The following is a 72,089-nucleotide window of genomic DNA, read 5'->3' as shown; positions in this document are numbered from 1 at the left end:
TCTAAGAACAATCTCCTCTCAAGTCCATATCAAGTGACTGCCCCTCGAACTTCCTATTGAAATGATCAATTGTCCCAAAAAATACTTCTCTAATCCAAGAGAAATCAACATCACCACCATCTCTAAGTATCCATGAGCACCTGCAACCAATCAATGCATTCCAAATCCAAATGCAGCATAGCAATATCATGAAGTATCTAGCTTATGATTAGTGTACTCAATACCAAGAAACTAAACCAAGATCAATGTCAAAGTTCCAACAATGGCCTCAGGAAAATAAACATGACAACATGATCTAACCATCTCAACCAAAAGAGATAACATGCTCCATATGAACACACCATAACATGTCACAACTCTAAATGCGTATCAAGAGTATACCATGACATAATAATGAAACTATCCTCACACCAAGGATAATATGTGAAATGAAAGAATAAACCACACCTTTGCCAAGAACCCTATAAGTCCTCAAGATGCAACCATCTCCACACACCATGAAGAAAACTATCTCCACATACCATGAAGAACCATCTCCACAAACCATGAAGATAACCAGTGCACCATGCAAATGTCAAAGATGCTTCTACAACAACAAGACCTAAGACAAACCTCCAACATCTACAAACACTCAATAAATATATCAATGCCAAGAACTCCCACTCAACTACTGTACCAAGTCACCTATGGAATCACAAAATCCATCTCCTATTTGAAGATCCAAACCAAACTAAGAACTAATCCTACACTGTCACCCCATTACTATGACAAGCTCCCACTAAACCATGTATCCAAGCTATCCATGACATAATGATAAAAAATTCTATCCTCTAATCAAGAGAATCAACCAAGGCATCCAACTATCAAAGAGCTCAAAGTGCACATCATGAGCTCCTCAAAAGAAACCAAATAACCATGATCCTCAACCAAGAAGATATACCACCATAACTAAATCAAAAAATCTAAGCTAATGAACATGAAGGATGTACCTGTATAACCAATCATGTCACACCAAAATCCATGGCACCATGATCACATCCATGAATCGAGCATCTATCTCTTAATATGTCTATCCTGTGAGCATAAAATAGTCAACCACAATCCTCCACCATGAATGTACCTAGTAACAATATCTCATCCCTTCTACATGAAGAAAAATTAGCAAATCATGTGACTTAGGGCATAGAAAACCCAAATCCAAGCCAACAATCTGAATATGCATCAATAATGAAAGATCAATGGGCAAAGACAACCCATAACCAAGCTATAAATGCAACCTGTAAGTATAGACTTCTTACAACACTGCACAACGTGTAGATCCAACAAGTTATCATACATATCCAAATCAAACATTGATAACCATATCATCATGAGACCAATCTGAAATATGAACTGAGTATACAATGACATCAAATCTTAAATCTCCAATGCCATAAACTCACAATGTTACCATAGTCAAAATATACCATAAACTATTCAGATAAATATATTAACAAATAAATCATGCCAAACCTACACCAAATTTGAACCAATGTGTAGAGCTCTCCAAGAGATTTCTGTTGACTACTCGAAGTCCAAAATCTGACTTCGTATGCCCAAGTTATGCCCTAATCCATGCTCAAAATAAACAACATCTGACTTTAGGGCTCTTGAAACCTAACAAAATTTCAAAATCATGGAACTAAACCTAGACCATGTTGTAGTGCTCTGAATTAAATTTTCAAAGCCTATAAGAACTCTGAAATATGATATTTTGAGAGAAAGTTATGGCCATTTTACTAAGACAGTCTTTTTACCATTTTCACTGCGATTTTTTATTTTTTTATTTTTTTTCTGTGACAAAATTTTTGACAGGATTTAATTTGATGGCCATCATGGGCTGAAACCAAAAAACTCTTTCATTTCATCTGAACATGGTCAAGCTAGGGCATATTATATCTCAAAATTTATGGAAATGTCGACCCGGATCCAATGGTGAGGTCTATTTTTACCCAGGAGGTCATTTCTGCATGCTACCCCCCCAAAACCCTCATTTTAAATGAAACATCCAAAAAAACCCTTTTGTCCAACAATTTCACATGCCCAAATCTTTTAACATCCATCATAACGACAAATCCAAAATCCTTAGATTTGCAATAAATCATTCACATATCTTGCCTTTTTCTTTTACCCTCTCATGCATTCCCATGGATTCAATCTAGGATTACAAACAATAAAACCATAGCTCTGATACCACTTATAAGGAAACTTGGAAATAAAGAATATAACTATTTCCACATAACCCATAATAGATCTTAAATAAATATGAAATTAAAATCCACATGCAAGAGAATAGACAACATACCCACAAAATTGTGACATAAGATATACTCTAGGAAACCCTCATTGAGGGAAAAACCCAGCCTCCAAAAACATCCATCACCATGTATTATTCAACAAAAAATACCATTGCAATACAACCATGGAAACATTCATGGCCATAGCCACAATCGAGCAAACTATGTGAACAAGAATGAATCCACACATCCCATGTCATGCTTTCAACCTTCACAAATGCTCCCTTGGCTAACTTGTCAAGCCTTGTCCCGCTCAACTCTTGCCTTTATCAATCTCACTCTATGACAACTACCCTTGTGGTTGCTTATATAGTAGCAAGTCCCACAAAACCACTAAGTGGTATTACATAAACCATGTGCTAAAACCATGAGCTACCTAACCCACTAATCCCACATTTATTATTGGGCATTTAATTCTTTTCCCCAATATTAAATAATTACATGAAATATTATCATAATGTTACAATACAACTCATCAAGAATATTTTATGCGAATCTTTACATGTTGCACGTCCATCTAGATGCAACATTACATAATAAAATAAAATAATAAAATATAAAAATATTATGCAATGTGTGTAACACCCATTATCTCAACACACGTAAAGGTCAAGGAAAAGAAATTAGACAAGGAAATACTATAAATTGGGATTACAATACTTGGATCAATTGTCAATTATATGGAAAGTATGGAAATATTGCAACAACTTGTGCAAGGGTACATCTCAAAGGAAGATTGGGAAATTGGAGGAATTTTGGTTTAGTATGTTTTAGCTATTAGAAGGCAAATCACTTAAGAAGAGACTAAATGAATTGAGCACCAATATTGAATAGTAAAGAGAATAATCGAAAAACAAAGGTGAATTTTGAAGAAGTGAGAATCTAGATGAATCAATCTTGGAAAAAGAAAATCGAAGGAGAAAGCAATGCAAATGTTGAAGTTGTGATCACCCAATCCAATGGATTAGGTGATTCCCCCACCTCAAACTAAATGAAGAGGTATATATGGAATTTTTAATATTGATCAAGTTGGTGTATTGGTTAAGTTGAAGGAGTGCGAAGTATATTTTTTGAATTTTTTAGTGAAGGTCAAGACAATTATTATACACCCACTATGTGTAGAGGATATTTTTGAGGCCCTAAAATTGAATTTTTGAGCTATATGGTGAATTTTTTCAATCATTTCAAATACCTTGAATTTGATATTTTACAAAAAGAAGAGTTAGACGAATTTCAAAGTGAAGCTAAGCAATTTTTATGAAGATCTTACAATGCACAATGATAATTGGGAGTGATCTGAAGGTTGTGTTATTACCAAGGGAAGTAGAACTGAAATTTGAAATGTTAAACAAAGAAATGACATCAAGTTCAACTATTGATAAGGGAAAAACATCAAAGGTAAGTGATGTGCAATTGATTCGTAACGAAGCTGATAAACCCTTAAATTTGAAGGCATGTCTTAAAATTGCAATGAAGGGTAATGAGCTTCGTGTCATGTCATCAATCTCACTAAGGGTTCTAATGATTAATGATGTTAGTTCATGTTATATATGAAAAATCATAAAAATAGGAGATTATGAGCTGAGGAATGCATATAAGAGATTGTGCATTGATGGGAAGCTAAAAAAAGAGGATAAGCACATTGCCAAGGCCAAAGTCACCTATGTCCTAGATTTTAGCAAGGTTTTCAAGGTTGAATGGATTAAGGTTTTTCAAAGATGGGTGCATCACATGAATTTTTGTCTAGAGGGTGGACCAGTGGAGATCACCAAAAAATAATTCATTGAGTGATAGGTTATCTTGTGATGGGGATGCAAGAGCATCTTGAGTGTAAGAGAAATATTACATCACCCAAAAATATTTCCTTTTTATTTCATGAATAAGAGTTATCTTAGTGTAGATTTTTTGTTTCAAGAGTCTTTCTACCTAACAAGTTAGTCATATGAGCTTAAAATGACCTAAATTTAGGGGTAGATGTTGATCTTGGATATATCAACCTACCAATTGAGGCTCAGTGTCATATCTTGAGTATTTGTAGATTTATTGTGGATTTTTGGTGTGTAATTTGGGTATAAAAATCCATGCTCACCATTGAAGGACTAAACATGCCCAAATGAGGCCCAAAAACTCAATGGACAAGCACTTGTGTGAATCCAAACTTGTAGATCAGGGGCTAAGAATTTTGAAAAGTGGTTATAATAGCAAATTGGAGCAATGGTTTCACAATTATGGCCTTCCAAAGTTGGACTGACCAAAACTTCTAAAATAAATGTCAAATGTGTATTTGTCTAACTCTATATGTATTGTTAGGGTCTATTAGCCCTAGGTATTATGTTTGAGTGTCTAGAACCTTCCCGGGCAGCATAAAATTGCCTATTTAAGAAATATATGTACATTTTCTAGGACAACTTTGGGTGATAGTTCATACCTTTATCTTGAAGATTACTATAATGAAGGCACCCATTTTAGTTAGTATATTGTAATTTTGAATTCTATAATTTCGCATTTGCGGTGAGAATAGGAAGCCCATTTTTTTTTCTTGCAAATTGCTATTATTTCTTCATTTATGTGTTTAAGGTATTAAGGGGAGTACCCTTGATCAAAAAGACAAAGTGAAGGCCATTCAATATTAGAGTAAAGATGTGATTGAAGCTAACACAATGGTAGTATGAAACAAACATGGCATGACGATTTCTATAATAATAGACACTAAGACAAATTAAGCTATGAGGGTTATTGCTCACAAATTCTATCAATCAAGCCATCTAGGAAATGTTCCATTTGGTGCAATTAAAGTTGCATAGAAAATTGTGAAGAAAGATCATTCCTATGTCCTAGTGAACTTGCAATTGCAAAAATTACAAGAAAATATTTAATGATGAGAAAATGGATGAGGAAGAAAACGATGAACATGGACATGTGGAACTAGATATTATTGAAGATATTTATGATGGAATAAATAACCTTGTTGATACATTTTACAATTTAGTGCAACTAAGTGAAAGGAAAGGCATAAATATTGGTCACTGGTGAAGAACTAGAAAAGAGCCTTGATAAAAGTGTGTTGAGTAAATAAAATGTCATAGCTCAGCCTGAGAAACTAAGTGAAGATCCTATATATATAGAGTTAGTATAGATGCCATCTCATGATAAGTTGATGGATCCTAATCCTATGATCATGCAAGTCAAAGACTATTCCAAGATTGATGCACATGAGTCCACCAAACAAGTACAATCTACACATGTTACTCCTACTATACCAATTGTCACAATCATTCAAGATCAAGGAGAAGGAAATATAATTGAGACTCATGCTGAGAATTAGGATGTGTCAACCATTGAAGAGAAAAATGTATAAGTACCTAATCAGAAAAAAAAATTCCAATGAGGGAAATGCAAATGATAATATTAAAGAGGAGAAGAATGAAAAGAGAGAATGATCAACTAGATTAGTCTACTATAGGTGAAAGACCAAGTTCCTTAGGACCTTAGATTGAGAGAGAAAAGGAGGTTGTACAACTGAGTTCTATAGGTGAAATCACTACTAATTTTGAGAAGGAAATGGAAAATGCACTTGAACAATAGGTGAATGCTACTGAGGAAAAAATATAAATTATGGAGCACACTCAGATTCAAGAGACACATAGACTAAGCATAAATGTACAAAATGAAGGTCTACAAATGGCAATGTTGAGCTCTAGCACCCCAAACTCAAAGGGGAAGATATGAAAGAAAAAGAAAATCAAGTCTCCAATGGGAATTCAAGGTAATCTAGTTACCTTAGATGAAGTGGTTGTGACCCTAATTGGGATATAAACAATTTGACCTATGAGATGAAGATATTGATTGAACTATATGTAAGGAAGATAAAAAAAAGAGGAAATCTGAATTAATATCAACAAAAGAAAGTATCGCATGAGATCAAGGATATATTTATTGAAAACATTGGTGTTGAGAACTTGAATTCAAACATGACCCAATCATTGAACAACTAGTTCAAACTATGGAGAAGTTTAATGTCCCTAATATAGACACAAGAGAAAAGCTTATTCAGAGGTGAGAGAGAAAATATGAGAATAAGGTGATGGAGAAAGTTGCAACAAAAATTGTAGTTAAATAGGTTGAACTTTCTAACCTTATAAATGATTTTGAGAAGATAATCCAAAATGTAAATACATTATTTGTAAAGCTATGTTACATCCCATCATTTACAAAAGAGATAAGAGACCAAATGGACAAGATTGGCGCTAGTTTATAGCAGAGTGGGGATACACTGACTTTAGATGCAAGTTAAAATTTAGTACATTTTTCAAAGTTTAGATTCTTGCAAGGAAAGTAATCTAAGTTGTTACAAGAAGAGAGAAAAATAAGGGTAGAGATCATCACAATTGAAGCTTTGCTAACACCTCATTAGGAGGTAATGCAAAGAAATTTGTAGAAATCCAAGGATTTGATTTAGAGTAATCATTATATATCCATTGCAAATAATATGGTAGACTTAGCTACTTGAATGGAGATTGAATGTCATATTCTTGAGACACTCAAGACTAATTGGGGTACTACAATGGACCTAATTTAGCAATGGTTTAAACCATTTTTGACTAAGTATGGTTTACTTTCTTCTCCCCAACTTACTATTAGAAGAAAGCCATGACAAAAACAAGGGGGAAATATAAAAAGATTAGAGATCACAAGAAAGAAAGATTTTGTATACTGAGGAGAACACTATATATGGTTACCGAGCTAAGGTATGGAGTATACACAAAGGGGGAGTTTTAGTTTTGAAGTTTTAAAGTTTTTTTATGTATGAATATTTGATAATGATGAGTACTTTTGCCACTAATGCAAAAGGGGGAGATTGTTGAACCTAAAGGAAATCATAGTATTTTTGGTTAGTTCAAAACACTTAGTCATTTACTATGAAATGTTGGTCAATCATCACTATGACTGAGTTATCATATAGGGTGAGCTATCAAGTAAATATGAAGATATGAAGTTTACTATGTGCCAAGGTAGTTATAGTTGTCGAATGTGCATAAGTGTTGCTGAGAAATTTTAGTAGTTGCTAAGTGATTTAGTAGGCAACAAGTGTCAAGAAATCCAAAAGGAAAAATTAATTATATCCAAGTCAAGTTCATGCTGAGGGACAACATGATAAAATAAGCAGAGTTAAGTTCTAGAAGCTATATGAGCCAAGTGTCACAATTTATTGTATTTGAGTTTAGAATGACACAAAATCATAGATTAAATGATTTTATGACTTGGAAGTGTGTTTATATGATCAAGGAGTCAATTATGGAGGTAATTGCACTTTTAATTATGGATCATTGGTCCCTATGTTGTGTGATCAAACAATTTTAAAAATGGAAAGGTTAAGAAACTAAAAGAATGAATCCTAATCATTGAACAAGATCTAGAAATTTCATTAGATAGATATTTAAGAAGGGTTTAATACCTAATATGGTGTTCTTAATGTTGTTAGAGAGAGGATTGCACAATTGAAGGTGAATTAGAGGTTGAAGGAATAAGGAGATCGAGTGGTGCAGAGAGGAGATACAATATATATGTCACATTGAGGTGATTGAATATTGGAAAGAGATGATTTGTCATCAGAAATCAAGTGCAAACTAAAGGATCATGGTATTGGATCATGGTATTGATTACATTCTAACCATTGTATTAGGTGAATCTCTTAATAGAGTGGTCCTAACAGGGCTATTGAAAATCTCCTAACAGAGTGCTCACTTTATTGTGATATAAAAAATACTTTAATCAAGGTAGAATTAATAGTCTCGTAAGCTCTTAACATGGCATACCCTTCATAAGGTAGATAAAAGAAATGATCAAATTTGGTAGCCCTAACAAACACACTTTATTAGTGCAATAGTGAAGATTTTGTGGGTGTCATCCCCACCATAGTTTTACATTCACCTTGGAGGGTTTTTGCATTACCATATGTGGTGTAATGTTTTGATCTATTCCTTATATGTGTCATTCATGTTATTAGATGTTATATCTTGATATATAATATTTTATGTTAAGGTTTAAGGTTAAGGTTGAGATGTGTGGTGAATCAATTGTGAATGTGATTCACATATGAAGTGGTAAACATTTTTTCGATCTTGATTCACCTAACCATCTCTCAATATCTGACTTTCACTATTAGATCTCCAACAAGTTATAGTAATCAAAAGAACAAGAAACTTGATCCTTATGAGATTATGAAAAAATTTGATAGTGACAATGTTTTTGAAGTTGAATTTATTGAAGACATGAATAATTAACCTATATTCAACATTGCAGACATCTTTTAGTACTTTGAGGTAGATGAAGAATTAAAAGATACCTTGAACTATCCTAAGAAGAATACATACATCAATGAGAAGACCTTAACAAATAGAATAAGCAAATGTACCTGAGGAAAATATTTCATGAAATACATAGTGTAGTGGAAAGACAAACTAGTTGAAGACACTTCATGGATTATACAAGTTGTGTTGGATCTTTATGATTCGGGTCAAAATATAAGGAATGCTTAATGTGGACATTATCTCTTTATTAACCCCAAATGTATGATGCAGGAGCATTTTGGGTCTTTGAGCAATCTTTCATCAACCAAAAATATTTCTTATTTTCTATACTATTCTAATGTTCATGGAGTAGATGTTTTTGCTTATGGTTTCATATTGTGCATAGTTGATATCATGTCAAGGACCTATCCTATATCCTTTTCCTAAGTGCATATATTCTAATGTTTGACATTATTCAAGTTCTATGTCATTCTTTGTGGTCTCTATTTCTTACAATTTTATCCAACAATGCATGTTGTTTGTTTTGGCATAATTTCCCACACTAACATGACATCTTGCATAGTTGGGAGCTGACTCCTAACTTGTGTGTGGACCTATTCCTAAGAATTCATGATCTTTTGTTATTTTTTTCTTGGGTTTTGGTTTACTTTTCCAAGACTAGACACATAATATAATCAAATGCATGACTAGATGACTTGTATAAATGAATTGTGGTTAGATGTAGGTAGGATGACACGGAGAGATCTTAGAGAAAAAAGAGGATAGAAGATGTAAGTTTGGACTCTGATTTTTTAATTTTCCTTGTATATGGCTACAACCTAGAAGGCCTCACAACTGAGCATGTTGTTCCTTTACATGTGAAGTGAAATAATTACATTATCGATCTTCTGCATATGGCTTTTGTGTTTTTTATTGATCTGTATGAGTAAAGAATCCATGTGTAACTCTTAGAAGGGGTGTTAGTAGGTTTAAGTTCAATTTATTCCATCTTGCTCCTAATACGATAGCCTTGCATTAAAGCATTAGGATTTGAAATTATATTACTATTTAGAAGAATATGTTTTTGTTCTAATAATCATACATTAAAACTTAATGTTTGATGATCATATTTATCTTTCTAATATTGAATCCAATTTGATGAGAGCTTCTATATCTATTTGTTATGTAATTAGTAAATTATCCAATTCACATAATAATGCTTTATTTTGAACTTATAATGTAAATTTAGTATTTTATGTTTTCTTATAATTGATTTAGTAAAGTTAATCAAGCACTAGTTCTAATATCTATTATATGTGATAGTACATACATTAGAATCATGATAATGAACATTATCAAATAGTGATTTGACATTTCTATTTTTATTATACTTACTAAGATTAAATAATTTTTTATTATTTTACGTTTTCTTAAAATTGATTTAGTAAAGCTAATCAAGCATTAATTCTAATATCTATTATATGTGATAGTACATACATTAGAATCATGATAATGAACATTACCAAATAGTGATTTGACATTTCTATTTTTTATTATACTTTCTAAAATTAAATAATTTTTTATTATAAGTTGAACTTATATTATTTAGGTAGTAATAGAAAATGAAAAGAAAATAAAAATTAATTTCTAAATAAGAAATATTTCTAATATGCATTTTCCTTGTAAATTATTATATTCTAAAATTAGACTAATCTAAACTAAATTTATAATAAATTGAAAAATAAAACCTAAATATATTTAGAACCTTTCTAATTTTTCCTAGATATATATGAAACACTTCTATTCTATTCTATTTTTCATTTAACATAGAGTTTATTTCATATTTTATGCTTAAAATTCCTTTTTAACTTTATAAGTTTATCAACATTTATATAGAATTTTTTTTTTTTTATTCATTTCCATTTTTTCATTTTTTATAATTTAAAATAATACTAGTTATCAATTAATTTTAGAAAAAAATCAAAACTAACCTCAAGATAGAATTAAAAATTTCTAAAAAATTTTAAATATGTGAATAAAAAATATATTCTATTTTTTATTAAAAAATTTAAATTTTAATGAAATTATATTTTTTAACTATACTTATTAAGATAAATATATTTTTAATCAACAATGTCAAGTGATAATTTGTTAATTTTAGAATTACTCTTATGAACACAACTTTGCAATCAATTATAGAAATATTGCCATTTATCTATTTATTTGGTAAAGTTTCCATTAAAATATTAGTATTTCTCTTGATTTCTTTAAATGTCTACCTCAATTAAGTTTTTATTGACATTGATTTGATTGTGGAGGATGTTTTTGTAGTGAAATATTTGTATTATGAAAAGGAAAGAAAATAATTTGGTTATATATTAGAACCAAGGATGACAAAGATGCATATAAGAACCAACAAGATAGCGAAGGGTGCAAGTGTGAGATTCAATTAATTGTCTAAGTAGAATGATGAATTTTGAAAGAAGGAACTAGAAGACTACATAGGAATTATATATCTGTAACCGATAGAGAAAGTTTCTAAAAATAAAGATTGACAAGACAATGAAGATGAATATGTATAAACAGAAGAAGTGGCTTTTGGAACTAAATTAGTGTTGCCAAGGTATGCAAAGATGAATCATTATGTTAATAAAATCATTGGAGACAAAAGTGTTGGTTTGTTAAAAGGAAGAAAGGAAAGAGAAAACACATGTGTAATTTCTAAGTTTGAACCTAGAACAATTAAAGAAGCATTAAAGGATGATGACTAAGTGAAAGCAATGGCAGAAGATCTAGAGAAGATTGAGAAGAGTAAGACTTGCACACTTGTTCCTAGATAGGTGGATAAGACTGTGATACATAGTAAGAAGGTGTTCAAAAATAATATGGAAAAATCTAGTGAAGAAGTGAGAAATAAGGCTAGAGTTGTTTCCAAAAGTTATGCACAAGACAGGTTTGGATGATGGTGAAACATTTGCACCTGTGACCATGCTTGAAGGAGTAAGAATTGTACTTGTGTATGCTAAATAAAAAATGTTCAAGGTATATCAAATGGATGTCAAGTTTACATTTTTCAATGGTGTCCTAGAAGAAAAAGGGTCTATTGAGAAGCCTGAAGGGTTTGCTACATTAGATAGAGAGGATATGGTGTGTAAGCTGAATAACACTTTACATGGACTTAGAGCATAGTATAAGAGACAACATTCCTATTTGATCAAGATTGGTTTCATTGATATCAGTGATGAAAAAAATGTGTATCTCAAAGTTAATAAGGAAATAATAAGATAATCATAGAGGTCTTTATTGATGACATCAATTTTAGAGGAAATGATGAGTTGAGTATTAGATTTGTAGATGAGATCAAGAAAGAGTTTGAGATTAAATGATCAGTGAGATCAAGTTATTCATTGGTTTGTATATATCACAACTTAGAGATGGGATGTAGATCAGCCAATCCAAGTCCATTAAAGAAGTGTTGAAGACATTTGGATTAGAAGATTCTAAACTGGTAGGTTCACCTATGGTGACCATTTGCAAGTTATCTAAGGAAAAGAAGTGAAAGGAAGCAGATGATGTAGACACCTAAAAATCCTTTAGAAAATAAAATATTTTTATTTTATGAAAAAGTCTTTAATGACATCATCATTAATTAATTAATTAATTATTTAATGTATTTATTTATTTTTATGCCATTAAATCCCTTTATCTTAATTAAAAATATTTAATTAAGGAATCCCTCCCAAAAATGTTTAAATCTTATTTAAACATTATGTCTTTATTTATTAAGTATTTAATTAATAAATTGACCAAAAATCCCAAAATAAACAAATAATTAATTTTTTGCCCAAAACTTGGCCAATTTCTTTAAGACCACTAACCTCTTCCAAAATCTTCTAATCCTTCTTTAATTTTGATTAAAGGCTAATCCCATCATTTCCTTACCCTAATCCCAACTCAAAATATTTAATTAAGATTAAATATTAATCCTCATGTTTATTAAAAATGTTTTAATAAATATCTCCTCAACCCAAACTCTTGAAATAAATAAACTTTATTTATTTCCTAAAAACTTATTTATCCTCATCCTAGGAAGTTCTAGACTCTTCTAGAAAGTCTTCATCCTCATCCTAAGCCTATCTCTAATCCCCCATTTAGCCTAATCCACCCCATCCACCCATACTAACCAAGCTTAGCTACTAACTCACCCACCCTCATAAATGCCATCCACTTGCCCATCTCTAACATCCCTAATCTAATCCTAAACCATCTCTAATCCTACCTTTAATCATTTGCACAATCCTAAACAAGCTTAAGACTTTCTTAAGCCAAGCCAAAGTCTTCTCTCAAAATATCCCAACCACCAAGCTATAAATGTTCTCACAAAGCCATAAATGACTCTTACAAGCCATTATGAGGGTCTTTATGAGCTTTGAGCCTCCTTTGTTGACCCCTCTTGCTCTAACCAATGATCCTGTGACATGTGTCACTCCCTGATTGGCTATAAGGAAGCACAATCTTGAGCCCTCCATGAGATTTTTCTCATCCTTGCATCTTAGCCCTCAAACCCTCAAGCCCTTAGCCTATAAATTGGATCCCCTCCCAAGCCATTTTAACACACTCCATCATTCTAAAGTCATAATGTTGTTTTGAGAGCAAGTTTCACATCGATCACCATATATCCACACCCAAAATCCAAATCCTTCGTTGAAGATATTTTGAGTATTTGAGCATACATACCAAAACTAAGCAAATAGAAACATCTCTAAAACAAGAAAACAATCTCATTGAGAGAGCCCCTTAACGGCTCATATTCTCATTTGAGTTGTTTCCTCTTTGTCTCACTTTATGTTATGTTTAATAAGTTTGTAAATGCTTTTTATTTCTTAATTTAGTATTTCTTGCATGCTTATTTCTCATATACATTTTGGCATGCCTAGTGGGACCCCACTATGGGTCATTCATTCATCCATTTCAATCTATTTTTTGTTCTTATAAACTAACGATCTAACGTTTGTTGTTGTTTGAGTGGGTTGCAAGGTGTTTTTCTTATTTTTGCAGGTTTAAGGATGCATTTGGGAAGAAAACATATCCTCAAATATTAAAAAAATACCAAAAAAACAAATTTTTTGAAAAAAAACTTGCGCCCATCAGTTCTGTTTACGCGTAGTGTTGTCTCCGCAGTTTAGTGTCTCCACTTGGTTAACTGTCGTCTTTGCCTAGTTAACTATCATCTTCGCCTGATTAACTGTCATCTCCACAGTTTAGCGTCTATGCCTGGTTAAGTGTTGTCTTAGTAGTTTAGCATCTCTGCCTAGTTAACTATCATCTTCGCCTAGTCAACTGTCGTCTTCACCTGATTAATTGTCATATCCGTAGTTTAGCATCTCTTCCTGGTTAACTGTCGTCTCCCTCCACCTAATTAGTTGTCATCTCTACAGTTTAGCCTCTCCACCTGATTATCTGTTGTCTCTATAGTTTAGCGTCTCCACAATTTAGCATCTCTGCCTGGTTAATTGTCATCTCCACCTGGTTATTTTTGCCTCTCGACACCACCATCATTTATATTTTAGCATCTTTGTGGCTTAGTAATCCCTACACCATCATCAAATTTTGACTTTTGGTGGTTATGTAGGATAAGGGTAATTCTGATCATTTTTATGCCTATGAAAATTAACAAAAAAAGTTAAATTTTTTTTCCATAGTTAAGCTTTGCTTTTTTAGATTTTTGAGTGACTAATCAAATTGATGTTTTATAGGATTGTAGGTTGGAGCATCTTACAAACCTAATCATATTTTTTGCAAATTTTTTCTTAGAATAAACTTTCATGTTTAAACACATTTCTCATTGAATGAATGTTGCTTAAATCAATCTTGAATGCCATCGATTAAAATCAAGTTTTTCTTGGAATGCATGCTTAAAACAACAAACACAATCTTGAATGCAAAGGATAAATTAATCATTACAATATCTCACACTTCATCTTTTGGGGCATAAAAAGAATCCACATTTTAAAAACGTTTTAAGTTATAAAAATAAATAAAGATACTTTGAGTGAGTTTGTTGTTGGACTCAACCTCTTTAATCACCCATCATTCTAACCATTGGTTGTAATATTAGCATCATATATGGGGATGGGTCTACCTAAGAGGGTGTTAAGTACTCCACAAAAATCAAACTCTACTCACTTGAGTTTTTATTAGTTTTTCTAAGACAAATTTTTTTTGAATGCACATTAGTCTTGCTAACACTTTATTTGGACATAAAAATTGAACAAATCTTGACGTGGAGGGCCTCTAAGCATGCGCTTGACAATCATATTTTACACATCTTTATTTTGGGCTTAAAAAAAAATCACACTCAATCTTGAATGCCTTAAAGAAAATAAATTGATACTTGATGTGGACGGCCTTCGGGCGCGTGGGTTTATTTTCTTGTTGACCCTAACTCTTCTTCTTACTTGCATTTTTTGATCGATTTTACTTTTGTTGATGCTTCAAAATTGGAATAAACATTGTATCTTAAACATGAGTGCTTGCAAATTCTAGATCAGCACACATAAGAATCAGTTGGTAAAAGAACAAACATTTTTTTTAGCCTAAGGTCATCCAAATCTTCTCTCCCCTTGTCATCTTTTGAGGCCATCTTGGGTGCATAAGACTAGGATCCAAAATCTTATTTTATAGTTTTAGGGGGCCTGCTTGGGGATTTCATCACTCCTTGGGATGACCTCAACTCTAGTGTTCTGGTGGAGTATAAAGATTGGGAGGTGAATCCAAAGACACCTCTCTTGGAATCAAGATTTTCTCACTCGGGCTAAGTCTCAAGGAACTTTATACCCTTGAGAAGTGAAAGAGGAGAAGTGGGTTATTGCTCCTCTCGGCTATGTGACATCTTTTTGGTTTCATCTATGGATTTGGGCCTCATGTACCTTGGGTATATCGAGGACTCCCTAGGTAAACCAACTGTTAGCCTTGTAGACAACCATCTAGGATGTTAATGTGTTTTAAGTGACCACTCAAAACATTTGTAAAACATACACACTCTACAGTGTAGTTACTATCTTTTGAAAATCACAAACTTCTATCTAGTTGTTCTTATCTATTGCTTGATCTTTTACTTGTTGAATGAATGTTTTCCAAACTTGGTCAATCCTAGCTTAGGGCACACTTAGCGTAGTCACTACCTGTTTTAGAAGTTGAACAAGTTGAAGCAAAACAACCAAGATCTCTCAAAGCCAGGCAGATTCAGGAACTTATGTCAGAACAACCCAAACCCAAATAGAAGTTTCACAAAGCCAAACTCAAGCCTCTCAGGTATACCAAGAAATTTCAGCCAAGAGAAAGGAAGTAACACCAAGCCCTCGAATTGCCAAACTCCATAAAGAAGAAGACAAAGCTACTGACAAAACCTGTCAAGATGCCTAGTTAGATCACACTATTAGATTTAGCAAGCATCCAGGAGTTAACCCTGCTTATGTCGTACCAACTAGGCATGATTTCTATGATTAGGCCCCCTTGTTTCTCCACATCTTCTTGCATAAGTTTCACTTTAGAGTCATATTTGTATGAAAGCCAACCATTCTAGGTTATCCCTTTAACCTTTTTAGCTCATCCATCTCATTTAGTTCTTTTCTTTAGAGCCAAACCATCTAGCTAGCAATCAAAAAATTCACATCCAAGCCTTCAAAATTGTTGTCACCTTGCCAAAATTTTGCCATTCCTACCATCTTTCAAATCCACCAGTCTCACTGAGGTTATCCCTCTGACAGAGCTTTGTCTAGGGTAATCTAGCCTTGTCACTTGTCATCCCTCATCACCTTGAGCTAAAGGTTGGGATCCACAAGTGGCCAATATCAGATTTTTCCTAAAGGATCATCAGTCTATCCTTAAGTTGACACAAACACTACGAAGCTTGCACATAGGAAAGTAGACCTTTCATACTTTGGCAACATATCTTTGAAGTTAAAATCCCCAACCCAATCCTCCTTAGGTTTATCATATAGATTTGCCTCAAACTAGGAAATCATTTGCATAGAAAAGCCTTCCCCCTTTGCATCCATCAACATTGTTGCATCTCATCTCTAGGAACATTTTCATGCCACCCGTCACTCGCTTAGCCAAGAAGAAGAAGGAAACAATGGATCCCTATCATTTGGATCAAACAACATTTCTCCCCTTGAGCACTCAACCATCCTTTAGCCCAGAGAAAGCTATACCATCACCTACTAACATTGAAGCTTTCATGAACCAACTAGGAAATGCAGTATTGATGAATGTCATTATAGACAAGAACAAAGAAAAAATCATGGCTAACTTTCAAAGGCACAATATAGGAGCCTTCGACTTTGGAAGACCTCCTCCATTATCAGATCCATCTCACCCATTTTTTGGGCAACTACCACTCCCAATAGGCTCTTCTGATTCAAATTATCCTCAATATGTGCCAAAAGAAGAACCTCAAGCCAATCCTTTTGATCCAATAGACCTAAACATACCATCCTCCACCCAAGTTGAAATCTCCATTCCACAAGCCAATCCAGCCACCACCACTCCATCCTTGGTTCATACTTCACCACTCCAAACTATCTTTGCCCAAAACACCTTACCATTAACTCCCTTCACTATTGCTACTGCTGCTGCTCTCCAACCCAGCCTTCTAAATCCACCCATCTCCCAAATCAATGCTAGCATCTTTGGCCAACCTCAACAATACACAATAGGGATGCCACCCATGGGGCCAAGTAATCAACCTTTCATCTCCCCTAGCTTATTCACCAAAAACCAAAGAAAAATTCCATCATTTCCATTAGGTCCTTGGAGCTCAGTGCCATCTTCCACAAATCCACAAGCTACTACCCTCACTCCATCAAGCTATCAAACCCCATTAGTTCCATTTACAAAATTTCAAATCCCACCACCTCCACCATCAACTCATTCATTACCTCCTATTACCAATTACTTTTCAATGCCACTTTTAGGAGGTAATCCACTACCCCTGCCAACCACCAATTATTTGCAGATACCATCCCAAATGGGACTGCAACCCACCTACATTGGTCAAACTCCTCAAATCCAAAGTCAAGTTCCAAAAGCTCGCCAATCCTTCCACCAAGCTTCACAACCATCTTACACTTTACCTCCACGAAGCAATCCATTTATCCAACAGCTAGCCTACATCCCTCAATCCCAAATCCTGTACCAATAGTAAAACTCACAGCACATGCAACAATATATGCCATCTCAGCCTCAACGAACTATCATCCATCATATAGCTACCCAAGCAATGTACAATCCCTATCAACAAATCCCTCACAACCATCCATATTTAGTAGCCCCATCTAGCACATACCTGCCTCAAGGCACTCCTACATTGGGGGCACCCTAGCCATCATCCATCAATTTTAAATGGGAAGAAATGAAGACAACTCTGAAAGCCATCCAAGAAGGGAATGATCCGAAGACATTCAAGTTTGAGACTGTGTGTCCTTATCCGTTTGATAGAGCTATTACTATGACTCCATTCCCCAAGCATTTTGAGATACCCAAGTTTGAAAAATTTAGAGGAAAAGGAGATCCAGTCACCCACATCAAAGAATTCTATATGCACTGCCAAGAAGTGGCATACAGTGACGTCTTCCTCTTGCACCTCTTTCCCAAAAGTTGGCCGGACCAGCTCTTGAATGGTTTTATAGAATCCCATATGGCACAATTAAAAACTTTACTGAATTGTCTAAGGAATTTATAGCCCAATATGCCCATCTTGTTGAAATAGAGCTATCAGTAGTTGATCTTGTCCACACTAAGCAAAAAGGTGGAGAAAGCCTTCCCAAATACCTGCAAAGATGGCAAACCCTTACCACCCGCATATCCTGCACCTTGCCAGAGCGCCATTTAGTGAAAATTTTTATTGATAATGCCCATCTGGCTCACCACATGACCATGAACTATTTGCAGACCTCTAAGGATATCAAAGAGAAAGGAATGATCCTTGAGAAAGGACTCATTAAAGATTGTGTGGTCAAGATTTACAAGGAGGCCAACCAAAATCAATCACATTCCAATGACAAGTCTACGTATTGGAACAAAAACAAGCATGTTGCAACAGATGGGGTTACCGATACAAGACATGTGAATATTGTTGGTCCTTCCCAAAATTAGTCCAACCCACCATATCAACCAAACAATCAACAAGCTATCAACTACCAATAGAAGAATCACCAAAGCTATCAAAGCCACAATCTAGGACCCAACTTTCAAGGGTCTAGCAATCAAGCTAATGCCATCAATGTAGCTAGAGGACCAAAGCCGAAGTTCCAACCTACACCTAGAAACTATACACCCCTTGGTTAGCCATTGGATGTCATTTTTGAGAAATTGACTAAGGAAAACCTCATCAAATTTCCTCCTACCCAGCAAATCAACCCAGGCCAATCTAAAGCTGCATGGTATAAAGACAATGAGTACTACAAATTTCATAGGGTAAAAGGTCACACCACCCTCAGATGCATGAAACTGAAAGATTATGTGTAGGACCTCATTGATCGAAAAGAAATCACCATTGGTGCCCAAACCTCTCCCGATGCAGGCTTACAGATCTATCAAAATTCTTTTCCTCCTCACAACAACCAAAATCCTTGAAAAGCACCTATCCAAACCAACAACAACAAAACCAACAAATGCCAGCCAAACCAGCAGCATGAGAAGAACAATGACCACACTTCATCCTACATAGACTATGGTAGCCTCATAGGTTGTATATCCGAGAAAGAGCCTTCTGTCAATGTTATCAATATCCAAGGCCCAAATAATGAGTGTGCAGTCACCATCAAAAGAGCACGATTGAACATCACAGCTCCATTAGTCCCGTTAGTACTATCAACCCCACTAGTATCATCAGCTCCGTTCAAAAGCCAATACAACATCTTGGAACATCTCGAGAACATGCTAGCTCAGATTTCCATCCTTGACTTGCTCCACACTAGTCCTTTGTATAAAGACATCCTTGATAGTGCTCTCATAGAATCTCATGTCCCTTCAGATATTAATGCGACTAATTTTTGTAATCTTGTTGGAAACCTTTTATCCTCATGTGCCCTATCATTCAAACCCATTGACATACCTGTGGTTAAGCCAAATCACACCCTTCTGCTCCACATAACCATTATGGTAGCCAATTTTTCTGTAAAAAGAGTAATGATAGATAATGGATCAGCCTTGAATATTTGTACCCTAAAATTTATCAAACAAGCTAGGTATACTAAGGTGGATATCATCAGTGAGGTTATCACCATCAAAGCTTATGACAACTTGGAGAGAACCACAAAGGGCACAGTTTTTCTACCCATCAAGGTTGGGCCAGTCATCCAAGAGATAGTTTTCCATGTTGTTGATCTAAACCTACCATTTAACATCCTCCTCGATTGCCCATGGATTCATGCCATGAAGGTCGTTCCATCTACATATCATCAGTGCCTCAAATTTTCACATTAGGGTACTGAAGTGACCATCCATGCTGATCTAGAACCCTTTGCTTATTGCAATGTGATTAAAGCCTCATATACAAACCATTGCCCTAGCATTGAAATTGGCCAATCCATCGCTAGTTCATCCAACACCTGTAATGATCCAGAAACCATCCTCGCCTCCACCCTATCTACTGTAAAGATCAACAACAAAGGTTGCGAATAATATAGCCTGTCTGATGCATTTTTAGTTGGTGCATTGCCACTTGATCCACACACCCATGGACAACCCACATATCATAAAGCCAAGGAGACTCCACCTCCTCGATACACACAACTTGGCCCAACAACCTTTGTATCCCCAAGAATCCCTCTTCATGAGGAGCTCACTCCAGATATCAACAATTGGTTACATAAGGATGCACCTCCAAGAGATCAAGCATGCCTTGATCACTTCAACTAGAAGTATCCCCAATCACATAAGCTCATCACTAAAAAATGGAAATATCAAGGTGGTGGTCTAGGACTAGAGGAAAGAGGCATGCAATGCCCCATCGAAGCACACAAATGGGAAAAGAAGTTAGGTGTAGGCTTTGGCATACCCGCAACTAGGGGCACCAATACGGATGGTCATGCTTTTTTGAACATCCACCGTGACCTTGTAGAAATCAAAGACATTCTAGAGGAAGTTGAAAAGAGAGCCTACGACAATATCCTAGACGAAATCTTCCTGGGAGACTCTATTCTCCAAGAACTATCCATCCATTTCATCAATCTACCACTCGCTCACCCTAAAATCATAGATTAGGACCAACCAAGCATCATACACATTGATAATTTCACATTAGAGGAAGCACTTCTAAGAGTCATGGGAGCCAAAACTCCTCACAAGTAAAAAAAATCCCCAACCTAGTTCCGATACACCCAAAACTAGAACTATGGAAAATCTGAGACTAGCTAAGGAAGCGAAGAGATCCCCTTAGCAAGAAAATTTAGAGCCACAAGCAGAACATGAGGATTTAACATTACCTCCTCAAGATAATCAACCAGAGGTGTCTTCTATTCTAATTGAGGATACTAGAGAAGTCAACATCATTTCTTCAGAGATCCCCAAACTTGTTCACATTGCTGCATCCTTATCACAAGACCAAGCTGACCTCGTCTTTGAGGTCTTAAGAGAGAACATTGGCCAATTTGAATGGTCATATTAGGACATGCCAAGACTTGATCCAAAGCTTGTAGTTCATCATCTTGTAGTTGATCCAAAGATCAAGCCCGTCAGAAAAAAGCTTAGAAAAATGCACCCCAAGGTGGCATTACTGGTCAAAGTTGAATTAGAAAGAATGTTAGCTACTAAGGTTATCCAACCTATTGACTACTCAGAGTGGATCTCCAATATGGTCCCCATCACTAAGCCTTCTTGTGACATCAGAATCTACACTAATTTCAAAGATCTTAACAAAACTTGTCCAAAAGATAATTTTCCCTTACCTAACATAGATATGATTGTAGACCTTACAACTGGACATGAAATTCTTACCCTCATGGATGTCTTTTCTGGGTATAATCAAATCAAGATTGTAGTAGAGGATCAACATAAGATAGAATTCACTACCCCTTGGAGAACCTTTTGCTACAACATGATGCCTTTTGGTCTAAAGAATGATGGGGCTTCCTATCAAAGAGCTATGACAGCCATTTTCCACGATTTTATCCATAGCATTTTGGAGGATTACGTGGATGATATCTTGGTCAAATCTCACACCTTCATGGATCATCTTGCTGACCTAGAGAAAGTCTTTGATAGGTTAGCCCAATATCATCTCATGCTGAATCCCAAGAAATTTGTCTTTGGGGTCACATCTGGCAAGCTTCTCAGCTTTATAGTTTCTAAATGAGGTATAGAGATCGACCCCAAAAAGGTCAAGGCTATCTTAGACATGCCTCCTCCCCAAACACTATAACAGCTTTGTACTCTTTGAGGAAAGCTTCAACCCATCCGGTGCTTGATCTCCCAGCTTGCAGATAAGTGTACACCATTTGCACATTTACTAAAGAAGGATGAAAACTTCAAGTGGGATCCTTTGTGTCAATGCAGCTTCGATTAGCTCAAGCAGTATCTCACCAATCCCCCCATCTTGGTTCCACCAGTTCCTGGTCATCCCTTCATCTTGTACATATCAATAATGCCTACTGCTCTAGGGGCACTTCTAGCATAGCATGATGACTACGACAGAGAAAGAGCCATCTACTATATCAGTAGAATCCTAGTTTGGTTATGAACTCAATTATACTCCTATGGAAAAAGCTTGTTTGGAAGTTGTTTTCTCAATTCAAAAGCTCCGCCACTACATGCTAAGTCATACCATCTAGCTAGTATCCAAAATTGATCCTCTCAAGTATATGCTCTCTAGAACAACACTTATAGGCCATTTGGCCAAATGGCTTATGCTCCTTAACGAATTTGACATCCAATATGTGGATAGAAAGGCAATCAAAGGCCAAGCCATAGCAAATCATTTAGCTAACACACCTTTAGTAGATGCATATCCTTTAATCACAAAATTTCTAGATGAGCATATCTATCTAATTGAAGAACAACCCCCATGGAAACTTTATTTTGATGGCTCATACACATCTCATGGATCAGGGACAAGAATATTGTTGGTCACACCTGAGGGAGATTACATTCCAAAAGCCTTCAAGCTACAATTCCCTAGCACCAACAATATAGATGAATATGAGGCTCTTATAGTAGGATTAAAGATAGCCATAGAATGGAACATTACTGAGTTACAAATCTTTGGTGATTCTTAGCTCATCATCAAGTAAGTCCTAAATGAATATCAAACCAAAGAAAAAAAAGTTATTACCCTAGAAAGAGCTAGTTGATTAGCTAACCTAGCATTTTACAAAGCTTCAGTTTACACAAGTGCCTCAAATGCAGAACAAAGTAGCAGAAATTATGGCTACTATCGGGTCACTCTTGGAAATTCCCTAAGAGGTTACACAGTATGATTTTTTAGCTGAGCAGCTCCTCATGCCTACCTATGCGAATGATGACTCAAACTATGTTTGCATCTTGGTTGGTCCCCAATCCCCTTGGTACCATGAGATTCATGCTTATCTTAAAGATGATATCATCTCCCCTCACCTCACATGTACCCAAGACCAAAACCTTATCCAAAAGTCATCTCGTTATGTTATCATAGCCAATACCCTATATCGTCGGGGTTATCATGATACTCTCTCTCAATGTTTAGATGAAAATAAGGCCACAATGGAATTAAAAGAAGTACACTCTGGACTTTGTAGTGCCCACATGAGTGGTATTATCCTCGCATGACAAATCCTTAGAGAAATCTAGTATTGGCCTACCATTGAAGAAGACTCCTATGAGTTTGTCAAAAAATGTATCCCATGCCAGCAGCATGCCAATCTTGTGCATGCTCCAACACAAGATCTATAGCATATTGCACCACCTTGGCCTTTTTCTTGTTGGGGCCTTGATCTAGTTGGAACTATCACACCTCTCTCATCTGATGGACATAAATGGATAATAATAGCTACAGACTATTTCACTAAGTGGGTGGAAGCAGTCCCCCTAGTATCAGCTATAGGAGTTCAGGTCTCCAAGTTCATCTTGTACCACATTGTTTGCTGCTTTGGCATCCCATCCACCATCTTCACCAACCACAGTGGTAACTTTGAAAATCTCAACATGGAAGAATTATGCACTTCCCTTTGCATCCATCACCACTTTTCTAACCCATATTTCCCACAAGGTAATGACTAGGCAAAGGCAACTGACAAAACCCTCCTAAAAATCCTAAAGAAAGTTGTTAATGATTCCAGCTGCGATTGGCACCTACAAATAAATCCAGCCCCATGGGCCTATCAAAACTCCTTTCATACATCAATAGGCACAACTTCATACTCCTTAGTCTATGGTGCTGAAGTAGTACTACCCATAGAGGTTGAACTTCCCTCCTTGTGCATATTTTTGCGAGGCAAAATATCAAATGAAGAATACAGAGTAGCTTAGCTCACCTAGCTAGATCTCCTAGATGAGAAGCAACAACATGCCTATAATCACCTCACAGTCTATCAATATCATCTCAAAAGGAACTTCAATAAGAAGGTGATTCCTTGACACTTTCAGCCAGGTGACATGGTCCTCAAAGAAAATATGAAATTCCAAGCCGATCGAGAAAAGAAAGGCAAGTTTGAACCTACATGGCTTGGTCCTTATGTTGTCACTACCTCCTTTGGCTCTAGAGCCTATCAGCTATCTACACCAGAAGGAGAACTCTTGAATGATCCTACTAACATCATTCATCTCAAGAAGTTCTATGCTTGAAGATCCTTGGTATACCCAGCTTTTGAATAATACAAAAAAATAGTAAATAGAAATAAGCGTCCAATGGTGAAAACTTGGCAATTCAAGCACCTTGGATAGGTACCTTGGTGAAAAATTGGTAATTTAGGTGCCTTGTGTACTAAGACTAATCCATTATCTATCACTATCCTATCCCTCATCCATCCACTCACCATCCCATAAAACACCTGCTTGTTTCCTTGGTGTTCCAACCAAATATCCAACATCTAATGAAGCTTGTAAATACCTCCTATATAGCTTGTAAATCTTGTACCATACCTTGTACATCCAAATCTTGTCTAAAACTTGTACCATATTCCAACTTGTATTATAGGACAAAGCTTTAATCCTAGTTTGTATCCTATCACATGCACACAAAGAATCTCATTTTCCTTAAGCTTTTCACAAAACCATCAAATTATCCAATTATCCATCCAACACACTCTAAAATATTTCCATCTCACAAAATCAAAACATGAACAACCTTGTACCTTTGTAACATATCTTGGTCTGTCAGCTTGTACATCCTCTTTAGCTTAGTACCATTGTATCTATCCAGCTTTCATGTTAGTTCATTCTTGATCAGCATCTTGCACACATCGCACAACCCTTGGTTAGCTATTCCAATGCATCCTTTAGCTAGATCTCCTATCACCAAAGTGTTATCCTTCTTAGTTCAGCTTTCCAAGTGCATCACTAATCCAAATCCACCATCTTAGGTGCTCTCCAATAGATCCTTGCAGGATATAGCTTTTCTCATGTTTGATCTTTGTCCGTTAGTACCTCATCCTACCCATCTCGTTGGCAAACAGTTCTCTTTTGGATTCTTGCTTTCTTTTGATTTGAAATCTTCCCTTTTGGGTCTTGAAGTATCTTTTCCAAAAAATCTCCTTGTTCCCTCCTCACGGTTGCCATGATCTTCCATATCATGGTATGCTACGAATGGAGCAATCTGAGTGTAAGGTATTGATCAGGTCTTTCATTTGTTTTTCTTTTCTTCTTGTGGGTTACCCAGTGTCAGTTCTACGTTGTTTCCTTAGGATTTCTTGTGTGCTACTGGGGCAGTCCTTGCATGTTTGTTTTGAGTCAGTCTGTCAATCCTCTAGATAGTTGGTGAAAAGGCCTTGATGTTCTTGGTACCCTTGGAAATTAACCAACAGTCCTATAGTAAATCTAGTGCTCAACTACATGGTGGTACTTCTCTTTGAAGTATCCCCCTGCTCAAAAGGCTTCAATGAATTCCCTTCATCTCCATTATCCCCCATCCATATCTAGCATCCGTCTCTTGTACCCCAGCTTGTGCAATCGTATCTCTCAGAATCAATCATCACTTTTAGCTTTAGGGATCCACAATCCTAGTCTTAGAGATCCACCCATCAAATCAATCCACCAAGCCTCATCTTTCGAGATCCATAATCCTAGTCCTAGGGATCTCCGACACCCATCTTCAATCAATCTGACTCTTTGAAATCCTATTGCCTCAGCTTTATCTTATCCCCTTATCCCTTCCCTTATCCTAGATTCCCTTTTATGGTGCTTTGCTCCTCCATCCTCCATCTCCCTTGAAGTCTTAAGCTTATTTATTCTTGTGCCTTTATCATTCTCCCTTTATCATTCTCCCATAGTGAGAGTTTTAGCTAACTTAGCCCCTTCTCTTTGCCAATCTAAGTCTCCTTACTCATCCTGGATTCTTTTATTTTTCAAGAAACTATCGAGCCTCGTTTTCTCTCCCCACCGCCTTCTTGAGGGGGAATCGTGCAGTCCATTCTCTCTCTTCTACTTGAGACTGGGGCAACTGTGTTGCTCCATAAAGTCATCTCCATGTCATTTATATCTAAACTTCTTTGAAATAGTGTTGTTTCAACACTATGTCAAAGAGGGGCAAAATGTAGACACCTAAAAATCCTTTAGAAAATAAAGTATTTTTATTTTCTGAAAAAGTTCTTGATGTCATCATCATTTATTTATTAATTATTTAATTAATTAATTAATTAATTTTTATGCCATTAAATCCCTTTATCTTAATTAAAAATATTTAATTAAGGAATCCCTCCCAAAAATGTTTAAATCTTATTTAAACATTATTTCCTTATTTATTAATTATTTAATTAATAAATTGACCAAAAATTCCAAAATAAATAATTTATTTATTTTTTGCCCAAAACTTGGCCAATTTCCTTAAGACCACTAACCTCTTCCAAAATCTTCTAATCCTTCTTTAATTTTGATCAAAGGCTAATCCCATCATTTCCTTACCCTAATCCCAACTCAAAATATTTAATTAATATTAAATATTAATCCTCATGTTTATTAAAAATGTTTTAATAAATATCTCCTCAACCCAAACCTTTGAAATAAATAAACTTTATTTATCCTCATCCTAGGAAGTTCTAGACTCTTCTAGAAAGTCTTCATCCTCATTCTAAGCCTATCTCTAATCCCCCATTTAGCCTAATCCACCCCATCCACCCATACTAACCAAGTTTAGCTACTAACTCACCCACCCTCATAAATGCCATCCACTTGCTCATCTCTAACATCCCTAATCTAATTCTAAACCATCTCTAATCCTTCCCTTAATCATTTGCACAATCCTAAACAAGCTTAAGACTTTCCTAAGCCAAGCCAAAGTCTTCCCTCAAAATATCCCAACCACCAAGCCATAAATGCTCCCACAAAGCCATAATGACTCTTACAAGCCCATTTATTGCTCATACAAGCCATTATGAGAGTCTTTATGAGCTTTGAGCCTCCTTTGTTGACCCCTCAACCCCTCTTGTTCTAACCAATGACCCTATGACATGTGTCACTCCCTGATTGGTTGTAAGGAAGCACAATCTATGTGCTCTCCTCTCATGCAATCTGAGCCCTCCATGAGCTTTTCTCCATCCTTGTATCTTAGCCCTCAAACCCTCAAGCCCTTAGCCTATAAATTGGATCCCCTCCCAAGCCATTTTAACACACTCCATCATCCTAAAGCCATAATGTTGTTTTGAGAGCAAGTTTCACATCGACCACCATATATCTACATCCAAAATCCAAATCCTCCATCGAAGCTATTTTGAGTATTTGAGCATACATACCAAATCTAAGCAAATAGACACATCCCTAAAACAAGAGAACAATCTCATTGAGAGAGCCCCTTAATGGCTCATATTCTCATTTGAGTTGTTTCCTCTTTGTCTCACTTTATGTTATATTTAATAAGTGTGTAAATGTTTTTTATTTCTTAATTTAGTATTTCTTGCATGCTTATTTCTCATATACAAATGAAACTCTATACAAGTCCATAATAGGGAAGTTGTAGTATGGTGTGCACAATAGATCTGACATAAAAGAAGATGTTGGATTTGTTGCTAGATTCTCTACGATTTCTAAAGAATCATATTTGATGGAAGTAAAGATTACATTTCGGTACTTGAAGGAAACTAAAGACTATGGTATTTGGTATGCACATAAAGGTGATTTGACTTTAAGTTTGTTTATTGATGCAAATTGGGAAGGTAATATAGATGATAGAAAGAGCACAACTGGTGATGCATTCATTCTTGGTAATAGGTTTGTTTCTTGAACAAACAAAAACCAAAATTGTATCTAACAATCCATAGTTAAAGTTGAGTATGTTGTTATTAATTGTACAAAATAGTATTGATCAAGTAGATATTGGAAGGCATTCAAGAAAAGGTTAATAAATAATGGTTATCTATTAAGATGACACAAGGCCTACTAGCATATCAAATAACTTACTGATGCACCCTGAAACCAAACATGTTGCTATTATGTATCACTTTTTTTGAAAAAAAGTACATGAGAAAGAGGTGACATTGGAATATGTGCCAATAAAGGATCATGTAGTTGGTATATTCAAAAATCCATTGCCTAAGGATATAGTTGAGTATCTAAGAGGTAGGGTAGGGGCCATTACCTTACCTAATTTGAAAAAGAAGATATTGTTGGTGCATCATTCCACTATATTTATTGAATATCTTGTGTATGGATTGATATTATGTGACTATAGCTTAGGGAAAGAAATCAATATAGTGAGATAGTTAGTCAACAATATAAAGAGGTAAAAGGAGGTGAACCAACTCAATGAAAAAGTTAGTGGTTTGTAGGTACATGGCCAATATGAAATGTTTTGAACCTTTGGCATTATTGTCAAAGGCGGAGAGAAAGAGTACAAGTATAGCAGGAAGATAAAGAGAAGAAGGAAAGAAGAGGAGTAGTTGCACAAGAAAATTAAGGTGACAAGAAGAAAAAGCATGAAAATATAATGTGCATTAAAGAAGACAACAAGAAGATAGGAGATTAGTAAAAGGGGGAGATTCTTAGAGTTGACAAAGTACAAGTATTATGTCAAAGTATAGAAGTAGATGTACATTTGAGTTGAGGTGTTTCCATCAATGATAAAGGGGGATATTAGTGGTATAAATGATGTAGTGATGGTAGGAGATGATTGGATATGTCATGCTATATATTTGGTTGCATAATGATCAATTATTATGTTATCACAATGTCAAGTATTGACCTAGTGTTGCTAGTGGGTTGCTAAGTATTAATGAATGAGGTGTTGTAGTGAGTGTTAATGGTTTCTATCATCATGGGAGACTTAGGAGTGTCTCTTTTAGTACATGTATGATCACTACTCGTAATTTAAAAGATTAAGTTATGATCAACTAAAGTTTACCATTGCAACAAATAGAATAATAAATGAAAGGCAATAGCTAATTTGATTATTTTATTAAATCTACAATGATCTAAGTGGATCAATCCCAGGAGTTAGTAGAACATTACTTATTGATGCAAGATCATCCTACATGTAAGTGAAATCTAGCATCACCCAAAAATATTTCATTTTTTGTATTTTAACCAAGGGTTATTTTCATGTAGAGTTACTATTTGTGGAAACTTACTATTTTTAGTAATTGGGTCATACAAGTTTAGAATGTTTTCATTTTGTAGGTGGAGACTCATCTTAGTTATTTTAGCCTACTAGTGGAGCTTCATTGTCACAACTATGTATTGCAAAAGTTATTGAATTTTTTGGTTAATAAATCTTTGAGCTCAATTTTGAAGGCCTAAATCACTTTGGAATGTGGTCAAACCTCAATTGAATGGATCTTGCACCATTTTAGATTACGAGCTTCCATTTTTAAAAGTGGTTATAATAGGCAATCAAAGTCAATTTGCAAAAGTTATGTCCTTTGAAAGTTGGGGTAGCTAAAATAATAATTTGTAATTATTTTGTGTTGACTCTATGTATGAAATATGAAAATAATAGTTATTTGAGGGTCAACCAACCTCAAGGGTTTTGGATAAATTTCTATAACCCTCCTAGGTGGTGGAAAATTACTTCTATAAGGAAGCCATGTAGTGCTTTTAGGGTAGTTTAGTGTGGTAGTTCATGGCTCTATCTTGAAGAATATTGTAAAGAAAGTTCCCATGTGTATGTTTATATTATCTTTTTAAAAATTTATAATTCCATACTTTTGGAGATAAGAAGAAGTCCATTTTCATTCATGCAAAAATTATGTCATTTCTCTTTTTTTGTTGTGTTTGTGGTATTAAGGCGAGTACCCTTCATCAAGTGGTATCAAAGAAGGAATTCCTAAGTGTGTAGATGGATTTTTGATTTGAGGAAATTTGTACAAGGACCATGGTTTGAGCTGAGTATATAGATAGAGTGTCAATTGTGAGGAAACTTTCACTAAGGTTTCGATGATAAGTGCAAAAATGCCTCCACGAAGGGAACATGATGGAAGAGCCAGAGCTATAGGAATTGAGGTTAGAGTCCTCCAAAGACAAATGTGAGCATTGGAGGAACATATTCACATGGGTATGAATCTTTATGTAAGAGAAGAAGAACTAAATGTCAACTAGGAAGGAGAAGAAGAAGTTCTAAACCTAGAGGAAGAAAGGATTTTTAGGGAAGTTTCCAGGCTTGGGAAGAGACCAAGGATTGAGGCTCCCACATTTTTGGGAAATATTAACCTAGAGGAATTGATTGACTAGATCAATGAACTAGAAGAGTACTTTGAGTAAGAAGATATTGGGCATCCTAATAGGGTCAAGTTTGATAAGGTGAAACTAAAGGGGCATATGAAGATCTGGTGGTAGGAGATTCAATTGGAGCAAAATAGAAGAAAGAAGGAGAAAATCACAAGATGAGATTGGATGATAGTTAAATTGAAGTGACAATTCATTACCTTTTATTATGAGCTTGATTTACTTAAGAAAATTCAAGGGCTAAAACAAGGAAAAAATATGTTTAGGAGTATAAAGAATAGCTCTACCAAGTCCTCATTAGAACAAGCCATGCTAAAGATAACAATGATAAATTTGACTATTTAAAGCTAATAATTCAAGATGAGATGAGTTTGGTCAGAATGAATAGTATTGAAGAGGCATACCAATTTAACCTAAGAGTAGAGGAAAAGATGAACAAGAAGTTTGAGATTAGATAATGTAGAAGAGGTCATGGTGGAAGATCTAGTGGATGATCTTATGGATGCCAAAATGATAATCATAAGAAGGATGAGGCTAGTAGTAGTAGTCAGAACTAGAGGATAAAAAACTTCAATCATCAAAATAATGGAAATTAGATAGGAAGAGGAAGAGGAGGCTTTCATGAAACATATTTTTACCCTTGAGAAGAAGGCCATAAAGAATTTGAATGTTGTCAATGCCAAGGAAGGAAAGATAGAAGAATTGAAGGCCATGCCAGAGTTGCACATGTGGATGAAGATTCCAAATCATTACATTCTCAAGATGCTAGAATATAAGAAGTCCTAAATAATAAAAGAGTCTTGCTAAGTGGTGAGAATAAATATGATCAAAGGAGGGGCTTATTTTAGACTAGATGCAAGTGTGAAGATAATATTTTGATGTAATTATCAATGGTGGAAGTAGTGATGATTCAATGTTAGAAGAGATGATCATGATTTTTGATGTAGTGCAAGGCAAGAGGATCCCCAAAGGAGATGTCATATCCCCCCCTGCTATAAAACCATGCAACAAAAACATAATAACAAGAAGCAAAAATGCAAGATCTGATACCAAATCATAATAATATATTCATAAAATATAATTGATTACATGCAATGTGTTGGGCTGTAAGGCCTTCCCAGTTACAGCCAAATACAAAGCAAGTAATAGTTCTGCAAGATCACTCAATATCTAATCTCACACCCTAGCTAGTATAGATCCACTCTGGTAGAAACCTCCAAGCAAGAACTCAACTTGTGCTTGCAAGCCCACCAAGCAATCTCCCTATTTTCCAAGCCGCAACTACTAGCCCTTCTCCAAATTCACTCTTCCAAGCTCCTCCACTTCCCTGTGATGGATCAATAATGCCTAAAGACTTTCCCACAACTCCTACTTATACCAATATAAGCCATAGGTCGGCCTAGAACACAAATTAAATACAAATACATAAATTAAATGCCAAAGTTGGCCTCCTACAACAATTAAATTCCCAAAATTGATGTTTTAGTAAAATTGTAATATCTCCTAGCTCTGGATGAATTAGAACTTAAGATTTGAACCATAGTTATAAATATAGGCCCTCTTCTATTCTTGAAATTTTCATCCTATAGCTCATTATAGAAAATTAGTTACATGACATGAAATAGGCACAAAATTTCCAGACCATGCCGAGCAGCAAAAGACCATGCCGAGTAACCAAGACCATGCCGAGCAACCAAGACCATGCCGAGTAACCAAGGACCTTGCCGAGTCCCAAGACCATGCTGAGAAACCATAGACCATGCCAAGCAACCAACGACCATGCCGAGCTCCAAATTCCTTGTTCAACTAAGTACCAATCAAAGCATCCATGAAAGAAACTACCAAGCCTCCTCTCATGAATTCCAAAGTAGCCACTGAGAAAAACCAAGATGCTTCTGCGTCAGACTCCCCAGGTAAATAGAAAAGTGTGTCCCAAACTTTGATGCCCAAAGAAAGAGAAACAAAAAAATTCACTTCACTAAAGGCTTCCACTCCAATAGGGGTAAGAAAACCAATCTGCACATCATCCACATCCACATCATTCTGTCAAACACCAAAATCTCAACCATCCAATCAACATGCTCACTCCCAGGAACAAACTAAACATAATGCTTCATCAAAAAGCCCCCCATCCATATCAATAACTAGTGAATCCAAACCAATAGAAACAAACTCCATATCAGCCACAAAATCCACATCAGTAGCAACATGAAGATCTCCATCAACACATGCCAAACTCTTAACACTAGCAATCTCATTGCTCACAACAAGATGCTCTAGAATATACAACTCATCGCCAACAACAACCAAATCATCCATGACCAAGAACTCTACAATTTCCATGTTAGACTCAACAAATTGATCATGAAAACCAACTTCTATCCTAGCATCAACAACATTAGGAATATCCTCAACAACAACTTCCTGCTATTCTGCAGGTCTTGTATTAGACTCCATAAACTGATCAACAAAACCAACTTCTTCCACTTGACCTTCTTAGCTTGATCAGCTAATCTAGCATCTAACTAAGAAAACATGTTAGAAAAATTCCTCTCTACTATATCATGAAGTTTTGCAATCATCTCAGGGTCCAATCCTCTCAGAGCCATCTCCCAACATCTTCAAAAACCCTCTACAACAAATCCTTCCCACATTCCTTGTGACAACCTTGAATTGTTTGCAAGTCAGATCACAACTTACCACCTTGCGTGAACAATCAGGAACCACATCACAAGTCTAGGACCACGAATTTACAATCCAAAAATTCTCTATGATCATGCCTCAACAAGATTATTCATCCATCTTTGCGTCCATCAACCCATCTATAAGCCCTCTACAATTGCAAGCGAGAACCACAATCTGCCACCTCCCAACCAAGAGATCTAGGACTCTAGAAAGAAAATCCAGCACCAAATCAAGATTAACTCAGATCTACTTCTCCAACCCAAGTACTGGTGCAAACTACCTCAACTTTGGTGATCTGTCCACACACTCAAGAAAAACCTTCACTCTGATATCGCATGACATGCTGCAAGGTAGGAGGATCCCCAAAGGAGATGTCCTAGCCCCCTACTATAAAACCATGTAGCAAAAATATAATAACAAGAAGCAACAATGCAAGATTTAATACCAAATCATAATAATATATTCATAAAATATAATTGATTACATGCAATGTGTTAGGTTGTAAGGCCTTCTTGGTTACGGCCAAATACAAAGCAAGTAATAGTTCTGAAAGATCCCTTAAAATCCAATCCCACATCCTAGCTAGTCCAGATCAACTTTGGTAGAAACCTCCAAGGAAGATCTCAACTTGTGCTCGCAAGCCCACCAAGCAATCTTCCTGTTTTCCAAGCTGCAACTACTAGCCCTTCTCCAAATTCACTCTTCCAAGCTCTTCCACTTCTCCATGATGGATCAATAATGCCTAAAGAATTTTCCAAAACTCCTAATTATACCAATCTAAGCCACAGGTCAGCCCAAAACACAAATTAAATACAAATACATAAATTAAATGCCAAAGTCGGCCTCCTACAACAATTAAATTCTCAAAATCAATGTCTTAGTAAAATTGTAATATCTCCTAGCTCCAGATGAACTAGAACTTGAACTTTGAACCATAGTTAGAAATCTAGGACCTCTTCTATCCCTAAAAGTTTCATCCTCTAACTAATTATATAAAATTAGTTACATGACATGCAACATGCACCAAATTTCTAGACCATGCTGAGAAGCAAAAGACCATGTCGAGTAACCAAGACCATGTCGAGCAACCAAGACCATGTCGAGTAACCAAGGACCATGCCAAGTACCAAGACCATGCCAAGAAACCATAGACCATGCCAAGCAACCAAGGACCATGCTGAGCTCCAAATTCCTTCTTCAACTGAGTACTAGTCCAAGCATCCACCAAAGCAACTATCTAGCCTCCTCCCATGAACTCCAAAGTAGCCACCGAGAAAAACCAAGATTCTCTTGCATCAATTTTAAATCTCAAGAAAAAGAAACACACATGCCCATACTATATTTCTTGGGTATGGGATGACCAGAAGGTCATGGTCAATGAAAAATGTGTTGAAAATTTACTGAGTGCTCCCCTTAGGATTTCTAACAAGGGCTTAACCACCTCCTCTATACTATAAGTTGAGTGGTTGTATCAAGCATTGAAAGATTGATCTTTTGGTGCAACAAAAACCCCACTCTAACAAGTGGTATCAAAAGTTCAAATCCTTAGACCTTCAGGTAACAATAAGGGGAAGATTGTTGGAAGTTTATTTAGTGCTCTCCTTGGAATTTATGACAATGTCTTAACTAGCTCCTATGTACTATAATTTGAGTGTTTGTACTAAGCATTGAAAGTTTAGTCTTGATGCATTGACAACCCCACTGTAACACAATGCCTAGTGAAGTTCAAGATTGGGGGATACCATGTGATGTATGATGCAATGATATTAATACCTATGGATGCATGTCATATGTTGCTAGGTAGGTTGTGATAGTTTGATAGAAATTTTGTATAAGATGGTTGTACGAATACTTATTCTCTGATAAAGGATGGTTTGAGATATAACCTAAATCCATTGAAGGACATAGAAGAAAATGTATGTAGCACTACTAGAATATGTTCTACTAATGGATGAAAGTTCATAGAAGTTTTGAGGCATGAGAATGTGTGTTTTTTCGTAAATCCAAAAGAAGGTAAAGAAGAAGTAGAAGATGTACCTGCAAAAGTTATAAATTTGTTGGACAATTTTCCAAATATTGTATCTAATAATGTGCTTGATGGATTACAACCAACAAAGATGATAACTCATCAAATGGACTTGATTCCAATAGCTAGTTTCCAAAATAAAGTAGCACACAGAATGACACCAATAGAAAGGGAAGAGTTGAGAATAAAATAACATGAGTTGTTACAAAAGGGGTTGATTCAAGAGATTCTAAGTCTATGTGTTATACTGACAATATTATCACCAGAGAAGAATGGAGATAGGAGGATGTGTATAGATTCTAGGGATATCAATAAGATTATAATCAAATAAGAAATTTCCTTGCCATAGATGGATGATATTATGAACTATTTGAGAAGAATTGTGTAATTCACTAAGATAGATATGAAGAGAGGGTATCATTAGGTTTATATTAGAGAAGAAGATAAACGGAAGACTACCTTTAAGAAAAAGGAAGTATTGTATGAGTGGTTAGTCATGCCTTTTGGGATAACCAATGTACCAAGAACTTTCACACAACTCATGAATGGGGTAGTTAAAGAATTTCTTAGTACATTTTTCATTATTTACCTTGATGATATTTTGATATTTACCAAGACATTGGAGGAAAATATAATGTATATTCATAGGTTGTTTAAAAAATTAAGGGAATAAAATTTGTTGATTAATTTGAAATACTATATTTTTGTGAAGGAGTTAATGTATCTAGGATTTTTAGTTTCAATAGAAGGTCTAAAAGGACACCTAAGAAATTAAAGGCTATCCCTAAATAGCCTACTCCTATGAGTGCTACTATGGTAAGACATTTTCATGGATTGGTTATATTTTACAAAAGAATTATTAGTAGTTTTAACTATATTTGTGGACCCTTGACTAAAATAATGAGAGTGAATATGAAAGGGTTTAAGTGGAATACATGAAAAGATAAGAGTTTTAATTTATTGAAACAAGAAGTTATAGAACAACATATTTTAGCAATTCCAAATTGTAATAAGGTGTTTCAAGTAGAGTATGATGCTAGTGGTACTACATTAGGATCTATTTTGAGCCAATAACATAGACTTGTTTCTTATTTTAGTGAGAAGTTGAATGATGCCAAAATAAAATATTCTATATATGATCAAGAATTTTAGCAATAGTTCAAGCATCGGAGAAGTGGAGACACTATCTTCTTCCTAGGGCTTATTTTGTATACATATCATCAAGCTTTACAATATTTGAATAGTCAAGGAAAGTTTTATTAGAGGCATTTTAAATGGGTAAGGTTTTTGCAGAGGAACACCATATAGAATTTCAAAAACTTGTTAGATCCACTTAGTTTATGAGATTTTTTATTATAAAGATTAGAAAGCAAAAAGATAAAATGATCTATTAGGTATCAATAACTTGTTTATTTAGATCTCTTTTCTACTTAGTATCTTTTTTATCTCTTTACTATGTTCTCTTGACTGGTTGATACACTCATTTCCTTTTTTCTTTCTTTCAACTCTTCTCATTTCATCTTTTTCGCCTTCAACAACCTCAAATAATCTCCAATCAATCACCAACTAACCAAGAACATGATCAAAAACCAAAAACTATCTTGAACATATCCTTAAATATTCATCTCTATACTCCAAGGTTATTCCATTTATTGTTTCTTAATCATAATTGTCGATCTCAAGTTTTACCAAATATAAAGTTACATGTATCTATCCACTTAGAAAATAGAACTTTCATAGAAATTTGTGCATATCCTTATTCTTCTTTAATCTTCATCATTAGATCCTTATTGAATTTTCTTGGACTTCATTAATATTGTAACCAAATTTGACTCAAACCTTTGACCATCTCGAACATACCATATTTCCATAAAAATTTGGCCTCAAATTCTATCTTTACAATCTTTTTCTTCAATCTATTACTGGGTAAACATAACATTTCACTCGAGAAATAGAGTATTTTTTCAATACTAGACTTTCTTAAGCAATACTCAACTTCCAACTTAAGTTTTCCAATTGCTTGGTGAACACTATAGTCACTTGGTGATTATTTTCATCCATCTTTAATCTTGTCACTCAGTTCATCTTTTGTAGCTCAATACATTACACTATTACACGATTATAAAATAATCAAACCATCATTATAGTATCACTTTCCAATGCATTCAAGTTTCTATTAAATACCATACTTATCAACTTTGTGTTCAACATACTTTCTTCAAAACCTTTTCATCAATCAAATCCTCTTCATCAATCAAATAATATGGCACTCTACTAATATGACTCTTTTACATAAATTCATAGCATTACCTATTACATTATCAGTTGGGACTAACAATCTCCCCCTTTGGCATTGATAATGACGCATAACCTATTATTTTACATTACAAAACATTACATAATATAATCAAATGTATGCATTGTCAATAATACAACTTTGTAGCATTTTATTTTCATCATTAGGTTCTTTGTAACTTGGTCTTTATCTTCAACAACAACAATCTTCATCAACATTTCCCCCCCTGAGGATATCATTTTCTTAAATTTAACTTCACTTTGATGTCTACTCTACCTTTTCATAGCATTCTCTAGTTTTCTTCATCTTCATCAATAGCAACTCTAATATTATCCTTTACTGATTATCTCACCTAGTGTACTACTAATATTCTCTACCTTCGACAACAATACCAAAGGTCATTGTAAATTTCAATCTAAAACTTACAAAACCTCCTAGTTATCCTTGTACCTTGCATGCATTATTTACCCCAATTTCATCATAGTCATCTTGTACAACCTCAAAAACATTCCTAAATTGTGAACTCTTACATTGACTCCACAAAGATATTTTTGTTCATCCATGAATTTATGTAGCATGCATCTTCACCTAGTGAATTTTGGAATGGGGCAAGGCCCCCAATTTACCCGTTTGATACTCAAAATAATCCTTAGGAAATGGTTTGGTAAATATCTTTACAATTTGTTCTTTTGATTTACATATTCAAGCCTTACTTGTTTCTCTTATACTATCTCTCTCAAATAATGATACTTTATTGATATGTTCTTTGTCTTTGAATGCATTAGTGGATTTTTTTGAAATATTTATTGTACTAGTATTATCATGTAAATCAATAGTAATACACTTGGTTATCTCTTCTTGTATACCTTCCAACAATTTCTTAATCCATACAATATTAGAGCAATTGATTACATCAACAACATATTCAACCTTAGTAGTAGATTGTGAAATACAACTCTATTTCTTGCTTATCCATGCTATCAATATTTTTCCTAAAAAAAAAGACTCCACAACTTATTCTTTTGATATCATCAAAATTTTCAACCCAATCAGCATCTGTGTGAATTTAAGATTAGCATCATCATCTTGTTTATACCATAGGCCATAATCTTTAGTTCCTTTTTGATATTTGAATATCATTTCCATAGTAGTCATGTGTGTCTCCTGTGGATTAGATGAAAACCTTGCAACTATACTAGTAACATGTGTAATATCTTATCTACTATCTACAATATACTGTCAGTTACATATCATACATCTGTATTGTGTCTTATTTGCCTCCCTAGTAGTGTCTTCCCTTTGATAATATCACTCTAGATACCATAGGTGTACCAACTAACTTAGACTCATCCATCCCCAATTTCTTCTAGATTTCTTTCACATACTTAGATTGAGTCACATAAACACCTTTCATTGTTTGATGAACTTGTAATCCAATTAAAAATTGGATCTCACTAAACATTGACATTTTAAATTCAATACTCATTTGATCCATAAATGTCTTACATAACATATCATTTCCTCCAAAAATAATATCATCCACAAATGTTTTAGTAGTAAACACCATACTTTCAAATTCACATTTCAAATATAGATTACTATTTTTACTTGTTTTAGCAAATCCAATCTTAATCAAATATGAATGTACCCTTTCATACCTTGCTCTTGATACTTTTTTTAGTCTATACAATGCCTTTTTTAGTTTACAAACCATCTTCTTCTGATCAAGTATCCTTTTGGTTGTTCAATATAGACTTCCTCTTCAAGTATTCCATTAAAAAATATAAATTTAACATTGATTTGATATGCTTTAAACATCTTGGATGTAGTATAATCCAACAATACTTGTACACTTTCCATATTTCAACAAGTGCAAAAGTCTATACATAATATATTCCTTCTTCTTGTGCATAACCTTTGCAAACCAATCTTTCCTTATTTCTTACCACTTCTCTATTTTGATTCAACTTGTTTTTGAAAATCCATTTTGTTCCAATCACATTCTTGTCGGCAGGTCTTGGTACTCATGTACAAGTATTGTCCTTCTCAATCTGATCAATCTCCTCATTCATAGCATCTCATTATCTAGTATATCTTTAACTATTCCTAGTTCAAAATCAGCAATCAAATGTGTATTATCACTTAACTTCTTCTTGTCTATACCCCAACACTTTTGTCTCCAATATTTTTTTTAGGGGAATGTTCCTTTATCACATATTTGGCTAATACAAGTTTATTTCTTTTACTTTCAACATTTTCTCCTCTTGGGAGCGGTTGAACTTCATGCTTACTTTGTACTATCTAATGCTCAGGTAAGGTATTCTATACATGAGATACTATTTTTTGATGATCAGTGGACCTCTATTGTAACTCAGGTAGTCTATCAAGTACCTCTTCATACATATACTTCTTTTTTGTAACCTTCAAGTTCCTTCTTGGTTTCCACATTATTCTTGTCTGCAAACTCATCAAGTTTTACATTCACAGTACTAATCATCTTGTTAGTAGCTTTTCCCAAATATCTATAAGCTTTTCTCTTAGATGAATAAACAAGGAATATACATTCATGTCCTTTAAAATCAAATTTTCTAATCATTGCATCCTTGTGAATAGAATTGGTTGGTCAGCTTAGTACCGTAGTAACAAAGGATTGGATATCCTTTCATAGTGACTCCATGATTAGATAGAATCATATGTTTTCCTAAGAACAACATACTGACTTCATTTTATTTTGTCAACCTAGGAGTGTAAGCTTGAGAGGGTGGCTACAAAGTATATACTTTGATTCCTCTTTAAGTCATTACAACTAAAAAAAAGGAGAATGCTAAAGGAGACTTAAGCTAGGAACTAAAATGACATCTTATCTTAGAGCTTAAAGTAATGTTGCAAATAGTAAATCTATCTATGCACCTATGCTATAGGAATAACAGAATTCTATCTTGCAAAGAAATAAACAAGGAAATGAAATCTATTCTAACAGAGTATTTCACTCACCAAGTGGACCCCTCTGGATGAGTGAACAGAAAAGATAATTAAAATAGAAGATGTAAACTTGAACTTGGTATTCTATTCATATGGTAAGAGATTACATCTGATTAAAAACAAGATCACATACTACTATTATGAAAATCAATCTATTATATTTCTATCTTCTCCTAAAACACTTCTTTCAATGCTACAAAAGACATTATTTATAGGAAAACTACAACAACTTCCTACTTCTATGATCACTCCGTGAATGAATTATAGATTCATAAAGTCTGAAACAGAAATATCATAAACCATAATTAACTCCTCCAAGAATATAGAAGGTTAAGGGAGCTATATTCATCCACTGCCATAATAGAAATCACATAACAATCTACTCATTGCAATGATTCAGTAATCTGGAAGACTTTGACTTAGTACTAAAGTGATAACTTTGAATACACATGGCAAGTACCTACAAAACATTGAATGCATACAACTTCCACATGCATATATTTATTTCATCATCAATGTTAGAAAAAGATATAATGTTCAAACTATCATTCTTTGCAAATCCTATGGCTACAAGAAGGAATCTAACCAAACATAACATGGATGAGGAAACATTTTTCAGCATGTAATATTCCTTCATTATACCATACGAGTCCATAGATTCAAGAAAACATAGCATATCTAAACTATCTATACTTCAATCTTCATGTCTTAACATATATATAACATATTCATAAAAACATAAGTTCATTTTCTTAAAATCATAGAGTCATAAATGTTTCTACAAGATAATTGTCTAAAAACAAGATAAAAAGATCTCAAAATAATGGCCTTGTAGAGGCTCATCAATAACATCTACTTCCAAAGATTTTCAAATAACTTACATTCAATGTATGACTACCAAATTTTATAGGGTGTCTTGTTTTTTTCGTTCTTCAATTCAACTCAGTTCAATGTATATACAACACTGCTAATTTATTTGATCTAGAATATTTGAGCAACCTCTTTTTCAATCATCAGTGTCCTTGCACAATCCATATTTAATATGTTTGGTATTTCACCAATCCTATTTTGTTGTTGTGTTCTCAGTGAAGATAACTATCTTTTAAAACTATTCTTGTCATAAAATTTAGTGAATTTAATAGATATAAACTCATGACTTGTATCAGATTTTAGATAATTCAAAATTTTTCCATTTTATTTCTTGACTTAGCTTTGTACCATTTGAACATATTAACAACATGTGATTTCACCTTCATGAACATAACAATCATCATTCTACAATAGACATCTATGTACAATATGAAATATTTGTCACCATAGTAACTATTAATACCTATTGAACCACATAAATGAGTATGCACCAATTTCAGGATATCATTTGAAGATTGTGCATTTATTGAAAAACTATATTATTTTATCTTAATAAGCTAACATTCTTTACACATATACATCATTTTATGCCATAACCATACATGCTCAACACTAGAAAATAAATTCTTAGAATATTTAGAATAAATGGGGGGGGGGGGGGGGGGGGGGGGCGGGCAGTGAATCGATTATCCAAGGTGCAAATGTATCAATTAAACATTTCAAAATTTCAACTAATCCATATCTAAGAATCCAATAGCTTCTTGACCTCTATAGTAAACAATCAATAACATAAAATTGCAAACCATTATCCTAATACTTATCAAACTTTGCACAATGTAAAACATTAATAGTAAAACATCTCAAATGACATTCATACAAGTTGACACAAGGATTTAATGGCAAAACCCAATTTTGGAAAAGTCATCAATATTTCACTCTTCTAAAGTGAGCTCTATTAGGAGCTAATCCTATTAAAGGTTACAAAATACACTATTAAATGTGACCTTGTTAAAGGAGTTAATCACCCAATTAGGAGTGGCCTTGTTAGAGGACTTTAGAACATTCCATTAGAATGCCACCTTGATTAAATAATTTTAGTAAGACCATTAGGTCAAAAATGATTAAAGGATTCAATACTAATACAATTGTTAGAGAGTAACAACAAGTTTGATCTAAAAAATACAACTTGCCTAGAAAATATAGATCATAGTTAGGTTCACATGTTGATCCACTGATTGACCTTCATTGTCATCTTTGTCTCTAATCTACTTGGCACTCGTTCAATTAATCACACTTTAACTCTTCTTAGCCTCCATCTTAAGTTCGTTAATCAATAGCATCAACAACTGCTCGAACCTTGATTAGGTCTTCACCAGTTCTGCTAACCTCAAAAACTTTTCAAATTAGCCCTTATATCTCCTTAAGTAGGTAATTATGAGATTTTTCTTCTTAAACACCACTGTAGATCTTAGGGTTTGGTTAGATTCATCCAATCCTTTCATCATTTTGTCTCCTCTTTTTTTCTAGAAACTTCTCCAAACTTTTGTTTGAATTCTTACATAGGAATGCTCAAACATGGTTTCCCTTGAACTAAATGCTCCAAGTATTCCATCCTTATCTTCCAAATGCTTAACATTTTCCAAGAAATAAACTATGTCAGTTGTAAATCATTTTTTCCTCATAATTTGTCAAATGTTGTCCCTCAGCCAACATTGTGTTCTAATGCTCAGTCATCATTAGATTATTTGTTCACTACTAACTTTTCAACGCACCACATACACTAATACTCAATTGATATTGATGTTCAATTGACACTAAATTTTCTTGGTACATACTGGTGCTTAATCGACCATCAATCGACATAAACTATAATTTTCACAATCTTCTACTCTCTTTTTTAATCAAGCTTATGCATTTGGTCAATATTTGATCACTTCTTCAAGGATTCAATACAATAGTCTTCTTTAGTTGAAGCATGGTTTAAAAAATCACTTAATCTTGTCGTATAACTAATCAAGCAACCATTGTAATTCCTCTCATAACTCAATCTTTCCTCTAGGTTATTTTTTTATGTATCTTCTCAAATCCTCTTCATCAATCATCTTGATATGTCACACTAATAATATAGATAACCATCTTACCAATTAGGTTTGACATCAATAATAGCATAACAATTGTTGCAATTGTATTTTCCAACGATCTCCTTCTTTGGCATTGATGGAAACACCTCTATTTACCATACAATCCAAAACATGTACTACTTTGAGAAATATCCCACTATCTTTAGTATCAGATCTTTATTAATATCCTTAATTTCATTCTAATTTGCATCTTTGTGTCCAACAATCTCTTTCTTTTAGTTTCATTCTAATTCTCATCCATATAGCTCATCCTTTTATCAGATCATGAAATCAATCAGATTCTTTTGACCTTGCAAATATTATCCCTCCTTGCCACATCTCATTATTGAATAATATTACTCCATGCTAACTATCATATTCTCCATATTTGACAACAATGTCAAAAAAACTACATTTATCTCATAAATCTTTATGATGTAGATATCTTCATGTTAGTAAAAAATCAATCTTAGTCATTTGGTCTATGAATGTTATAACATTTTTTCTTCTTCCATCACTACTTTATGGAACTCTTAAAGTATTACTTTTTGCATCAACTTATAAGATATTTTAATCAACACATTTGATGCAGAGCTCCATCTTAGCTTAAGTAGCCTTCTCTAGGGGAATCACCCCTAACTTACCTCTTATATATTCATGAGCATCCTTAGGTAAAGCCTTAGTGAAAATATTAGTAATTTTCTCCTTAGTGTTTACATACTCCAATCTCACTTCTTTGTCTTGAACTAACTCTCTCAAGTAATGATACTTGATAGAATTGTGATTTTTTTTTGTGTGCATTACAAGATTCTTTGATATATTTATAACACTTGTGTTGTGACAATAGATAACAACTAGATCAGTGATATCTTCCTTCATCCCTTTCAACAATTTCTTGATCCATATAATATTTGAACAATTTACTCGTGTTGCCACATATTCAGCTTCAACTGTTGATTGTGAAATAAAATTCTATTTCTTTCTTTTCCATGAGATTAGTGTCTTTCCTAGAAAGAAAACTCCCCCACTTGCATTTTTTTTCATCAACATTGCCTATCCAATCAAAAATAGTGAAAACTTTCAATTCAAACTTGTCATTTTCTTTGAAATATAAGCCATAGTCTTTTATTTCTTTAAGATATCTTAGTATCCTTTTTTTTGCCATTATGTGATTCTCCTTAGGTTTTCAAAAAATATTGAAATAATCCCTATTGCTAATGCAATATCTTGTTTGCTATGAACAACATATTATAGTTTCCCAATCATTGATCTATATAATGTTTTCTTTACATTAGTAGTATCGTCATTCTTAGATAGATTATGTCTTGTAGCCATAGGTGTGCTCATAGTCCTTGAATATTCTATTCTAAAAATATATAGTATCTCCTTAATGTATTTTGATTGAGTAATGAAGATACCTTGCTTCATTTGATATACTTTTAAACCAACAAAGAATTTGATCTCACCAAACATAGGCATTTTAGATTTCTTATTCATCTCATCTACAAATGATCTACATAATGAATCCTTTCCTCCAAATTTGCTATCATCGATAATTTTTGTAAATAAAAATATCTCATTGTTATCTCCAGTCTATTGTAAAGATTCTCATGGAATATACTTTATGAGTTGTATTGTAACATTGTGATAATATTTCATGTAATTATTTAATATTGGGGAAAAGAATTAAAATTTTTAATATTAAATGTGGGGTCAATGGGTTAGGTAGCACATGGTTTATGTAATACCACTTGGTGGTTTTGTGGGACTTGCTACTATATAAGTAGCCACAAGGTTAGTTGTTGTATAAGAAGATAGAAGGGAAAAAAGGGAAAGAGTCAGATGGGACAAGGCTTGACAAGTTAGCCAAGGAAGCATTTGTGAAGGTTGGAAGCATGGCATGGGATGTGTGGATTCATGCTTGTTCACATGGATTAATCAATTGTGGCTATGGCTTTGAAGGCTTCCATGGTTTTATTGTTGGAAATATTCAAGACTATGCTAAGTTACTAAGAGGGGAGGGGTGAATCAGTAACTTTTAGAATTTTAACAGTTTCAACTCTTAATCCAATTAGCATTTAATCCATCACATATAGTCTGATCTAATTACATGTATAAGAAATTGAAAATATGAAAGCATCTATAAAATTGTGACACAAAGATTTAGTGACCCAAAAATCTTCCAAATAAAAAGTAAAACTGGGGTGGGGATGATACCCACAAACTAGTACTATAGTATAAAGTTAACCTGTTAAAGCTTACATTGATCACTTTTGATGATCTACCCTATTAGGAGCACTAAGCACTGCTAGGTCCACCTTGTGAAAGGACTGACAAACATATAATTAAGTATGCACTTGGTAAAGAGATTTACAAAAGATTGTTAGGTCTACCTTGTTAAAGGATTTGACTGATCCACTTTTTAGGATGAAATAGTGGATGATCTCTGATCTACAACTTGGTTTGTTGAATGATATTACTTTAAGGTACAAATCACCTTGTTGTGATAGGTATGAATTTGATGCTCCTTATACTATTGCAACCTTTGTAATTCACTCTTTCTACTCTTTTCTGATTATATTCACTTACATTGCATTCACATTCAAATCTTCATTATATTTTCACACTTTGGATATGATACAATACATTACATATATATCAATCCAATTATACAAATTACAAAGTCAGCCACAATACAAGTTAACACAAATATTACAAAGTTGGCCCACATGAAGACACTCAGGTTCTAAAGACTGACTCGGTGACATTCTAATACTTGACATCCACTGTAAATGCTCAACATCATCATGCACTTGGTAGACATAGAAGTTTGGTCCATATTGATCACTTCCAAGTAGTCTTGGACTTGGTCTACATTGGTGACTCAAAAGATACTGTGAAACTTGTCATATAAATTGAATTACTTGTTTATCATGGAAAGACTTAGTAAATGCTATCACCTCAAGCTCGGTATAAACTGAGTCACTTTCTTAAGATCGAGAAGCTTGGCTAACACTGGACTCGCATCAAATACACTACAAACTTAATGAACATTGTACAACTCAACTTACACTGGTAAACTCGACATACACTGAGATGCACGGTTTACATTGTTGATCTTCACTATAACTATGACTGCTCAGTAATCATTAAGATTTTCCCAAAGGACTCAATAGCAACTATAGAACTTGGAAAAAACTAAAATTCTTGGTAAACATTGATAGCTGTACAATAAACTTGGTAGTTATATACAATCTAAATAAGTGTGTGTCACTAATAACAAACTTGACTGATGTGTCAACAATCTCCCCCTTTGGCATTAGTGATGAAAACACTTATCAACCAAAACTGAATTCAAAAACTTTCTTGACTACCTTTTATACATCACCTTGTGCTACTATCTTACTAGAGTATACTATTTTTGAGATTTTTCAAAATTGATTTTGTAAGGTATACAATTGTACATGGTAAGGTTCTTTTATATAGTATACTATACATCTGCTTGCTATATACAACATATCTTTCTATGCATAACTTACTCCCCCATTTTTTTTTACAACTTGTTTCATTTCTTCCCCATAACATATGTCTTTATCCTCCTTTTTGACATTAATGCCAAAGATTTATTCTATATATTTACATAGTAACACCAAAATGAGATAATAAAAAATTGAATGTACCTTGAGAATGATTGCCAAGGTTTTATCCCAATTGTGTTCTATCATATGGTCTGCTTTGGAGAAGTTATTGTCATGGATGAGAGTTTTTGAATGTATAATATGTTTCTTCAATGCATCCATGATGGGAAGAATCATATTTTGTATATCTATCAATGTGGATCTGATTCTTGCTTCTTCTCTAAGAAATTCTACTTGCATATCAGACAAAAATCTTATTTTCTTGAAATGTCTAGAGCTTGAACTAGGGTCAAGTTGTAGTTGTTGAGAATTAGCGTTCAGATCTTCATATCTTTTGGATAATTTGTCCATTATTTCCTTAGTAAACTCAGAAACATCACATAGCTTTCCAAAAGTGATAACATATTTGTACAAGATGTTTCTAAATTTCCCAAAATTGTAGAAAGTTCTACTTGATATATAGCTATCTGCTGAGCAATGTGCTCCAACACTTTATTATCAAACTTATTTTCTACCTTTTGCACTAGCTTATCTTGTCCATCAACATCTTCATTAAATTTCTAGACTGTCTCTACTAGCTAATACAAAATTGATTGAGAAGAATCAACCTCAATACCTTTGGCCTCTACCAAAATAGTCTTTGCATCTTCAATTATCTTGAATTTCTTATCTCTCTCCTCTCTTAGTCTTTGTTGTTTAGCCTTCTTCTGGAGGATTTCACCAAATGATTACATTTGGTCTGGAGTAAGCTTGGAAATGCCCCAATTTGGGATTACAATTTCCTCATCTAAATCTATTTCTTCATCCATTTATTTTCCTTTTCACAAAACTTTTATGCTTGGTTGAACCTTGGGCTCAAATGTCCTTACACTTAATGCTAGTGTACCCGAAATAGAAACAATTGTAGACATACTAGGACTAGCTATGACAACTAACAATATGCTTATTGAAGGAATATTTATAGAAATACCTAAAGAATCCAAAATTGATTTTCTCAAAATTGATGTACTCAAAACTAAAGTGCTCAAAAATGAAGTACTCAACTTGGTTGATGAAGGAAGAGTCCACAACTCAGTAGATGAAGTGGAGATCACTTCTATCACTGATGTGTTGAGCTGAGTAGGATCAAAGAGTGATTGGACATTTGGATTAGCACTGGTGGTCACAATCAAACTTGTTTGGTCTGTCTCCATGCTTGATGTTGTTACTATTTTTCTTGGAGAGTGAGGAAGTGAGGCAATGACTACTATAGCTATCTTAACTGGATTAGTTTCCTCATCATCTTGCTTTGCTTCCTTGGTAGCCTCTTGTCCTTGATCCTCTTCATCTTCTTTGTTGTTAATATGAGTTACTTCTTTAATATTTTCTTCTTCATCCTTCTCCTTATCCTCATCATCATCATTATCATCTTTAACATCAACTAGAAAATCACTTGGTTTATGTAATAGATAGATATTTTTCCAAGTTTTTGTTGCATTCCTTACAACATTCTCAATGTCTTTAATCAAAACCAAACAAATATTGAACTTTAGAGTCAATTTTTCTTCATTTTTCTTCAATGATTATTTTACCTCTGCATCTAATATGCTTGGTAATAGTTGCCTTAGAGTTTTCCCATAAATATCTTTGACAGTTTACGTGGAAAAATCTCATCTTGGCTTGATTTTCTCCAACAAAATATTAGGGAGCTGAGAAGTAAGCTGATCTGATGAGTATTTCCACTTACCCATTTTTTTCATCACCAAGTCTTCAATCTACTTATTTTCTTCTTTAGTCCTAGACTCATTTTAATGCTTTAAAGTTTGTTATACCTGCTCCTTCCTAAGGTTCTTTCAATCTATCTTGGAAGCTGGGTGGAGGTATTCTGAACATAATATCTCCTCCTTCCTTTTTAGATTTCTTCCTTGAAGATCTCCTTGTGAATACTACAGTGGATGGTTTTTGTGGCTTGGTGATAATCACCTTGCCTTTTTTCTTTAATGGCTCTCCTTCCTTGGATTCTTCCTCATCCTCACCTTTTCCCTCGATCAACAAAAATGTTGATTTGGATTTTAATTTTTCAATTCTCTTCTTCCCTTTGTTTACTGCCTAAGGAAGCTTTATTTCAAGTTCAATCCTGGCTTTTGCTTCATCATATGTGCCAAAATATGCTACCTTAGGATCAACTAGCTCATTCACAAGAGTTTCAATGATATCTTTAGTTTCATCAATATTAACCTCATAACCAAGAGGTTTTACCCACACAATTCTAGGGTTAACTACCTAAATGTACACTTTATCACTATCCACCATAAATCATACATCATCCTTATAATCCTCAACTAGTTTCTTGGGGATTTGAAACCTCTTATTCATTTTCTCTTTGAATGTATCAAAATAATTATCCATAATACTATTGTAGTTTTCACCCATTTTAGCAATAAACTCATTTATTCTATATAACATAGGTACATCTTTTCTCCAAACAATAGTAACTTTTGAAGGGATGAATTTTTGAATGTAAAAGAATAGACAAGTCAACAAGGAACCAAACTTATGTAGGTTATTCTTTGATGTCCTTATGGTTTCCATATTTTTGTTGAACTATCTCAACAATAGCTCAGCAAGGTCAAATGATAAATTGTTCTTTACCACCTTGTATGTAAAGTCAATAGCTTTACATGACACACTATTCAACCTGCTAGAGGTGTATATCTTGTGCGCAATGATGTGAATACCAAACTTCAATTCTATATCTGAAATACTACTAATTTTCATTCCTCTACCATCCCATTCTACTAGGATTTTTGTCATTTTGGCTTTTGCTAGCATTGGGAGACTAGTAATTCAATGAGCCATCTTCTTTGTGATCAACACTAGTTGTTCCAACCACAACTATCCATTATGCACAAGACTAAGGATAAACCTAATCCAATTAACTTGACATTCATGGGGCATGTGAGGGATGTGAGTTAACTCTTTGGTTTCTAGGTGTTGGTGCTTGGGTTTAAAAACTCCATTCATACACAATTGGCCTAGGGCATCATCCATTTCCAATGTACCAATCTCTTGAATAACATATTTGAAATGAGTGTGAATATCATTGATTAGAAGTACCTTTGGAGGGATTTGAGACTGCACTCCATTTGGATCTAGGGTTTTAGTGATTGCATGGGTGAGCTTGAAATCTAGTGCTTTCCATTCCACTCCACAAACCAACATCTCAGATCCTCACTTAACCTTGTTGTTTCTGGTTGCCATCTTCACTTGGTAGGGTTTGAGAAAAATTGAAAACTTTCACTAGAAATTTGCTCAAATCACTTGAAAGCTTTGAAGATCACACTTTGCAATAGCACTCAAAATTTCATAATAAAAAATGACTTTGATTCCATGCCCTTTGTTAAAATGTTTCCATAAATGCTTAGTATAAAGGGTAGATCGATTGACATCATGTTGATAGACTATCGTCCACTACTTTGCATTGATCACTTGGCGAAGTCTTTGAGACTTAGTAACTATAAGCATCTTTATTACTCCCAACCTCACTCAGTAGAGTCTATGACTCAACCTCACTCAGTAGAGAAGATAACATGGTAGACCCTCATACTTGATGATCCCTCTATATCCTAAATACTGATTTGGATCTTTTTGTTCTTTCAATCTAGAACTATTTTGGATGTCTTCTTTGATAACATACTTTTGGTTTCTTCTTTAAGAACTTAAGTAGAAATGGTAGAGTCACCCCATTCTTGAGTGACATGATCACTATTGATTAGATTTGTATGCTCAGTAGACTTTGGAACCCATTTTAGCGTCATTTATTTTTGGATGTTATTAGCCTTTGTCTTTTTCTCATCTTCAATTCAACCAATATTCATGCAATTCTTGGAAAGATGACCAAGTTCTGTACAAATGAAACATCTTTTGGTGGTATCTAATTTTTTCAAATGATGCTTTACACAACTCATACCAATGTGTCCAAATTCTCCACAGTAATGACATATACACCAAGTGTTGTAGTCCCAACCAAATATTGCATTCACAATTTTCTCTCCTAGATTCAATATCTTGGTTTTGCATTATGATGACTTGTGTCCATGTTTCTTACATTTGTGACATTTGACTTCAAATCTTGGTTTCTCATTGCATTCATTAGCCTTATGACCATGTTTATTGCAATTGTAACACTTTCCATTGAATTTTTCTTTTCCATTACTCCAACATTTATTTGATGTATGACCTATCTTACTACAATGATTGCAAGTAGGTCTTTGATTCTTTTGAGCTCCTTGCTTGGATGATTCTCCTTCTTTTATATATCTAGTTCTTGGTTTTTCCTTTTGTTTATAGAGGTTTTCCCCATTCAATTGATTCATGTCTACTTGGGATTTCATCATTCTTTCATTAATTTTCCTTTTAGAGTTTAGATCATTTAAAAATCTTTCATTGATTTTCCTTTTAGAATTTAGATCATTTTTTATTCTTTCATTTTCAAATCTTAGGCTCATGATCTCCTCATTTGTATTGGAGAGTTGATCAATATGGTCTACTTGCTGAAGCAATTGGTTCTAGATTTCATTGTTCCTTCCATCTATCTCTTCCTTTATATTTTTTTTCTACTCCATGACTTCACATAACCTTACTGACTAGATTTCTTGTTCTCTTCTTAGTTTTCTTAATTATTCTTGCAGGGATCCATTCTTTTCTAGGAGTTCTTTGATTACTTCATTGGCTTCATCTAAATTACTTTAATGAAGGTCTTCAATTATTTTTTCAATGTAGAGATGATCATTCATTTGAATTGCAAGTTCTTTTCTTCTTTTTAGTGATTGAGAGAGTTGCTCCTTTTCTTTCTTGAGTTGGGCAATGGCTATTTCCAAATCTAGCTTCTCATTGTCAATAGCTTTGTTAAGTCTAAATATCTCCATGGCTTTGATCTTTGCTCAATTTGTTAAACTTTCTCCTAATAACCACAATGCTCTCATACCAATTGTTGGAAATATTCAAGACTATGCTAAGTTACTAAGAGAGGAGGGGTGAATCAATAACTTCTAGAATTTTAACAATTTCAACTCTTAATCAAATTAGCATTTAGTCCATCACATATAGTCTGATCTAATTGCATGCATAAGAAACTAAAAATATGAAAGCATTCATAACACAATGACACAAAGATTTGGTGATCCAAAAACCTTCCAAATAGAAAGTAAACCTAGGGTGGGGATGCTACCCACAAACTTTAGTACTACAGTATAAAGTTAGCATATTAATTCTTACATTGATCACTTCTAATGATCTACCCTATTAGAAGCAATGAGGACTGCTAGGTCCACCTTGTGATAGGATTTACAAACATACAATTAAATATGCACTTAGTAAAGAGATTTACAAAAGACTATTAGGTCTACCTTGTTAAAGAATTTGACTGATCCACCTATTAGGATGAAACAATAGATGATCTCTAATCTACAACTTGGTTTTCTAAATGAGATTCCTTTAAGTACAGATCACCTTGCTATGATAGGTATGACTTTGTTGCTCCTTATACTATTGTAGCCTTTGTATTTTTCTCTTTCTACTCTTTTTTGATTATATTTTCTTACATTGCATTCACATTCACATCTTCATTATACTTTCACATTTTGGATATGATACAATATATTACATATATATCAATCCAATTATAAAAATTACAAAGTCAGCCCACATGAAGACACTTAGGTTCTAAAGACTGACTTGGTGAGGTTCTGATACTGAGCATCCATTGTTAATGCTTAGCATCATCATGCGCTTGGTCGACATAGAAGCTCAATTCATACATATCACTTTCATGTAGTCTTGAACATGGTCTGCACTAGTGACTCAGTAGATACTGTAAAACTTGTCATATAAACTAAATCACTTGTTTACCATGGCAAGACTCGATAAACACTATCACCTTGAGCTTAGTATAAACTGAGTCACTTGGTTAACACTGATAAGCTCAGTTAACACTAGACTCGCATCACATACACTATGAACTCAGTGAACACTGTATAGCTCAGCTTACACTGGTAAACTTAGCATACACTGAGATGTACAGTTTACACTATTGATCTTCACTGTAATTGTGACTTCTTGATAACCATTGAGATTTGTCCAAAGGAATCGATAGGAACTATAGAAGTAGTCAACGACTGAAATGCATGGTAAACATTGACATGAGTACAATAAGCTTGGTAACTATATACAATCTGAATAAATGTGTGTCACTAATAACAAACTTGACTGATGTGTCAACATGTATTGCAATATCTATTTTACTAAATAATACATGGTTATAAATGCTTTTGGAGACTAGTTTTTTCCCTCAATGAGGATTTCTTAGGGTATATCTTGTGTCACATTTTTGTGGGTATGTTGTCTATTCTCTTGCATGTGGCTTTTTTTTGCATATTTATTTTAGGTCTATTATGGGTTATGTGGAAATGGTTATTATTTCTCAAAAGTCTCCTTACAAGTGGTATCACAACTATGGTTTTATTATTGTAACCCTGGATTGAATCCATGGGAATGCATGAGAGGATAAAAGAAAGGGCAAGATTGTATAAGTTGTTTATTGTAGATCTAAGGGTTTTGAATTTTTTTATTAAGATAGGATATTGGTATATTTTGGGCATGTGAAATTGTTGGACAAAAGGAATTTTTTGATGTTTCATTTAAATGAGGGTTTTAGGGGAGCTTGCATAAATGACCTCCTAGGTAAAAATAGACCTCACCATTAGATCCGAGTCAACATTTTCACAAATTTTGATATATAATATGTCCTGGTTTGGTCATGTTTAGAGGAAATGAAAGAGTTTTTTTGGTTTCAACTCATGATGGCCATCAAATTTTATCCCATCAGAATTTTTGTCAAAAAAATGAAAAATTGTAGTGAAAATGGTAAAAGGACTGTCTTAGTAAAACAATCATAACTTTCTCTTGATATCAGATTTCAAACTTCTTACATGCATTAGAAAGCTAATATAGAGCACTATAAATTGATGTAGGTTTGATTCTATGATTTTGAATTTTTTCTAGGTTTTAGAATCTTGAAAGATAGATGTTGTTTATTTTGAGCACAAACTAGGGCATAACTTGGGCATATTTAGTAAGATTTTAGACTAAGAGTGGTCAATGAGAAGCTGTTGGAGAGCTCTACACATTAGTTCAAATTTGGTATAGATTTGGCATGATTTATTTGGCAATATATTGATCTAAAAATTTTATGGTATATATTAACTATGGTAGCATTATGAGTTTATGACATTGTATATTTTAGGGATTTAAGATTTGATGTCATTGTGTACTTAGTTCATATTTTAGATTGGTCTCACGATGATATGGTTATCAATGTTTGGTTTGGATATGTATGATGACTTTTTGGGTGTACAAGTTGTGCAATGTTGTAAGTGGTCTATAATTATAGGTTATATTTATAGCTTGGTTATGGGTTGTCTTTGCCCATTGATCTTTCATTATTGATGCATATTCAGATTGGTGACTTGTATTTGGGTTGTCTATGCCCTAAGTCACATGATTTGCAATTTTTTCTTAATGTATAAGGAATGAGATTTTGTTACTAGGTACAATAATGGTGTAGGATTGTGGTTGACTATTTTATGCTGACAAGTTGGAAATATTAAGAGTCAAATGATCAGTTCATAGATGTGATCATGGTGCCATGGATTTTGGCATAAAATGATTGGATATATGTACATCCTTTATGTATATTAGTTTTGATTCCTAACTTGGTTATGGTGGTATATCTTAGCAGCTCATGATGTGCACTTTGAGTTCTTTGATGGTTTGATACCTTGATTGATTCTCATGGTTAGAGGATAGTTTTTCATCATGATGTCATGGATAGCTTGGATAAACAATTTAGTAGGAGCTTGTGACAGTGATGAGGTGATAGTGTAGGAATAGTTCCTAGTTTGGTTTGTATCTTCTTGGTTTGGAGATCTTGATCTCACTTGAAATTGACACTTTAGTTGTATGAGTAGATCTAGGGGATCTTCATGTAGGAGATTGTCTTTATGATGCCATAGGTGACTTGATACCATGGTTGAGTGGGAGTTGTTGGAATTGATATAAAGATTGAGTGTTTATAGATGTTGGATGTTTGTCTTAGATGCTATTTCTGTAGAAGCATCTTTAACATTTGCATGGTGCACTTGTTATCTTCATGGTATGTGAAGATGGTTAGAGCTTGAGGACTCATGGAGTTCTTGTTTATCTTCATGGTGTATGGAGATGTTTGCATCTCGAGAACTCATGAGATTCTTGGTAAAGGTGTGGTTTATGCTTTCATTGACATGTTATCCTTGGTGTTAGGATGGTTTCATTTTTATGTCATGGTATACTATTGATATGCATTTAGATTTTTTACATGTTATAGTATGTTCATATGGAGCATCTTATCTCTTTGGTTGATATGTTTTAGATCATGTTGTCATGTTTATGTATCTAAGGCCATGGTTGGAACTTTGTCAATGATCTTGGTTTAGTTTCTTATTATTGAGTACATTGATCATAAGCTAGATAATTCATGATATTCCAATTTTGCAACTGGATTTGGCATGATTGATTGGTTATAGGTGCTCATGAATACTTGGAGATAGTGGTGATGCTGATTTCACTTATATTAGAAAAGTATTTGTTAGGATGGTTGTTCAATTTTAGTAGGAAGTCCAAGGGGTAGTCATCTGATATGGACTTGAGAGGAGATTATTAGATGAGTCTTGGTTGGAGACTTGGATATATTGATGAGCATTCTCATTCCCCACTCTTGGTCTACTTGATGATTTGATACTTGAGAGGTATAGCCCATTATTTCTCTCAGGTGCATTATGTTTATGTTTTTCTTTGATGGATATTGATCTTGAGATATGGTACATGAGTTAGTTCTAGAGGGTTCATTTGGGAGATGGTTTAGTATTGGTTATCTCCATATGTTGTTATTTTGGTTGAGTTTGGAAGATGGTTTTATATTGGGCATATTCCTTGGATTAGGAATGGTTTATGAGTTTGATCTTCTTGTAAGAGGCTTACATCCATGATTAGTTATATGGTATGGTTTGGATGTTGTTGTGGCTTCTTGGTTGGGGTTTTATCTTCTTGTGAGAGACTTACATCCATGATTAGTTATATGGTATGGTTTGGGTGTTGTTTTGGCTTCTTGGTTGGGATTTTATGGAGGATATCATACTTGTACAATTTACATCTAGAGGTGTGTGTATAGAAAGACATGATACGAGTTATGATTTGCATAGTTTCTCTTTGATGTTGGTTATCTTCTTGTATGTTCATTTTTTCTTATATTAGGTTTGAGATTGGTTAGAGATTGTGATTACTAGTTTGTGTTATGTCATGTGAGAGATGATATGGTTATTTCTTTATCACTTTCCTCTATTAGTTATGGAGAGCTTGGGAGATAGTTGGATATTTTTTATGAGATTTGTTCTTGTAGGTTGTTGGTTTATGTATTTTTGATGTCCTTGAGAGTACATGGATTCAGTTCTTTGAGATGTTTTGAGTGGATTGGTTATAGATTTGACGTTATATTTTGCAATGGAACTTCTTGGTATATATGTGGTAGATATTGCTCTTCAGGCTTGTGATTGTAGGATACAAAATTGGATATGTTGATGATGTGAGATTCGCCTGGTATACCTTTGGAGGTATGGATAGTTGGATGGGTTTGACACTTGTTCTAGATGATATTTCAGCTATGGATATTTTGACAACTATAATACATGGGATTGCCTTTGGATCAAGTTTTTGTGCTTGGAATTTCAATTTGAATAGGATTTTATGATCTTCTAATGTGATAGGTTGGGTGGCTTTCTCTTTGGATGGATTTTATGTATGTCTAGTGGCAGTGACATAATAGGAGGTAAGATCATTCATGTTTGAGATGTTAGATACTTTGATTTTTTTGTGGGTACTAGGATGGTACACTTTGTGTACTTTGATCCATGATGGTGGATGTGCTAGGATGGATTATTTTCTTGTTCATTTACATGGCTACAAATTGACCTTGTGCAATGTATACACCAAGTGGGAGATTGTTTAGATTATGGGTGTTGCACACATTGCATAGTATTGCTTAAATTTTATTATTTTATTTTATTATGTAATGTTGCACCTAGATGGATGTGCAACATATAAAGATTCTCATGGGATGTATTTTATGAGTTGTATTGTAATATTGTGATAATATTTTATGTAATTATTTAATATTAGAGAAAAGAATTAAAATTTCTAATATTAAATGTGGGGTCAATGGGTTAGGTAGCACATGGTTTTATCACATGGTCCATGAAATACCACTTGGTGGTTTTGTGAGACTTGCTACTATATAAGCAACCACAAGGGTAGTTGTTGTATGAGAAGACAAAAGCAAAAAAAAGGAAAGAGTTGAGTGGAACAAGGCTTGATAGGTTAGCCAAAGAAGTATTTGTGAAGGTTGGAAGCATGGCTTTAGATGTGTGGATTCATGCTTGTTCAAAGGATTGCTCGGTTGTGGCTAGGTTTTCCCCTCAATGAGGGTTTTCCATCGTATATCTTGTTTCACATTTTTGTGGGTATGTTGTCTATTCTCTTGCATGTGAATTTTAATTTCATATTTATTTCAAATCTCTTATGGGTTATGTAGAAATGGTTATATTGTTTCTTGCAAGTTTCCTTAAATAGTCTTCAAGAACAAATTGATGATATTATTAGTTCTAACAAATCCAATCTTCACCAAAAAATTATGCAGTCTTTCATACCATGCTCTAGGGGTTTGTTTCAAACCATATAGATCATTGTGTAGTTTACATAACATGTTCTTTTTTTTGAGATCTACAAATCCTTTAGGATATTCTATGTAAACCTCTTCTTCAAGTATTCCATTCAAAAATGAAAATGTAACATCCATTTGGTACACTTTAAATCCTTTGTAAGAAGAATAGGCAAGTAGTGTTCTAACTCCCTCCAATCTTGCAACTAGGGTGATTGTTTTCCCATAGTCAATTCCTTCTTCTTGTGCATATCCTTTACGTACCACTCTAGCTTTGTTCCATGTGACTTCTCCTTTTTCATTTAGCTTGTTTTTGAATATGCACTTTGTTTCAATAAAATTCTTGTCCTTTGGTCTAGGTACTAGTGTCCAAGTTTTGTTCTTTTCTATCAACTCATATTTTTCATTCATTGCATGAATTCAATTCTCATTCTCCAAAGCATATTTTACTTATTTAGGCTCAAACTCACAAAGTAAGCAAGTATCACTTCTATGTCTTTTGCTTGTCATAACTCCAGGTCATTTGTCTCCACTAATTTGATCAAGCACATGGTGCCTTCTCACATACTTTGCTAGAGTAGGTTCTTTCCTTCCTTATTCTTCCACAGGTTCATCCTAAAAAATGATTTCAAGGTCATTTTGTCTCTTTGGTTCAAGTTCAGGTTCCACTTTCTCAACATTGTCTTCTTGATATTTGACATCTACTATATGTCTCTTGATGTCATTTTGGTGATTCTTGACACCTACATTTTGTTCCTTAACAACCTTCTATAACAACTTGATATTCATTGTTCTTTGTTTCTCGATAGCTTTATTCTCTTATTCAAGTAAGGTGTAGGGAATCTCTTCATCTACATAAATGAATGTGTTGTAATCTTCAAGTTCTATCTTGCACTCATTTTCATTATTTTCTGCATATTCATCAACTTTCATATTTGCACTTTCACAACTTTTTAAGTGTTAGAGTTCAAATACTTATAATCTTTGCTCCTAGTGGAATATCCTAAGACTATGCCTTCATCACTTTTAGTACTAGGATTTCTATTTCTATTATCCTTTAGTGTATAGCATTTTATTCCAAAAACTTTAAAATACTTCACATTAGGTGCATACCCAATGTAGTGAATCTCATGTTCGCATTTTGTACCTTGTTATATTTTGATTCAAGAGGTACTTAATACTCTTGTTATTATTTTTATAGTTTGATATGACTTGAGGGTTAAATGTTATACTTTGGTTTCAATTTCATAGATTCTATACTACTATGTTGTTTAGTTTATCATATTTACATATTGATACTATTTTGAGATGATAGTAGGTTTATGATGATATCTGGTTATCTACTATTTTAGTTTTATGTGAATTTATGATATGGTGATTTACTTCATTCTTGTTGCATTAAGCTTTATGCAAACGTGAGTGATGTAAAATGGATTATTTAGGTATAAATTGAATAAATGGTTAAATTATTTATTTAATGCATTTATTTCTTTGGCTATAATATTTTATGCAATTTCATTTGATCATGTGTTTTATTGTGTAGGATTTATATCCTTGGCAGTGGTACATGGAGTTAGTGATTCAACTATTCATATTTTACCAATGTTATCCTTCTATGGTCAATGTATCCTTATTTAATTGTTTAAATAAAACCTTTCAATGATTATTAAATCCAAACTCATATTTATTATATGATTATACTAGCGAGTGTGTCTATGCTTTCAGAGGTTTGCATTGATTGAAAGTTGTTAAGGAAATTCTTGTGATTTTGGGTTTTTGGTCTTTAATTTTTATTGAATTTAAATTCTAGTAGATATTCCATAGATGAATTCCTATTTTTAGGATTAGCCTATTTTTGTTTGGATGAATTCAGAGTTTAGCTAGTCTAATTAGCTATTTCCCTAGTCAATTATTCACTCGCAAAGTGAATAAGTATGGAAAGAGGAATTTAGTTCCTTACCTTTTCAATTTTGCAAATTAGAAATTGAGGAGTTTTTCTGAAATCCTTTTCTGGAGGATTGGCCTTCTATTCATTGTGAGAGCTATAGGTGTGGGATCTTTGTGAGGATAGACTCATTGGATCTAGCTTGAGGAGACCTTGCTTTATCATCAGTTTTGGTAGGATCTGCAAGTTATTTATTTTACCTAGTTGTTTTCCATTTTAGCTCTTTTGGTTATTAGGTCAGGCTTTCCCATTTTCTTATTTTTACTTCATTTCATCTTCTGTTTCCAGTAGCAATTTTTCTAGAGGGTCAAAACTAGTGTTTGCCTCCATTTCTATTTTTTGGTTCTACCCATTTGGTTGGGTATGAACATTTTCCTTATTTTTGGGATGAGGGTTTTGGGTTTCACACTATTATGCTAGTTATTTTTGCATACGGTGTTTGAACCCAAATTTTATCAATTTTTTTAGGCTTTCATACCCAAAGACCAAATGGGTTTTAATTTTGAAGCTTTCCAATTTTGGGGGTTTTTACCTCATTCTGTGTGCCACCCTATTTTCTTAATTTTTCTTGGCATGATGTTGGGTGTGGACCTAGATCATCCATTTGGATGTCAGTCAGACCATTTTAATTGTTTTTTTTATGTTGCATTGGGATGTGTGCCACATCCATCCTCTTGAGTTGTTTTGGTTGAATGATATTTTCCTTGTGTTCTCATCCAATCCTTATGTTATGATCTTTGTGATGGTGGTGCACCACACACAAGTACATATGTGCATATTGTTGAGTGACTTATGAGGCCTGATATCCTATTTGTACTTCAAGGGAGCTAGGATCACTTGGGGTTGGGTTGGGATTATGCATTCCTATGGACACTCATCATTGGATGAGCATGGGTAGGGTAGGGTAGCATATGGAGGGGGCTTTTATCTCATAGCCTATTGTTTATGGCACCATAGGGTTGACAAAGGAAGTTTTATGTAAGTGATAACTAAATAAAATATTGGGTGGTAACAAAACTTAAGATAATAAAAATTCTTCAGTGTGAGAGCCTTTTATTGGGAAGTTGAGACCACACAGTTCCAAGCTTGGGCTTTTGGATACCAAGCAACTCTCCATAATCTTAGTCCCTACATAGTAGCCCATTGAGTGTTTGGCAAGGACTTGTAATTTATGCATTGTCTTAGATCTTGGTTTCGGTCATCATATTGTCTAGTGTGAGTACTAGCCATTGATGTTTGCATTATGTGTGTCTATGGTTGGATCATTATCTCTATCAACATGGTGGGAGTGGACCTATGGGTTCCACATGGTGGGGAGGCATAGCTACCTTCAACACTATTGGGGACTGATGTACTAAGATAGTCCTTTATTCTAATACAATCATTGTTGGATGTTTTCACTTTGTACTTTTGGTTCTAGAGTATGCTTCCTTGTGATTTATGCTTTCATTGGAATGCTTGGTTATCATTTTAGATTATGTTAGTTTCCTTGATGCATTCTTGTATTTTGGTATTTAGCATATGTTAAATGATGAGTTTGATCTGTAGGATTATGTTATGTATTACTTCTATCATGTTAGATTTCCTTATTCTTATGTTGTAGCACATTTTAGTAGTGATGTTCTCATAAGATAGTGCCAATGATCTCTTCAATAGTTGGGATGTTACGCAAGGGATGGCTAGGACCCATGATGGTCTTATGATTCTATTACGGTCGAGAGGATTTGAGAACTTAGTTGGTTGTTCATTTTATTGCAATGTTGTTTCAATACATTGCAATGTTGCTTTTAGTTCTTTCCCTTCACTACTATGATAGATGATTAGATGTAGTCTCTATCTTGTAGCTATTATTTTGAGTGTCTTTGCCTTGACTATGGATCTGGTTCTCACTAGTGTGGATGTTTTTTCCCATTTTCTCCCTTTTTTTCGTCCTTAGAGTAATTCATTCTTTCTCTAGCTTATCATGCATTAGCATTAGGTGTTACATTAAAGTATTGTATGCTCAAGGGAGAAAAATCATGTGATACTAAAAAGTATTGCATGCCCATGTAAACTCTATCATATGAAACTTTGGTGTATTGTATGCCTCTTGGAGAAAGGTCATATAATACTTATAAAGTATCACATGCCTTCTTGAGAAGTGTTGCCCAAACCATAATTGTATTGTTTTTATGTGGAGCCTAATCAAACTCAAAGGTTTATTCGATGTGGTTTCCCTCTATATTATTTCTATGAGAGTTTAGGGGAAATGCCCCCAAGAAGAGGTCAAGGGGAAGTGACCCAAGTTTCCTCCCTATCATAGTTTAGGGTGGAGTTGAGGGGCAACACCCATATGGGGATTTTTAGGGGCAATGCCCTTGAAGCCAAAAATGACCTTATATTGTAAAAGGTGTCAACTACTATTTTTATATTATTCTAGCCCTAATTTTGTAAGTGGCAAAAAGCTTGTATAAAAAGGCTTATGGATAGGGATTTTCATAATGTGTGATGCAAAAATTGCTTCTTGTAGAGGTATTGAGCTATAAGGGATTAGAGATTGTAATCAAGTTCTATTAACTAGATCATAATAATATTGGACTTGTTTGGTGGATGTAGCTCAGGGTTTGAGTGAACCACATTAAATCTTGGTGTCATGTGTTCTCTTCTATGTGATCTATTATTTTCTAATATTCATTATATTGGGATGTAACTATTATTCTTTTCTAAGGCTAATCCTAGTATGTATCACATGCCTTCATTAGAAAGGTCATACGATACTAGAAAGTATCATACTATGCTGATTTAAAGTATCACCTAGGTTTTGGAAAAACTTGCTTGAGCAGGCAATGGGCACTTTTTGGTTTGATCAAAAGCTTTTCAGAGGTGTTTTGGATACTCTTTATGGTGTTCTCAAATACCTTGAAATTTTATTTTGAATTTGATATGCTTTCAAATTTGAGATTCTTTGCATCCTTCAATTGTTAGTCATTTTGGTTAGTAGTGGCATTTGGAGATCCGTTGGTGTTTGTATGTTTGTTTAGTCTTCCATTGTGACCTTTGTGATCCTTCTATCTTATATTTCATGTACATCCATACCTTTAAAAAAAAATCTTGACTTTGATTTCATCCTTGTTTCAAGTATCTCTGATTGGAGCATTACACCCATAGCATAATTCAAAGGGCATAACATTTGTACCCTTCTTGGCTTGTACTCTATTCAAAGTATAAATTATTATACTTACAACTTCTCTCTAGTTTTTTTGTGATGCATTCTTCTCCATCATCAATGTTCTAGCATAGTCCATGATTGACTTATTTCTCCTTTCAACTATTCCATTATGAGGAGGGGTCCTAGGTGGTGACATTTTCCTTTTGATTCCTCTATCATTATAAAATATATTGAATTCATAGATATAAATTCTCCTACTCTATTAGATCCAAAGCACTTTAGACACTTACCTATTTTCTTTTCAACTCTAGCCAAATACGACTTAAATAGATGAAAGCTTGTTGCAATTCTTTAGAATAACTAAGAGAGGATTGAATTAGTTATCCAAGGTCCATATGTACAAATAAAACTTCTCATAGCTTAGTGAACCCATATCCATAAAACATATTCATTATGAATGCATCCATTAGATTATACAATTACTTAAACTTGTACAAAACTGACAAATCAAATTTGCAAAAATGTAAGCATGAACATAACAAATTCAATAACACATTTGACACGATGATTTTATATAGAAATCCAATTTGGGAAAAACCACCAGTAACATGCTACTAATTCTCACTCTTCTAAAGTGATGCACTGTTAAAGGTTACAATGCACACTATTAAATGTGACCTAGTAAGAGGATTTCAATCACCTTGTTAGGAGTGAGCCTTGTTAGAGGACTTTAGATCAATCCCTTGGAATGTCACCTAGTTAAAGGATTTACAAATTACTATTAGGTAAATCTCAATCCAAAGGATTTACCCTAGACTAATACAATGATTAGAAAGTAACAGTAAGGCTTGATCTAATAACAACTTACAACTTCATTTTGAAAATTATAGATCTCTATTTCAGTCCTCCATTATACTTGGATTTCACACACTTCATCTCTAATAGCTTGTCCACCCTTTGAGCATCCATACCCTTAACCCTTCTTGTTTTTCTTTCCAATAGTAGTCTCTTCTTCTTAGGTCACTGAATGAAGCAATACCTTCAACTCCTTGTCTTTCTTATGTTCTTTCAATGAAAACCTTTACTTCTAACTAGCCATCTCTATAAATAGAAATTTTAGATCTTTTGTCATCCATCCTCTATCATCCGTTTCAGGTTTAGGTAGGATTAGGTAGGATTCAATGAGCTTACCCATCTTTTCATTTTATTCCCTTCTAGAAACTTCTTCAATCCTCTTTGAATTCACCTCCAAATGGTTCATCTTGAATTTTGTGCCACCAACTCATCAAGCTTATCTTCAACATGGCTCACACAATCTAAGAAATCAAACTTTCTAGCTCAAATTCATTGAATTCATGATCTTTCATATAATGCTGACACTTGATATTAACTTGCTTATGATGCTCAACACATACCATTTTTCTCAACATCTACTAACAAATCACTCAACATGAACTAAAGTTTATTGGTGCTTGACATCAACTAAACTTTACTTGTCTAACACTGTATCACTTGACATACACTAGAATTTGTTTTTGCTCAGCTCCAACTAATTTTATGCTTGTCTTACACTAACTTTTCTTGACACCTTAAGTAGATAATCAATGCACTATAATATCACTATCCTAATTGATCTTTGTACTCCTTTTCATATCATAACTCAACCTTTCCTCTAGGTGTTATTGTTACCTCATTTGATCAAATCCTCTTCATCAATCAAACAAATGATAGTACTCAAATAATCTAAGCAATTATCTTACCAGCAAGTAGGAGGTTTGACATCACTAACAAAATAATGGTTAAAACACATTCTCATACTTGTATCAATCCATTTTCAGCAATCTCCCTCATTGGCATTGATGGTAAACAAAACTAAATTAATACAACCAACAATAATACCAAAAAGAAAATAATTCCTTGTATTGAAGTCTCTCCCTCTATCAATAATTTTTGTCTTATGTATTGGTTGCAAAATTCTATTCTAATCAATAGATAATCAACTCATCCTTATGACTTCCTATTGATCACTTCTTATATCTCCCTTAGCACTATCTACTATCTCCCTCTAAGTAGAAATCCTATGTTTCTTATATCTGTATCTTCTATCTCCTTTGGATTTTTTTCTCCCTATATCTAATCTCCCTCTTTGACAAAAATGCCAAATTCTTGTGCTCTTAATATGCAGATATGAAAATTTTTAGTTTCTCCCTCTATCACCTAGCTTGTGACTAGTTTGTAGCTCTAGCTCTTTGATTACTTTAGGCATCTCCTAAAGTAGGATACACTACATCAATGTGTAACATATTTCAATCATCTTGCTTAAAGCAAGTCACTTCTCATGTTTCTTAAATAGCCTTGGATGTGGGTATCATCTGTAGTTTACCTCTAAGAATATCATGAGCATCCTTAGGTAATTATTTTTTGAAGATATCAGTTACTTTCTCTTTTGTGTTAACATATTCCATCTCCATCTCTTTATCATGAAATAACTCTCTCAAGTAATGATACTTGATTGCAATGTGCTTAGTCTTTTTATACATCACATGATTCTTTGATATATTTATAGCACTTGTATTATCACAATAAAGTATCATGCACTTGTATTATCACAATAAAGTATCATAGATTCAGTGATTTTCTACTTCATACCTTTGAGTAGTTGTTTCATCCATACAATTTTTGTACAATTTACTACAATAGCAACATACTCAAATTCAGTAGTAGATTGAGATATGAAATTTTGTTTCTTGCTAGTCCATGTAACCAACCTTTTTCCTAAGGAAAATGCTCCTCCACTAGTTCTCTTTCTATCATCAATATTTCTAGCCCAATTAGCATCACTATGGCTCTCAATTCAAATTTCTTAGTTTCCTTATAATATAGACCATATTCTTCTTTTCCTTTTAGATATATCATTATTCTCTTGATAGCCATCAAATGGTTCTCCCTAGGATTAGTAGAGAATCTTTTAACTATCCCAATAGATAATGTAACATCAAGTATGTTGTGTACTACATATTGTAATTTTCTAGTCATAGACCTATATAAGGTTTAATTCACCTCAACTGAATTATCATTCTTAGAAAAAATTATGTTTTATCACAATAGGTGTGCTTATTGTCTTGGAGCCTTCTAATCCAAAAGTTTTCAGTATCTCCTTTACATATTTTGAATGAGTGATGTATATACCATATTTCATCTGATGTACTTACAAACTCACAAAGAATTTGATCTCTCCAAACATAGACATTTCAAATTATTTCTTTGTTTCATTTGCAAAAGCCTTACATAAAGTATCTTGACCTCCAACTATGATATCATCAACAAAAAATTTAGATAGTAAAATACCTTTACCTTTCTCTATCTTCAACTATAGGTTGCTGTTATCGTTAGTCCTCTCAAATCCAATCTTCACAAGATAATTATGAATCCTTTCATACTCTTAGTACTTGCTTCAAACCATATAAAGTTTTGTGTAGTCTACATACCATGTTTTTGTTGTTAGCATCAACAAATTCTTATGGCTATTCTATGAAAAAACCTCATCTTCTAATATACCATTTAGAAATATAGATTTAACATCCATTTGATAAACATTGAAATCTTTGTATGTAGAGTAAGAAAGTAGAGTTCTTACTCCTTCCAATCTTGCAACAAGAGCACATGTTTCTCCATAGTCTATCCATTATGCGTGTGCATATCCTTTAAAAAATAATCTTTTCTTGTTCCTTGTGACTTCACCATTTTCAACTAACTTGTTTCTATACACCCACTTGGTGCCAATCACATTTTTATATTCTGGCCTAGGAACTAGAGTCCATGTCTTTTTTTTCTCAATTTGTTCAATGTCTTATTTCTTGGCTTTACTCCATTCCACCTCTTCTAAGGAATCTTTCATTATTGTAGGTTCATGCATGCTAAAAAAATATGTATCATTTCTCAACTTGTTCCTTGTCATTGGTCTTGCATCTTTATCTCCAATGATTTGTACTGTAGGGTGATGTCTCTTGACATACTTTGACAATCTTGGTTCTGCTCTATTTTTCTCATTTGGTCTCTCAACTTATGAATCACTATGCACATCTCTATCAGGTAGTTCAACATCTCTTTCATGTACACTAATCTCACAATCAGAATGTGCCTTAACTTCATTTTGTAACTTGATACCTGAATGTAGTTTGAACCTAAATGCAACTTGACATTCATAGTATGTGACTTGGTAGTCATTGAAACTTTCTATTGATTTGCAAATTGATTTATAGCATCTTCATCAGTATGCATACCTTCATAAAAATATTCAAATGATTTGTATTCCTTTGGTTCTTTCATAGGTTCAGCTTCATGTACTTCTATATATTCATCAAATTTCACATTTTTACTTTCCACAACCTTTTTAGTGTTAGTATTTAAACACTTATAAGATTTTATTCTTGTGGAATAGCCAAAGAATATACCTTCTTCACTTTTCTCATCTAGTTTACCATTCCTAAAATCTTTGAGAATATAACACTTGCTTCCAAATACCTTGAAATATTTTACATTGGGTCATTATCCATACCATAGTTCAAAAGGTGTTGAATGAGTACCTTTCTTAACTTGCACATGGTTTAAGGTATACATAGTTGTACTTATAGCTTCTCTCTATTTTTTCAAAGCAACATTTTCTCATCATGAGTGTCCCAACATGGTCCATTATAGATATGTTTCTCCTTTCAACAATTTTATTTTGTGGAGGGGTCCTAGGGGCAGATGTCTATCTTTTGATTCCTCTATCATTATAGAACATCTCAAACTCATTTGATGTAAATTCTCCTCCTTTGTCTGATCTCAAACATTTCAGACTTTTACTTGTTTCCTTCTCAACTCTTGCTAAGTACCACTTAAACATTTGGAAAGCATCAGATTTCTATTTCAAAAACATAACTGTCATCATTCCAGAATAATCATCAACAAATAACATAATATACTTATCTCCTTTGTAGCTTTGCACATCAATTGGTCCACATAAGTCAGTATGAACAATCTCTAATATTCCTTTAGAGGCATGGGTCTTACTCTTAAAACTTGACTTTGTCTTTTTGGCTAACTTACATTGTTTGTAAATTATATTGTCAGGTATTTTTAACTTAGGCAAACCTTTGACTCTTCTCATGTTATTGATACTAACCAAGTTATAAAAATTAACATGACATAACCTCTTGTGCCATAGCCATGCATCATCAAATTTTACAACTAAATAAGTAGCATCCTCCATATCAAGATAGAATAATTTACCTCTAGTTTTATCCCCTTTTCCAATTAATTTTCCATCAGTATCATATATCTTAGCAATCTTGTTCTCAAACTCAACCTTACAACCTAAACTATTCAATTGTGACACACTCAACAAATTGTAGTTAAATCCTTCAACATAATAAGCATTGTCACATATAATCTTTTCTTTGAGTTTGATAGAACCTTTTCCTTTTATTAGACTGGGTGCATCATTACCAAACCTTACACTATTTCCATCATAATAATTCAAGGTAATGATCTTACTTTGATCTCCAGTCATGTAATATGAACACTCACTGTCAATGATCCATCTATCATTCTTGTTCACACAAGACACCTATGAAGTTGCCTCATCCTCATCAAAATCATCCTTCATTGCAACATACACCACTTCATCATCATGATCATCATATCCATCTTTAGTTTCCCCTTTAACAATGTAGCAAGACTTCTTGCCTTTGTCTTTGTAATCTTTGATGTCTTCATCTCTTCTACTTTTGTACTTGTCTCCACCTCTATAATTTTTCTTCTATGGACATCTAGCGGCAATATGACCAATCTCATTGCAATTGAAACATATGATATGTAACTTACCTTTGCAATTTTTTACCTCTATGTAATCTTCTTACTAGTAGTGCTTTAAATTTTTCTACATCTTCCTCATCTGTATCACTATCACCGGTAACATATTTTAGCTCTCTCTTCCTCTTCTCATTAGGTTCCTTCAATGACAACTTGTCTTTGAAAGAAGATTCAATATTGTTAGATTTGAAATTATCAAAATTAGATAGCTCAAAAGTAGTGAGTGTACCTACTAAAATTTCAAGAGTCGGATTAGAAGCTAGTATGCATCTCATTTCTTGTATTGTAGAAATTCTAATAGCATAAATGGGCAACAATATTCTCAAAACTTCGCTTAGTATAGTGTAATGCCCCACCAAAGGATCCAAAGAATTAACCTAAAGTTTCACTAAGTTTGGTAGTATTTTTTATTTATTTTTAAACATGAAAGTAAACCATTTATAACATACACATAGTAATGGAAGCAATAACAAACATTGAACTGAATGTAAACATAAACATACATAACAGGTTATATTCTTCAAGGATCCCTTAACATTGAATCACATCAAAATTAACTAATATTGATTCCATCTAATACCACATCCACATGAAATAATAATGAAAAGTCCAACATTCTTAAAACAATATACTTTGGTTCCAAAAGTTCTTTAATAAATTACATTACAAAAAGCTCAATCATCCACTGTACATGTCATAGGGTATGAAAGGCATAAAAGAATATAAATATGTGAAATAAATTACATCATCCTACTCTAACCCATGATGCAACAAAGTAAATGAAACCAAATACTATACATGATACATCATCATAGAAGATATAAACATCCATCGTAAAGATAACCATATATCACAAACATAACTAACTAAGTGCACGGTTCCTCCCAATTGTAAATAGCATCATTAGACCATCATGGGTCCTAGCCATCCTTCGATGCATAAAATTCCAAATCACCAAAGAGATCATTGATATTAACATAGTAGGAATGCCACTCCTAAAACATACTATATCATAGGGAAAAAGAAATCTAACATGCAAAATAAAGCATAAGATAAGTAAATAACATCATCTATCATATGTTAATCATCAATATAAGGATACATGTCCACCATCATAATCCATGAACAAAATGAAGATAGATTCCAACAAAGAATGCATCAGCCACGGTGTCTCAGATGGATCTCAAATGGTAAGAGTGAAAAAGCACTACCACTTGATCGCGTAGAACCTAAATGGTCCACTCCCACCATGTTGAGGAGATCATCTCAAGTCCCAAATAGGCTATCAATCACATAGCACAAATACTCTCTAAGTCTAGGAATCCTAAAAGTATACTAACTCAAAGGTTCCAACACAAACCAACATCTCATCCCAGAGGCACACAAAGACATGTAGGAAACCTACTATGCAAACAAGAAAGTGTCATCGCATGAATCACACTAGAGTTACCCTGGTAGTCTCTCAATAGACCTTGGCCCCCTAGTGATCCCTATGTAGCCACTAGTATCCTCTCATACTAACAAGACATACTACTAAATGCAAGGTCGCAACCAAGCATTCTCTCTACTCCCATCCTAGTTTGTGCTAGCACTTGAGGCATGGGCGAGAACAAACAATTATCTTATTAGGTTCATTAAGTCAATATTAGGTGTAATTTTTTCCATTATTAAAATAACTTACAATGAGTTACCCTGGAAGCCTCTTAGGGCTTCGACCCCCATTGCAAGTGACTTCTCGACACTACAAGTAGATTACCTACCCTAAGATCATGGAATCATAAATCAAAAATCACCATAGTCCTATACAAAGCGATTGGAAAAATACCAAAGAATAATTAATAATAAGAGCATCAAGTCTCCATGAGCAAAAGAAAAGCATCCATAGATAATCATGACCATAACAATTCTCTATTGGCAACTGAAGATATCACTAATAATCACAATAATCATTGGTTCTTAACAAGCAACCAAAAATTATCTCAAAGTAATACTAATCAAGACTCCAAAATGATCGAGTCAAAAAATGTCACAACATGACATCAAAAAGATCAGATAAACAATTCAATTCCATCAAGTGACTGGAAAATAATCCAAATACAACTTATCAATAACTCATAAAAAGGTTTCATATATCACGACTTACACAATGAAAATTGAAGATAATATAAATCAGCATGCCATCACATAACCATGGTTGAGTTTAAAAAGATCGAGACCAAGAGACATCATCATGACATCACAGTCATAACCCCCAAGTCTTTGGTAGACATCCTATAACTAGTCAACAAACTAGTCAACCCAAAAACCCAAAAAAAGAAGCATATAGAACACACAAAATGCAAACACATGTTTGGGTTTGCTAGAGATACATAATTGAATTAAGTTTGGAGGTTTCAGTTTTTGTTTGCAAGTATACTTCAAGTGTATAAGGTTCTTCACTTAATCTACAAGTCAACCCATCTATCCCCTTGATTATGATATAGAACAATTCCCTAAGTAATCAAAAGATAATTATATACTTATTAAATCATTCTCTTTGTCTTAATCAATGTTATTAATGATTAGATAAAACTTCCTTTTATCTCTAAGACGTGTTCCCCATTATTCAAAATATTAGGATAAGGCTTATCAACTTTCAATTAAATCAAATCAATTAAAACTTCATTGTATAACCTAATTATCAATTAAATTTAATTAATTATAGCATTAATTAAATTAATTAATAATTACATAACTATGTTAACAAGTTAATGGATAACAGTCGATTAATAATTTAAAAATCAACTATTTTCTAATCCATTAATATTCAAACTAATAATTTAATAATAACTTTTTAATAAATACTAACAAGTTAAATTTAAAACGAATTTATTAATAAATCTACAATACTAGATTCATTATTTTTAATGAATTTAATATCTCTTTTCGATTTAACAATAATTAACAAATTATTATTAAATCGATAATTCATATTTAACTATTATCAAAATGAAAATAACATATAACATTTATAATGTAACAATGTTAAAGTCAATTACTAGATATATATATATATATATATATATATATATATATATATTATAATTATTAAATCACATATTTAATATATTTAATACTTATATATATAATTATAAATAAAACTTACAATATTATTACAAATTCACAATGCTATTAATAACCGAATTGTATATAAATCATATTATAAAATGATATATTTATAAAGAAAATGTACTGCCTCTATGATTTGAGGTATGGGCGCAGGATT

This window comes from Cupressus sempervirens, chromosome 11 (genome assembly GCF_028749045.1).
Source record: "Cupressus sempervirens isolate cs-2001-9-10 chromosome 11, ASM2874904v1, whole genome shotgun sequence".
Lineage (NCBI taxonomy): Eukaryota > Viridiplantae > Streptophyta > Pinopsida > Cupressales > Cupressaceae > Cupressus > Cupressus sempervirens.
Note: the sequence above shows the minus strand (reverse complement) of the source record.